The 71,285-nt window shown below is 35.0% G+C and overlaps 6 protein-coding genes and 2 long non-coding RNA genes across 12 annotated transcripts in view; 5 read left to right on the top strand and 3 right to left on the bottom strand.

Moving 5' to 3' along the window:
- The window catches only part of LOC140178772 (uncharacterized), a 2,527-nt gene extending 1,767 nt beyond the window's left edge, over window positions 1-760 (top strand). The window contains exons 2-3 of the mRNA XM_072216020.1: window positions 1-202; window positions 524-760. The exon at window positions 1-202 is cut by the window's left edge and continues 725 nt beyond it. Coding sequence (XP_072072121.1) covers window positions 1-202; window positions 524-760 — 439 coding nt within the window. The remainder of the gene's footprint in view (window positions 203-523) is intronic.
- A 5,150-nt stretch (window positions 761-5,910) lies between these two features.
- LOC112744501 (protein NRT1/ PTR FAMILY 7.3) lies at window positions 5,911-11,934 on the bottom strand. Of its 3 annotated transcripts, none has more exons than XM_025794157.3 (5): window positions 11,671-11,934; window positions 10,754-10,895; window positions 9,912-10,129; window positions 7,849-8,405; window positions 5,911-7,182 (listed from the first exon to the last, which is right to left on the bottom strand). In XM_025794157.3, the coding sequence occupies exons 2-5, from the start codon at window positions 10,875-10,877 to the stop codon at window positions 6,279-6,281; spliced, it is 1,803 nt and encodes a 600-aa protein (XP_025649942.1). In that variant the 5' UTR covers window positions 10,878-10,895; window positions 11,671-11,934; the 3' UTR covers window positions 5,911-6,278. The 3 variants fall into 3 exon arrangements, with proteins under 3 accessions (XP_025649942.1, XP_025649943.1, XP_025649944.1); XM_025794158.3 differs by having other exon boundaries at window positions 10,754-10,887; window positions 11,671-11,852; XM_025794159.3 differs by lacking the exons at window positions 10,754-10,895; window positions 11,671-11,934 and adding an exon at window positions 10,554-10,686.
- Window positions 11,935-37,568: 25,634 nt separating this feature from the next.
- On the top strand, window positions 37,569-39,734 carry LOC112744500 (uncharacterized). The gene is made up of 5 exons (XR_003172808.3): window positions 37,569-37,710; window positions 37,806-37,914; window positions 37,989-38,060; window positions 39,423-39,504; window positions 39,592-39,734. It is a non-coding gene; the product is annotated as an uncharacterized lncRNA (long non-coding RNA).
- A 3,838-nt stretch (window positions 39,735-43,572) lies between these two features.
- LOC112744499 (pentatricopeptide repeat-containing protein At2g36730) lies at window positions 43,573-45,368 on the top strand. The gene has a single exon (XM_025794155.3). It carries the CDS (start codon window positions 43,660-43,662, stop codon window positions 45,169-45,171), a length of 1,512 nt encoding a protein of 503 aa, XP_025649940.1. The 5' UTR covers window positions 43,573-43,659; the 3' UTR covers window positions 45,172-45,368.
- A 968-nt stretch (window positions 45,369-46,336) lies between these two features.
- LOC112744496 (ATP-dependent zinc metalloprotease FTSH 6, chloroplastic) lies at window positions 46,337-49,889 on the top strand. Of its 2 annotated transcripts, none has more exons than XM_025794151.3 (5): window positions 46,337-47,299; window positions 47,569-48,109; window positions 48,218-48,531; window positions 48,720-48,960; window positions 49,374-49,889. In XM_025794151.3, exons 1-5 carry the CDS (start codon window positions 46,710-46,712, stop codon window positions 49,713-49,715), a joined length of 2,028 nt encoding a protein of 675 aa, XP_025649936.1. In that variant the 5' UTR covers window positions 46,337-46,709; the 3' UTR covers window positions 49,716-49,889. The 2 variants fall into 2 exon arrangements, with proteins under 2 accessions (XP_025649936.1, XP_025649937.1); XM_025794152.3 differs by having other exon boundaries at window positions 46,378-47,299; window positions 47,572-48,109.
- Window positions 49,890-50,096: 207 nt separating this feature from the next.
- Window positions 50,097-59,638, bottom strand: LOC112744497 (amino acid transporter AVT1I). 2 transcript variants are annotated; one of them, XM_025794153.2, is made up of 3 exons: window positions 58,324-59,638; window positions 51,133-51,743; window positions 50,097-50,852 (listed from the first exon to the last, which is right to left on the bottom strand). In XM_025794153.2, exons 1-3 carry the CDS (start codon window positions 58,508-58,510, stop codon window positions 50,331-50,333), a joined length of 1,320 nt encoding a protein of 439 aa, XP_025649938.1. In that variant the 5' UTR covers window positions 58,511-59,638; the 3' UTR covers window positions 50,097-50,330. The 2 variants fall into 2 exon arrangements, with proteins under 2 accessions (XP_025649938.1, XP_025649939.1); XM_025794154.3 differs by lacking the exon at window positions 58,324-59,638 and adding an exon at window positions 52,022-52,771.
- A 235-nt stretch (window positions 59,639-59,873) lies between these two features.
- On the bottom strand, window positions 59,874-61,673 carry LOC112744495 (uncharacterized). The gene is made up of 2 exons (XR_003172806.3): window positions 60,476-61,673; window positions 59,874-60,393 (listed from the first exon to the last, which is right to left on the bottom strand). It is a non-coding gene; the product is annotated as an uncharacterized lncRNA (long non-coding RNA).
- Window positions 61,674-68,240: 6,567 nt separating this feature from the next.
- LOC112743336 (uncharacterized) lies at window positions 68,241-69,581 on the top strand. Its single transcript, XM_029292555.1, has 3 exons — window positions 68,241-68,561; window positions 68,595-69,128; window positions 69,225-69,581. The coding sequence occupies exons 1-3, from the start codon at window positions 68,241-68,243 to the stop codon at window positions 69,579-69,581; spliced, it is 1,212 nt and encodes a 403-aa protein (XP_029148388.1).
- The last annotated feature ends 1,704 nt before the right edge of the window (window positions 69,582-71,285 follow it).

Below are 71,285 nucleotides of genomic sequence, written 5' to 3'. Positions count from 1 at the left end.
GGAGAGATCCCAGTATAATGATGTCATGCCACCACCATATCGGAAGCCAAGTCACCGGCTAGTCAAGAAGAGGAAGCGAGGACCTGGGGATGATGATAACAGAAGCCAAATTCACCTCTCCCGTAGGGGCCAAACACAGAAGTGTTCTAACTGTGGTGCTCTAGGTCACAAGAAATCAGGTTGCACAAAATCTAAGAAGAAGGTATCTTCCTTTCTGCTATAGTGTTCAGTTTGGTTTATATTTACGTGTGCTAAAAATGTTCCTTATTTTTTATTTCTGTCACAGGTCTAACCCGCATCTCAACAAGCTGCCAAGGGTCCAAGGAGAGGTACTAAGGTTGCAAGCTCACAACCCCCTGGCCAAACAGTTCAAAGAGGGAAACTTAGCAAGAAATCATGCTCTTAACCCAGTCCTGCAACAACTCATTCCAACACAGCAACAACTCAGCCCAACAAACCAGTAACCAGGCCCAGAAAATTGGCAGCTAGGCCCATTGATAATTCAACTTAGCCCAAGATTCAGACAAAAAATGTAGCCGGGCTTGCACCACCTCAGTCCAACCCTAAAGCTCCTTCATCCCAACCTTTGCCTCAAAAGAGCAGTGCAACAGCTTCCTCCACTTACAAGAAGGACTCACACAGTCAATCAATTCAGAGAAAGAGGCATTTTTCTGTTATCCAGACTGGTGCACCTCATATCCCAATGCAGAAACTCAAGCTAATGGCAAAATTGTCTCCTAGTACATGGGACAATCTTTAAAGAGGATTAGTTATGTGTTTTGGCTGTTATGCTGTTTCATTAGGTCTGAAACAATGTTATGTTGGTATTTTGTTATTTTGCCATTCTGTTCCATGTGGTTAACTGGTTTTAAGTTTGTTTATGAACTATGTTGGTCTGTATTTTTTCTGTTTAAGTGACAACTACAAGTCTGTAATTGGCCATTTTGGCTTATGGATGCTGTTGTAAATGACTTTGTCAGTGTTTTAAGGTTCATTGCTTAATATTTTATCCTAGTGCACATAAATGTTCTTTACATGTTTTCAACACATTTTCACTGCTTCATGATTGAAAATTTGCACAACACTTTCATTCATACATTCAAACATCTTCACAGGGGATACATCACATAACATCATTGTAACAATAAAAATAACAGTATTAAATAACCAAAACAACAGACAAAAATCCTACAAATAATGTTCTAATCATCTCCTGATTAAATGCATTCCATATGGTTGCCTCAAATTGTGTGGATTATGCAGCAACAAATAGAGAAACCCAATCCACCCAACTACCCCTAAAGTAGCTACAATCCTCAGCTTCCATTCGACATCCTTCAACCTTGTCTTCAAGGTTGTAATCTTTTTCCTGCATCTTACAATCTCAGAATTCCGCAGCGCTCCTCCAACTTTTGGGTCTGCCCACCTAAAGAAATCACAAGCATCCTGAACCTATCACCACCCAGAACTCATAAGATGAAGGAAACCCAGATGGAAAAACTCAATCTCAGAAATTATAGGCCAACAAAATACCTCATAGTAGACACAACCCCAAAATCGTCAGCCTGGGTTGTCCTTCGTCGTTGAGGTACGCAGAATCGGCCTCTCACCATGCCCACATACCATCTTCTTCACAGTAGTTCGAATTCTGCCTGATCTTGAACCCTGGGAAGCCATCCAATCGGCGTTTCTGTCCCCGTCCTCCACTTCGTCGAACCCTAGCACAGCTTTCTTTCTCACAGCCTTCGACCCAACATCTTCCCCTCCTCCCTCTCCCACAACGTTCCCTTTTATTATTAATATTAATTAACAAACAGTTAAAGAGAGTAACGAACTCAGGGACATAATTGTCCGTCGGACCATTTTAATACAACTGTCAACTTTGGGGACGATTTTGTTTAAAAATAAAACTTAGGGACGAAATAAATTTTCGACCCCTACGTTAGGGACCAAAATTGAACTTAACCCTTATTTAAAGTTAACGAAACCATCAAATACTAACTCATGCTATTTATAGAAAGGAAAAAGTTTGGTAACAAAAAATTTTCAACCATAATTAGCTAAAACTTTCTATAATTTATTTAATTTATATAACTTAACAACAGTTTTATTTTTTATCTCACTCTTCTATCAATCCATTTATCATATTCTTATCAGCCTCACTTATTAATGACATTAATTATAATATCATATTCCTTACTATCAGGCATTCTTGTAATCAATACTTAATATTTTCTTTTATAAGTTGATTTTTATATTTAAGAATACAAACTAATAATAATTATAAAAAATGGTGATGATAATTTATATTAAATGAGTTTATTGTAATTGATTTTTTGTTTTTGTTAAGTCATTTATCATCATTAAATAGGGATACAAAACCTGAAAGCTACCCTAATATGGTTTTATTTCCGTTAATTCAATTATTTTCATTCAAAATTCACAACTCTAATACCATTACAAGCACAATTAGAATAGACCAAAAAAATTTACAAGAAGTCGTCTTTATCATTGCAAATAGTATGACATTTGAATTCGACCTTAATACGATACTTATTATAGAAGGTGCTGAAGAATTTGAACAACAGATGGATTCACCCGACGAGGTTATTGCCAGTCAACTAATTTTCAAGAATATAGAAAACCACACTAATTTTGATAAGGTATGGTAATAAACTGATTTTTTTGTGTGTTTTTATGTGCATTTATAATTATATTGTACTAACTAAATTCATACACATAACATTCATAAGTTCATATACATAACATCCATCATTACATACAACTAACATCTAAAAATTAAATTCATGTTTATTAGAACAATTACATTCTTAAATTATTCATACGTTATTGAAAAAAGAATAATAACAACACATGAATTTTCATATATGAAACTTACACTTTTAAATATTTGAGAAAAAATATGATCATTATATATATTTTTAAACTAACACCTCTCTTCTATGGTGTATGGACACTGACACGGACACGGAACACGACACGACATGGAACACGCTGATACGCGAATTTTAAAATTTTATAAGACATGGGACACACATACATGTAAAATATAAAGTATTTTTTTGATAAATCGTAATGATATTTTGATATTTTATTAATATTAAAATATAAATTAATTTTTTAATTATTTTTAATGTCTTATTTTAATTATATCAAGTACTTAAAATATTTTTTATTTTAATAAATAATAATATAAACTATATCTTATTTTATTTCAAGAATATATATTAAGAATAAGATTGGACACGCTAACACGTGATGGTATTTAGGTGTTTTCAAGTGTGTCCAGAAAATAATTTTTTATTTTTCGTTAAGACACAATTAGACATAGTAGACACGCGTGTCAAACAAATATCGATGAGTGTCATATCCAAAATATGTCCAACATACAGACACAATAATTCAACGAAATGTCCGTGATTCATAGTTTCTCTTTATTTTTATACTCTTATTGAATTCATTCAAACAATTTTTTTTTCTCACCCACAATAAAAAAAGAGCTTTTAAGGAAGAACACTCACTCACATTCACGGTTCATTATTCTTTTTATAATACTTCATTTATATGTTTTTAATTAAAGAGGTACAATATATTCCCTGCGAATTTCTAATACGTCTTTTGTGGATTCATAATACACTTTTTAATAATAAAAAAATAATAAAATTTTATATGCAAACAAAATTTTTATCTAAATCTATCCAAGTTGTTGTAACAATTTTTTAAATCATGCGCTCTTCTTCTTCTCCTTCTCCGTTTCTTTCTTCTTCTCATTTTCCTTCTCCCCTTCCTCGTATTTTTTCTTCTTTTAAATTCGCGCAGACTCTTCTTCTTCCCTTCTTCTTCTTCTCCTCCTTCTCCTCCTCTCCCTTCTTCCAAATTTGTACACGCAGGTTTTTCTTCTTTCCTTCTTCTCCTCCTCTTAGAGATTATCAATCTATTCTTAATATATAAAAGTAGGTACATAAGTTTATCCACATTACTTCTAAGTTATTTCTCTTCTTCTACCAACGCCATGTCAGCACCAACGCTTACTTGGCAAAATTTTAGAATTCACCATTCAAATCTTGCCAAATCAACTTTTATTTTCACATAAAAAAACACAAAAAACAACTAAAAAGCACAATAAAAACCAACAAATTAACTTTTTTCAAATCAATCCTTATTGCCCTGGTTTCTGCAATTTACGCAATGCGACTCCGTCGGAGATGGACATCGCGATGTACAATTTGTTTTGAGGAAAAAACAATAGCTCATGGGACCGGAAGAGGAAAAGACATCTCCAACGGAGCCGCATTGCGTAAATTGCAGAAACCAGGGCAATAAGGATTGATTTGAAAAAAGTTAATTTGTTGGTTTTTATTGTGCTTTTTAGTTGTTTTTTTGTGTTTTTTTATGTGAAAATAAAAGTTGATTTGGCAAGATTTGAATGGTGGATTCTAAAATTTTGCCAAGTAAGCGTTGGTGCTGACATGGCGTTAGTAGAAGAAGAGAAATAACTTAGAAGCAATGTGGATAAACCTATGTACCTACTTTTATATATTAAGAATAGATAGATGCTTTAAAAAAATTAAAACAAAAAACTCTTATCTATTATTATTCAATTGAAACATCAAGTACTAATTAAATGCAATAAACATACATTAAAAGTGTCATAATAATAATTATTATAAAAAATTTCAGTTATAAATATTCAAATTCCACAACTTATACATATTAAGACTCTTACTACTCTTCATTTCTTAATCTCTTATACTAATTGTCAAAAATTTCTTAAATTTAATATAACATTTTTATATGTTTTTCATTCTCATTCATTTATTTTTTTCATTATTTACAAACAAAAAAACTGCAAAAAAAAGACAAAGTGTAGCCATTAATGCAAATCGAAAAAAAAAATGCAATGTTGTATAACTCTAATATAAATAACCTATAACTTTTTTAAAAATAAATAAATTTAAAATCTATTTATAATATGTTCTCTAAAATATTTTTAATATAATATTTATTAAAATATACTATATAGTATAAATAATCTACCCCTCTGCGCATTGCGCGGGTCTCACTCTAGTTCAATTCAATTCAGAACACTTGCATCTATTCAATTAAAAACAATTCAATTCAATTTATAATGAACCGAACATGTTATTAAGGTAAAATAATTGTATAGTACTAAATGAACGGAACATTATCCATTATATAATATCAAATTCAAAACATCTGTGTCTACAATTTAGAGATTATCAATTCAATTCAATTCAGAACACCTTCGTCAATTCAATTCAATTCAATTCAATTTAGTAATTACATTCCATTCAATTCGATTGAAAAAATAATCTATTAGCAAAATGTTGGTGTTATTTGGGATGATGATAGCGAAAGAAAAGAATAAGAAGGAGGAGGAGGAGGAGGAGGATGCGTGAATTTAAAAGAAGAAGATGACGTATGCATGTATTTGGAAGAAGAAGAAAAGCGCAGGAGAGGAGAAGAAAAAAAAGCGCGTGCAACGACGCTCTTTTAATGAGAATGATTTTTGTTGGTATTGGACCTACTTGAGTAAACTTGAATGAAAAAATACTTAGATATGTAGCAATATCCTAAAAAAATATTCCGCTAATATAATATCCCTCTCTTGGATTGTTTTAGAAAAAAAAATTATGTTCTAGCAATTTAATCCCATAAATTGTTTGTGTTACAAAAACGCTTTTATAATTTTGTTAAATATTAAATCACCCAATGATTAAATGTTACACCAAAGCTGAGACAACATTAAAAAAATTAGCCTAATATTTCAACCCTCTAAGACAAAAATTAAATGATAAATGTTGTTAATTAATTCAATGGATATAAGTAGCAAAATTAGGTACCATATATGCTAATGCTATATATGAATTAAGCAAGATAAATCAAGACTCTTCATTACAACAAAAAGTACAAGGGAAACCAAATACATTTTCTGAAATATAATAAAATTACACCATAACACACCACCAGATACAATATGTAGCTACTAATATAATAGAACCATTTGCTCTGCCTAGAGAAAATGCAAAACCAATTTCTCCAGCTTCACAGCAACCAGTAAAATTTAGGGTGGTATATACAGAGATCTATATGTCATTATTCTTTGTCATATATGTTTTCATTTTTTTTTTAATTTGAAACTCTGAAAATTTGGGATATCAATTTAAGCATGTCCAAATTTTGACAGTAACAAATAAGATGAAAAGAAACAATATGTGTATATATATACACACACACTACACTTTGAGATCAAAATCTTTGACTTTGTTGATGTCTTCTTCTTCATCATCATTGTTCCCTTGAAACTTGATATATTTATACCACCTTGCCCAAGCAATATAAATGAGAAAATCTGCAGAAGTTAATACAGCTAAGAGGAAATAAAACCTGTCCAAATGTCCCTTGTTAAGGTTTCCAGGGATCCAACCAGGCATATCTTGATCCTTAGCAGAAATCTTCATGACAATTGCAACAAGCAAACTACTAACATAGTTTCCAAGTGAAATTGAAGTCATGCAAAGTGCACTACCAAAGCTTTTCAATGCATCAGGTGCTTGTCCATTGAAGAATTCCAATTGACCAACATACATGAACACTTCAGATGCACCTATTAGTACATATTGTGGAACTTGCCAAAATATGCTAAGTGAACTTGACCCTGACCCTGATCCTTCATCACAATTGTTGTTGCAACCTTTTGATGCATACTTCAATCTAAAATGTTCAACCAACCCTGCTGAAATCATTGCCATGATCGCCACGATTAGGCCGATTCCCATCCTCTGGAGCTCTGTTAGTCCTCTGGAGTTTGTTTTTCGCGCAACGAAGGGGTCGAGGACTCGCCTGTAGAAGAAGATAAATGCTGCAACACTGAGGATATCGAAGCTAGACATGCTTGCTGGAGGAATGCGGAAAGATGAGATTCTAGTGTCCATTGCATCACCTTGCTCAACAAAGAGTGATGCCATTTGAGTAAATACAACTGAGTAGAGTATTGTGCATAGCCAAATTGGGAGTAACCTTAGTATGCATTTCACTTCCTCAACTTGTGTCACAGTTGATACATGCCATGGATTGCATTTGTTTTCTTCCATTTCTTTTACATCCTTGGTTGTCATGTATGCTGCTTTATCCAAGAAACTGCCAAATTTAATCAGGGTATGTATCAATGTTTCTATAGTTTTCAAATTGTGTTGCATTGTATAAAATATAGTTTGTTGTATTGTATGTGATGTAAGTTAATCTCAGAAACTTTTTATATTTTTAGAAACAAAAGGATATCCTAAAAATTGGAACCAGCCAAAAAAATTTAGGTGGATACAACAATAAAAAATTTATAATTGTTTTCATATGAAAATTTTTTTTTTTTACTCTTGGATGATGAATTATATGGTTAGATTTTGATATTTAAAAAAGTGTTGTCTTTGTTTAAAATGTGGCTAAATAAATAAATCACACTTTTAAACAAAACATCTTCATAAAAAAATGTTTTTGTCATCTTCATTTGAGTAGTTGCCAAAAATTTATATGTAACAAGTCCGAAAAGGCAAGTAGGTTGTTAGGTTTGCGACAACCGATGTGAAATTGTATCACATCCCAATATATAGCTACACACAATAACGTCTTTGGATTTATGTAGGGTTGAGTTAGGTATGTGACCGTCAGTGTAAAATTTTGTCGCATCTCAATGTATAGACACGACGCACTGACTTTTTTAGTCCATATAATTGACTCCGCATAGTGGGAAAAGACTTTGTTAAGTAAATATTAATAAGTGTGTATATGAATGTTAATTGTTATGCATACCTAAATCCTTGTGTGTGTAGTAATTTCCTGCCATAATTGGTTGAAAATTCTTCACCCTCAAAAAGTTCCTCCTCAGGTTCTAGCACCTTGACCTTCCACTTCCTCATAGCAGCTACAAAAACTTGGCAAAATCTAGGTAGAGGGTTCCCACTAGGCTTGAAGTACCTATACCTTGGTGTGCCACAAATGAACAAAACCAATGCCATAGCAGCAGAACCAGCAGAGGCCCAAAACCCAATAGTCCAAAGCCCATTATCCTCAAAATAGTCCAAGATGGTGTTTGAGAAAAGTGAGCCAAGGTTCAATGCCAAATAGAAATAGCTGAAAAATGCTATCTTTGAGTGCCCTTCATTAGGATCACCTTCATCAAATTGGTCAGCTCCAAATGTAGCTATGTTGGGTTGGTACCCTCCATTTCCTAAGGCTATTAGGTAAATTGAAACATAGAATATTGCATTGTGATATGAAGAATGTGATCCACAATGAAACTTTGCATCACCACATCCCTTAGGCTTCAATAGGAATATGTATGAGGACAATGATAATGCCACCAAACCCTATATATAGATAAGAAAACCAATACAATTAATTAATCATCAGCATCAATGTCCCAATAATAACAATAACAATAATAATAAGGAAAAATTCCACTTTCCTTCTCTCTATTTATAAAATATATTCTCCTCTCTTATAATTTTTAAAAAACTTTTTTTTAATCTATTTTAATTTTTTTGTGTTAACTAATATTAATTTTATCTATTTTTCAAAAAAAAATATTTTTACAAAAATACTCTTTAACAAAATTTTATTTTTTTGTCATTAAAATTTACTTACTAAAATATCCTTTAATAAATTATTTTTTTATTAATTAAATTATATTTTTACCAAAATATTTTTTTTAAAATTAATAATTAAATTATTTTTTTCTAAGATACCCTTCAATAATTTTTTAATTATTAAATTGTGATTTTACCAAAATTTTCTTTAACAATTATTTTTATATTCTACTATTAATTTTTCGATATCAATATATATTATTTTAACATTAAATAAAAAAATCTTATCACTGTTAATATGTATAACAATTAATATATATTGATATCGAAAAATAATCTTACCAAGATTTTTTTATTTAATGTTAAAATAATATATATTGATATCAAAAAATTAATAGTAAAATATAACTATAATTGTTAATAAAAATTTTGGTAAAATCAAAATTTGATAATTAAAAAATTATTGAAGGGTATCTTAGAAAAAAATAATTTAATTATTAAATTTTTTAAAAAAATATTTTAGTAAAAATATAATTTAATCAATAAAAAAATAATTTATTGAAAGGTATTTTGGTAAGCAAAATTTAATGGCAAAAAAATAAATTTTTTACTAAAGAGTATTTTTGTAAAAAATAATTTATTTTTCTTTAAAAATAGATAAAATTAATATTAGTTAACACAAAAAATTTTAAATGGATTAAAGAGGACATTTTTTAAAAATTATAAAGAAAGAAAAATGTACATTCTACAAATAGAATGGAAAGGAGTGTCATTTTAGTATCTCTTAAGGAAAAGAGAGTGAAATTTTCTCTAATAATAATTACAATCATATTAGGTATACACAAAAAATTAGCCAACAAATGAGCCATTTATATTATGAAATTATTCATTCCAAAAACTTAAGTTAATACGAATAAACAACACTATTTTATTTTTGTATAAATCTTCTTTTCTTCTTTTATTTGTCTTATGTTATTATTATTTTTTTTGACTCATCAAGAATCAAACTCTTAACCAGTTAACCTTTTGTATATAGAACTTTAATATTATGTCAAAAAATTACTTATTCTAAAAATTTAAGTTAATAAGAGGAGTCAACATAAAAAATTATATTTCTAACGTATAATATACATACTAAAAACATAGAATACGTATTGAAAATGTATTAAACAACACATTTATATAAAAATATATAATAATTTATTTAGCGGCTGATTTTTAGTTTGTTTATAGAAATGTAGTAATAATTAATAACACTTAATTCTAATTTGGTACATGTATACTTACAATAAGAAAGATAAGTTGGAAGAGAGCACAAGTAGCATACCTTCCTAAGTAAGAGTCACTTAGGAAGGCACCAAGAAGAGAGAAGAGGTAAACAGTCCCAGTCCATTTGCTAACATTGTTGGCAGCATCAGCATTATCTTGGCCCATAACTCTTGTTAGAAACAGTACCAGATTCACACCCACTCCAAAGAATGCCAATGTTGCAAGCCCTTGGTTCACTACAAAGAAAAAAAAAAATCATTATATGCTTTGTGCATGAATTATAGACATGAAAAAGATTTTTATTTGAATTTTATCCTTTACAAGTTTTAGAATTTTACTTTCTGGTTTCATCATTTTGATTACCAACATTAGTCATATGAATAAAATTGATTTTCAGTAAAAAAATTATTTTTTGTCTTTTTATTAGTATTTCAAAAATTAAACAATTTATATGTATTTTATGTGTCTGTATCACTGTATGTATATGTATGTATTTATTTATTATTTAAAATAGTAAACAAACACGGGAATAACTCACATATGGTACAGTGACGTGTCCAATTTGTATAATGAATCTAACTTTATCTTTGTTTATTTATTTATTTATTCCAAATTTCCAATTAAGAATTGTCTTTTAGGAAAGACGAAATAACGGATTACCACATATTTTGGTATGTCATCAGTGTCCAACAAGCAATGCATGATGCATGCTCCAATTTGTGTATAATGTAGACGGATCATACAAATAGAAATAGAGTTAAATCTTCAAATTTTACGGGGAAAATAAAGTAATAAAATTAAAATAAAAATATTCTCTAGACTCTAGAGTATGTTAATTGGTTTAGTACTCATTATTATACCTAAAATCAAAATTCCTGCAACCCAATTTCCAGTTCTATCTCGAACTGCTGGATGACCATGCATGTCTACAGCTCCATCCATGGTGCATACCTCACTCACTTTCTTCTTCATCTTCTTCTCCATTTTATATTTCCTGCGATTCTTTGGGGGCAATAATAATAATAATAATAATAATAATAATAATAATAATAAGTACTAAAGTTTTGTACACAAATTAAACCTAGCTTGCATTATTTGGCCTTGATATATATAAATTTCAGAATACTTAAATGATATAATATAATTGAACAATATATAAAGGGAACATACTTAACAACCTAATGAGATTTTGAACAACTCAAAGATCACATCATATATAGGTGATATTTTTGAAAATGAAGTTTATTAAATGCAATAGATGATATACATGATGTTACTTGTGATTATTGGAGATATATCTTGAAAGAAGAGTTGTTTTCTATATACACCATACTAATTAATTTACATACTAAACCAATTTTATGTCACAAAAAAAAAAAATTTACATTCTCACCACCATCATTAAACAATATGCAAGTTAATCCCATACATAATACAAAATGAGTATACAAATGATCACTGTAATGAATATCTTAAAGAAAATACTATATATCTACTAGGTTTATTATATGTATATTCAGGCATGCAAGCATGCATGCATATAATAAATAGAAAGACAGAGATACAAACTTAAATAAGTATAAAAAATTTAAATTCCGTCTTGTGTATGTAATAATTTATTAAATAATGATATTTTTTAATTAAACCTATCAAACCGAAAAATACAGTAGACAATCAAAACAAAAAAATAGAGACATAAACTTGTAAATTAAACTTGTAATAATAATCAGAATAGAATTCTATCAAGAAGAATTAATGGGAATTCCAAGGAACTAACCTCTTTATCAAAATGCAAACAAAGCTATTATTGTTGTGCCCAATTAATAATAATCTTTGAAGTGGTGGTGATGAAAAATATTTGAATTGAATGAGAAGAAAATATTTAACCAAGAGAGAACTATAGCATATGTATAGTAATAAGTAATAAGTAATAACTAGTAACTATAGCTAGATATATATGAGCAAGTTGAAGAGTAGGGCATGGTATATATAGAAGTTAAGACTTAGGAGTTAGGAGGAGATATCACGACTATGTTGTATCAAATGTACACGTAGAAAGAGACAAGCAATTGAAGAGGTTTCTCTCTTACTTTAATTTCTAATTCACAGGAAAAAGTGGGTAAGTAAGAAGCGTGATACAGTTGGATACAGGCCATGAAAAAATATAGTAATGCATGCCTAATATACGCCATATGTATCACAATCATCGTAAAGTGATCATCAACATTATAATATATATCAATGTCTTGATGATATTATTAGTTATTACATCATGTTTCAGAAGGTGTGGTCCAATTAAGCAAGCTGTCATTGATAACTACATTTTATGAAATAAGAGAGACACCGTGCACTATTTTCAAATTTAATTTAGATCTATTACTTCTTATAATAACTTTACCTAAAGTTCATCAGCCAAATAATTAATAACTCAATATATATTACTAATTAATAACAATTTGAGCGAAAAAAATACATAAATTATTTAAAGAAAAATAATGCTATATATCTATATTTAAGATAATGTTTAACTAACTATAGGTTGCATGTATAACGTTTAATTAGCTCTATAGAAAATGATGCATAAAGTTTTGTCGTTTAGATATCACACATCTTATTATTATCTTAATGAAATTAAGATTTTCCTTCACAGAACAAATAGTTAGAGATTTTCCTTCATATTAATTAAAGTGTTGCAAAAACTATGAAAAAGATTTCTACATTAAAAGATAGGAGAGCATCTACCGGTATCACCCACTAGAGGAACTAGCTATATATATTGTGAATTAAAAAGGGTTATTATTATTATGTATAAGAGGAACCTTGATATATAAACTTATTTTATACAATAATAACTAAATATATATGATATTTAATTTGAATACAAATGATTATTATTGATTTGGCTAGCTTCTATATTTTAATAAAACCGTCTTAGAATGAAGGAAGCTCAAAGTATACGTCAATTACTTATGAATAGGCCATCATAAAACATGTGGTTATAATACAGAAATTCAGGGGAAGCAATCTATCATCACTGAAATTCAGAATAAGTACTTATATTATTGTTTGTTGATGCTTTTACTTAAGAAATTCCTTTTTATGCAAAAATTGTGGTGACTTATTAAGCTATTAGTACGACTAGGTATATTTTAAAAGAGATCTTTTATTTAATTTTTTATTATAATAATTAAAAAAAATTTGAAACAAATACATTTAAATAGATTTAGTATTTTTTTTAAATTAAATACATATCCAAAATACAAACTAAATAAAACTGAAATTTAAAATTTAAAATTTAAAATTTTTGTTTCAGTTTTAGTATTTTTAATTATCAACAAATTATCATTTAAATATACATTCAAAATTTAAATTCAGTAAAATTAAAAAATTTTATTTTAAAATTCAAAAAATAAATCTTAAGGATTTTAATTATCAATCCACATATCTAAAATTCTTAAAAGAGATCATATTTTGAACTAATATGTTAGATATACTTTTATTGAATAAGATCTAAAAAATTTAGCTTAATTATTTATTTTAATAATTTTAAAAATAGTAATAGAAAATAAAAAATATTAGATGTATTTTTATCGAATAAGATATAAAAAAATTAGTTTTATTTTCAACGTTTAAGTTTAAATTTTAGATTTATGATTTTAGATGTATTTCAAACATATTTTGTATATAAATCAATAATTTTAGATGTGTAATAATTAAAAAATTAACCAATTTTTATAAACATATATTTTAATAATTTTAAAAGTGAGTAAGTAACGATAAAATCCAATAAATAATAAAAAAATAAGAAATATTAGATGAATTTTTATCAAATAAGATATAAAAAAATTAATTTTATATTTAACGTTTAAATTTAAATTTTTAATTTATGTTTTTGGATGTGTTTCAGAAATATTTTATGTATCACTTAATATTTTTATATGTGTTACACTTAAAAACAAAAACGAATTTTTACGAACATACATTTTAATAATTTTAAAAGCATTAATATTCAAATAAGTAACGAAAAAATCTAACTATTGAAAAAAAATATTAGATGAGCTCTTATCGAATAAGATATAAAAAAATAATTTTATTTTTAATATTTAAATTTAAATTATAGATTTATGATTTTAGATGTGTTTCAAAAATATTTTCTGTGTAACTTAATAATTTTAGATGTATTACAATTAAAAAAATTATTTTTTACGAACATATATTTTAATTTTAAAGCGTTAATATTTAAATAAATAATGAAAAATCTAACTAATAATAAAAAAATTTGTTAAAAACTATAAACCTTTATTAATTTTTTATTTGTTACCTTTTTTTTCTCTGAAATACCTGTAATTATTCCTTTATTTATGTTTAGTTCGGTCTAATTATTTTATGTTGGTGGTCTTCTCTAATCATTCTAGAGATAAAGATTTAAAAAATAAAAGAAATGAAGAAAAAGAAAAGTGAAGAAGAAGAAAAGAATATGATGCATAAACTGATAATTTATTTATTGTTTAATTCAAATGTTGATATAATCTTATTAAAATTTCATTTGACAATGATCATAAATGAGTTTTGAGTTAGTATGCATAGTCACTAGAGTAAAATAGGAACAAAATAGCACGATTCATCTAATAATAATAATAATAATAATAATAAGTATGAAGTATGAAGTAGTAAATTTACCTGTAGAGGAATAATACCCTTCTATAAAAATTTTGATGAAGAACTTGAGAGAGAAGAAGAAAAAAATGTACCAGAAAGAGAGGAAAATGCACAAACAAAATATGAAAATGATAAAATAACTACTTTATAAAGTAGGTAGAAAGTTAAAAAAATTATAATATTTAAAATTTAAATTAACTTTAATTACCAACATATTTAACTACAAACTAAAAATGTATTTATTTTTAATTAAAATTTAATTAAATAATATTATTTAAATTAAAAAACTGATTAAAGACTGAATTTTAAAGGTGGCATAGCATTTTCCTTAAGCTATATATATGGTTATTAGCATTGGGATACAGCTTGCACATTAGTAGGATGCATGTTGATTCAAGCAAATTCTTTTGAACTGGAATTCAGTCAAATAAGTTGATTATGACCATGTTTCCTTGTAGCATTGTTTGTTTGTTACGATGAGTACATAGCGTATTCATTATAGAGATGTTTAATTTTATCAAATGGATAAAAAAAAATTTTAATTAAAGATAGGAGATTCGAACTCGCAACCTCTTAATTGAGTATAGAAAGACTATGTCATTTTTTTTTTCCAAAGATAATAGGTTATATTTCATTAATTATTAAAAAATGAAATAAAAAGATGCCCAAAAGCAGGACAGCATAATAAAAGGTGGGGATTTCCCAAAAACACTACACTGAAGGTATTCATCCGACGGTGCGTGGTCGAAAAACGAAGAAAAATCTTAAAGAAGAAAGAATGATAAATCCAATTGCATGCAACTAAGAGCTTGCCTCATGGAGATGACGACCTAAACTAAGAGTTCTTTGGATTTCACGGAGCAACTTGACAGAGCTTGCTAGAATAGCAGACGGCATAGAAGTAGAACCTTCAAAAATCAACTGGTTGCGAGCTTTCCAGTAGTTCCAGCAAATGATGGCAAGCAATTGAGGATTACGGTCAGCATTCTTCAACGGGTTAAGTATCTCTGTTGATGCAGTCCACCATGTCCAAAAGTCGTTAGAACTCTGAGGGGGAAGACAGTCACGAAGATAACTCTGAGACCATACGTCTTTAATTCTAGAGCAATCGATTAAACAATGAGTGACTGTTTCCGTTGCTTCATGACAGCAGGGGCATATTGGTGATATAGATGGGATGCAGTGATGAATCTGAGCAAGCACCGGAAGTCGGCCATGGAGAGCTTTCCAGATAAATAGCTTAATTTTGTGAGGCAAGTTCAACTTCCATAGATCAATCCACGGCCTTTTCTGCTGCATATAATTAGGGCAAAGCTCCAGAGGCGGATGGTAAAATAAATAGCCAATTCTGTAACCTGAAGCTGTATCATATTGCTTGGATTTGTTCAAATCCCATTGCAATTTGTCCCTACCCTGCTGAATTTTAACCGACAAAATCATGTTTGCAACGTCTTGGGGAAATAATTCTTGAATGAGATTCTGATTCCAATTCCTATCTTCAGTAATTAGATCTTTAACTCTTTGAACCAACTCAGAAATAGCCTGAAAGACTATGCCATTTGAGCTATAATTTATTGGCCAAATAAATAAATTTTTATGTATTAGATTTTGATACGTGACATAAATTAAAAGTATTATTTTTATTATAAAATATTGTTATATTTTTTAAATTATTAATTTGATTTTGATACCAATTTAACAAAAATTTTATTAGATAATTATTCTATTTTCTATAAATTTTATAATATTATTTATTTTTATTTTTATTTTATTATTATTTTGATAATTTTTTATTTTATGAATTTAATAATTTTTTAATATTTTTTATCTTTAAAGATCTATATTTTAATTTACTAATTCTTATTGCTTATTATTCTATTTTTAGTCTAATCATTTTTATTTATTTTAAATTTTTTGAATAAAATTTATTGTAAAACTGAGATTTAAAAAAAAAATTATTTTATATTAATTTAAAAATTTTAGTATCGTTTGAATTAATATTATTTATTAGAGTCATTAATATAATTATTTATTCTCTTAGATCTTCTATTTTATTCATAATTTATACTACTTTTATTATTAATCTACGTTTTTTAGAATACGTTTTTTAATTGTGGCAAAATAAACAACTAAAAAAAATTATTTTTACCATCTTTATATGAGTAGTATTCTTCATTATCGTAATAATGGCTGAATTTATTTATATTAATTTTTTTAAATACTAATAGAAAATATTTATTTAAACAAAAAGTATAAGAACTAATTTTTAATTAGTGAATATTAACTAATTTTTTTTATTGTAAAAAACTATTTTTAACTTTTTTTTAAAAGATTTAGAATTTAAAATTTGTTAAAAATATAATTATTGATGTGTTTTTTTTATCAACTTTAACTTTTAGAAGAAATAATATCATGATAAGGTATTAAAATTCTGTGACCGAATTTAAGCAAAACTAAATTCAAATTAAAGATGTTCTCACTTCAAAGAATATATTATAGATATAACCATTCATATATCTTCTTTTATTAGTTTAAACTTTTAAAAGAAATAATATTATAACAGAGTTAAGATTTATATGGTTAAGAATTTAAAATTTTAAAAATAATTTTAAAAAATTAACTGATATTCTTAAAAAAACAGCTCTCTGACTAAACTCATTATTCGAGTTAGATAAAAATAGTTTTTATGTTAATTTAAATTCAAAAATTTATTTCACAAAAGTAAGAAAAAAATTCGTCTTGTTTTGGTTTTTATAGCTGCCATTTTTTTCTTTATTTTAGTGAACTTATGAATCTCTCAACATATGGCTTTAGGAGACATATACGAGAAGGATGAAATCATCAATGTCTTTAATCTGTTTAAGGTCAAATTAAAGCTAAGACTAAGGTTCATTTGGGTCATGCACAACATGCATTTATTAATTAGTCCTTTTCATTAGGAAACTTCCAAATATATGTTAGGTTAAAATACATACTTTAAGTCCAAGTTGGCTAATTCACACTATATGCATGAAAAGCAAAGCCACCTATTCAGTTCAATCACGTCTTATATATATATATTGGTGTGCACTTGCCTTGCTTATCAAATACATTTCGTATATCTTCTTATCTGCTTATCATTTTTGCCGGATAGATTTGACTCTAAATTATTTTAAAAGATTTTCAATAAGTTTGATTGGTTTTAATTTGCTTAATTTCCATACGTAGGATGACAAGCTAGGCCAGTAAGTAGAATTAATTAGAATGATAAAATAAAATCTTATAAATAAGATGGATTATTGTTAATGCATGCTAGCTAGCAGGGAATAAGGTCAAACAAATCGGTTTTTACTAAAAAAAAAAATATATTAATAATCAATAATTAGCCACAAAAAAATCTCGTATTCGAAAAATTTAAAAATTGATCATTTAGAATTTGTTAGAGATAAATTATTTACATGTGTTTTTTTTTATTAATTTAAATTTTTAAGAAAAATATTATCATGATATATCAAATTAGTTTCTATAACTAAAAAATCTAGAGTTCAATTCTTGTTGAACTCTAAAAGAAAGAATTTAAATATAAGGCAAACAAAAAAAATCTATATATGTAAACGAATTTAAACAAATAAAAAAACTATAACATTTGATTGAGAGCCAGTTAAAAATAATATGTTATTTATGTGTCTTTTTCTATTAATTTAAAATTAAAAAAGAATTATGACAAAATTCATACATATTAACTAATTATTAATTGATTTTATATTAAATACACATCTAATATAGAACAATATGTGTAACACTCTAATTTTTAGTACATCATGACCGTACTAAAAGTAAGGAGTTACTAACCTGTTTTCCTTATTTATTATTTAATATTGAGCCTTTGACTCGACATCGTATTGCTGATTTCTTTTAAAATCGGAAGTAAATAAGCATAGATTCATATACAATTTCTCTACATGAATGGTATAATCCTTGATAAAAATTTCGAATTTGTTTTGATAGATAAACCATTTTTAGTACTTTTCTTCGAAAGTTCTTATTTTGAAATCTTACAGTTTTGTTTTGATTCTTTTTCTATCTGATCTTATCTGTTCACTTGAACCTTTTCGATTATTCATCATTGACGTTGCTTATTTTTTTTTCTCATGAATCTAGTTTCTTTTTCGTAGATTTCGAATTTATTTTATTGTATCAATTTTTTAGGGCGAAAATTTTTGTAAGGTGGATAGGATGTAACAACCCACATTTTTAAAAATATAAATATAAATAAGTTATAATTTATTTTATTAGTTGGAGTCTCTTATTTTTAGAAACTAATTTACTAATAATAATTAAATTAATTTTATGATTATTAAAGTTTTGGTTCATATTCGCGAAGGCTCAATACTAAATAAAGATAGTATAAAATAAAAAGGTTTAGAAGTATGTGACGCTTGAGTTTTTAGTACGATCATGAGGTGTTAAAAATTAGGATGTTACAATATATTATATGAGTAATACTAAAAAGATAACAATTTAAAATTATCTTATTTAATTTAATATCTATAATTTTATGTATATAACATTTAAAATTATATATTTATTGCATCTAATATTATGTATTTATTTTAAAAATAATTAATAAATATAAAATAAGATAACTCTAGATTAATTTAAAATGATTTTATTTTCTCTAAAACATTTTCGATCTTGTATATTTCAGATAAGGAAAGAGTCGTATTAGTGTGAAACTCGATTGTAGTCATAAAGTTAGGCAATAATAACTTTGATATAGTAACTTGATTTGATTTGTTATTGTTTATATTAATGCGATCCTTGTTACGTTGCTTTCCATGCACGGTGTTGTCCACTAGGGTAACTTAATGTTTGTTTATAGCAATGAGTGACTCAAGTTCGCTACATTCATTAAGATTTCATTAATCTGCTGCCAGCTTCATTATATTCTTTCATTTTGTTATTTGCTTTGAAGCTTTAATTTATTTCTTCTAATTAATCTTTGCATGTAAGTTTAGTGTTGGAGCTTGAATACATCAAGCAAGATTTTTTTATATATTATTAAAAAGCTAAGTAGTATTTTCAGTAGAAAAATAAATAGTAGTAGTCACAGTGACGGATTCAGAAAATTTTGGTAGTGAGGACAAAATTTATATAACATGATAATAATTTTTATAATAAAAATAATATATATATAAAAAATTAAATATTAAATTATTTATTAACCACTGTATATCTATATATAAATACATGTATTGTTTAATTTATTTTTAATGTGTATTTTATATTTTAATATATATATATTATATAGATAATTATTTTTTATGTACATATAGCATGATTATTATTATGATTATATTTTGTTATTGTAAAATATGATTAGCCTTCAAAATATCTAATATACAAATTAAAACACTAAAATAGTAATTTAAATAATAATATATAATTTAAAATTCTACTCTTTTAGGTTTTATATTTTAAAAAAATTAAGTAATTTTTCTCTTAACAATACCATCAAAATTTCTCTCTTTCCATATATATTACTAAACAATTATTTAAAAATTCTCTTCCCAACACAATTAAAAGTCGACTCTTATTGATATTCATAGTTAAAAAAGTTCTTTTAATTAATATAGTTGCTATGCAAAAATTAAAGCTAATTTGAAAAGAAGATAAATAATATTCTTTTGAGTTGATTTAAAAAAAAACACTAATTTCGTTTAAATATGAGAATTGATCATTCTAACGAATATCTAATATAAAATTTTTAAATTGACGATTAAATACCAAAAGTTGAGTAAAAAATTAGAGTAAAGGACAAATAGATCCCTGACCTTTTTTCGCGGACATTCTCGTCCCCAAGGATTGGAAAATACATTCATGTCCCTGACCCTTCCAAAACGCAAACAAATTTACCCCTCCGTTAAAATGACTCCGTTGGACTCAACAGAAAACGCTGACGTGGCTCCCGTGGCGCTGACCCGTCCGTTACGGGATGACATGTGGCATGTAACTTTTTAAAACAGGACATATTAGTCCTCTCACACCAAAAACGTGTAACTTTTCAAAATAGGACATATTAGTCCTCCCACCCTAAAACGACGCCGTTTCTCTCCCACCCCTCCAAACACACTTTAATCCCCTTCTTCATTTCCAATCAACAATACTTCACTAAATCCAGAAGCAACAAATTTAGCACTTCTAGTTCTGCAATTCCAGAATCATCAACAATGCATCCAAAACACATAAACAAAGAATCAACAGAGTAACAAATCGCAGCAACATCATCAAAATTTCAAAAAAAAAAAACGAGAGGCAGGAGTCTAAGCAAATTCAGATTCAACAAGCAATTCAGCGACATATTCACCAACAACAGAGCACAAATTCAATTTCACAGGCTCAGTTCACAATTCAACCAGTCCAGATTGTGCAATTTATGAAGAACATGTAAGAACTCCTCATAATTCTGGAAAAATTGCTACACTCTCAAATAGAATCAACAACTTACCAGAAATTGCATATGGAGGGAACGGCTCTGGCCGAGGAGGAAGTTGCCATCCAGGGCGGCGGAGGGATTGAATCTCCCACTGACAGCAAGCGGCGCTGGCGAAGCTGCAGTTCTACATCGAGGCAGTGGTGCCGAGGTCGGCGCCGTCGCAAAGGAGGAAGGAGAGGACACCGTGCATAATTGGGGGGGGGGGAAGAAAACTTATATAAGATGATCCCACCCGATGAAAGCATCGCGGTTCGCAGGGAAGGCGTGAAATCTTTTTCTCCCTGACGTGTACGATCGTAATTCAACAATTAACTCCGTCCTTTCTTCTTCTTCCTCTTGTGATTTACTCAACCTCTCCGCCCAATTTGGCCATGTCCGCATCGCCGTGGAATTCATAGACTCACTCTCTGCTCTCTAATTCCACTAAGCAATTCTTCTACAAATGGATGAAACTCCAAACGCCTCAACGTCCTCACCAAAACCCTCTACCATGGACCCTCAATCATGGCTAAAACTCCAAATGCCTCAACGTCTTCACCAAAATCCTCTACCATGGACCCTTAATCCCAGCCTTCCCAAATTCCACGGGTGTGCTTCACGGCGGTGTTGTCGCGACGCGAGGAGCACCGAACGGTCATGTGGAGGCAACGCTGAGTTCCGACGGCGATCTTTGCAAAGGTTGGTTCTGTCGTGCTTCTTTGATTGTGGCCAAGCCACCACTACTGACGGCGGCGGTCTTCCCCTGAGAGCGCGAGGATGAGACTAGAACAGAACAGTGGGACACGGTGGTTGTGGAGGGTGCGCATGGGGATGGAAGTAGAGTGTGTTAGGATAAGCGAGGGAGTGGAGAGGGAGGGGGATGGGGGAAGGAGAGGAGGGGCAGCGTAGGTGGTGGTGGAAGATGGAGTCAGGGGCAGGAGGTGGTTGGGGTTGGAGGTGGCTGATTAGGGCTCATAAATGTGAATGATTGGGTATGGGTGAAACAATGTCGTTTTGGGGTGGGAAGACTAATATGTCATGTTTTGAAAAGTTACACGTTTTTTGTATGAGAGGACTAATATGTCCTGTTTTAAAAAGTTACATGCCACGTGCCATCCCGTAACGGCCAGGTCAGCGCCACGGGAGCCACGTCAGCGTTTTCTGTTGAGTCCAATGGAGTCACTTTAATGGAGGGGTAAACTTGTCCGCGTTTTGGAGGAGTCAGGGACATGAATGTATTTTCCAATTCTTGGGGACGAAAATGTCCGCGAAAAAAAGGTTAGGAACCTATTTGTCTTTTACTCAAAAAATTATTATGAGCTCAAATTTAATAATCTAATGGAGACAAATAAATATTATTATCATATACTACTCAAAAAAATTTTAAATTATAGTGGAGACGCTTGTCCCACACCATTGCATTTGGATCCGTCCTTGGTAGTAGACATTAAAGATTCTTCTTAATGCTTTTACAATTTATAAGTATCAAAATGTTATGATATTACTTCTTCGTTCTAAAAGTTTAAATTAATAAATATGAATGGTTATATCTTTAAGAACGAAATTCTAAATTTTTTAAATATAAAAATTTAATAATATATTATAATACTATTTTTTAAAAGAAATTAAATTAATAAAAAATAGTATAAATAATTATATCTATAATATAAAACTTTGTCTTGTGACTTCTAGTTTAAATTGGTATATAATTATATACATCATATACAACAAGCTAATATGTGACGTGAAAAGCAGTAGTCCCCCATTCATTTTTACATTTATTGTCAAAAAGATTTGCCAAAGTGTTCGGTAGGTCGGGTACCGGACGTCTCGGGTTAGGACCCTGAGGTCAATGCTTCGGTTGGTGGGGAAGCTCGTCTGGTCGCGGTTTCCAGATTCCGGGTGCGCGAGGTCCCGAGCACTTCTGATGGAGAAGGGGGTGCCACCTGCAAAGACACTCCGACGCCCTTGTCAGAATATGTGCAGGCGGAGAGAGTGATGTGTGAAATGTGACGTACCTTGGGGGGAGAGCCAGTCTCCCCTTATATACATGTCAGTAGTGGGCCCTTCCAGTGGGCAGGCCCACACTCTCGAGGGTGTTGTCACACGGCTGTGCACAAGCCGTACGGGACACGTGTTCGGGTCGGGTGGAGGGCGAACCATCGGGCCGGCGAGAACTCGGGTCGGGTCGACCCGCGCGAGTTTTGGGCCAGGCCGTAACAGTGCCCCCGACGCGTCAGCGATGGTCGTGAGGGCCATGGGTGGCGCGTGACGTTTACCTTCGTGTGTTGTCGCTGGGTCGTCTGGTCGTGAGAGGGACGCGTCTCTTGTGCGCGTGTCCCTTGATTTGCTGTGGCATTTGTTTGCCGTTTCGTTTTCCGCGCTGGGCATTTAATGCTCATAATGATTTGAAAAAAACCGTGCGTAAAGACTATCTTACCCCTGCTTCCTTTCGCGCTTCTTTGGGGGTGGTTTTTAAGTGGTTTTCGCCCTATCCACCTCCCACTCTTATCATTTCCAACTTCTTCTCTCCCTAACATCCAAAGTTTCCTGCGCGAACTCCTTCCTGCTTCAACTTCCAGCCCAGATTTCTTTCATCGTTCCAGGTAATCTTCTGATTTCTCTCTTCTGTTGTCTGCGTTATGCTCTGTTATTGTGTGATTTTTGTTTGCATCTACTGCATGGCTGGTTTTATTTTTGTTAAGAGGTTTTTTTTTTAGTGTTGGGATAGGTGGGTTAGGAGAGGGGGTACCATTCCAGGGTAGGCTTTTTGGGTGGTTTGTGAAGTAGGTGCAGTCTTTAGCCGTATCTGGTTGTGATTGAGTTGGAAAGACGTAGTTTCTGAGTTTTTTCGAGCTTCCGACCTCATAGACTAACGGAGTGGTACCCCGCTGTAGGTATGCCTCGTGTTGTCTCCCGGTCTTCCGGATCTGCTGCGGCTTACGACCCGTATGCTTGGGTAACTGATGATATAAGGAGTTCACCCAACCAGATGGACTTAGAGGAATTGACGGAGTTCCGGCAAGCCGGTTACCTATGTGGGGGGACTGACGAGGAGGCCAACTACGAGGCCATTGTCCCGCTTCCTCGTGAGCGTATTTATGAGCTCAATTTCCATTCTCCTCGCGTTCCCGATTGGATTTGGTTTTACAAGTCCATGTTCACACAAGTCGGTGTTCGGATACCGTTCTCCGATTTCCAAATGGCGCTGCTGAACCGGATATCCGTCTGTCCGTCTCAACTTCATCCGAACAGCTGGGCTTCGATCCGCTGCTTCGAGATGGTCTGCGAGTACTTGGAGCTACCGGCTTCGGTGGACGTTTTTCTCTATTATTTCAACCTTACCAATCCCTCCAAGCAGGGGAAAGCAAGAAAGGGGTTTCTTTCTTTCCGTGCTGCTCAGGGTAGGAAGATTTTTAGCCTCTTTGAGGATTCCTACCATGGCTTCAAAGATAAGTATTTCAAGGTTCGTCCCGTTAAGGGTCGCCATCCCTTCTGGTTGTCGTTAGAGGGGGAGCGCCTTATCCAGACTTACTGGAGCTTTGGCGCGGGGTCGAATCCTTTTGTGAAAGTGTCGTACAAGAGGTTGTCGGCTGTAGATAGGCAGATAGCGGACGTTCTTCTTGCTATCTTTGAAAAGAATCCCGTGAACCCCCACCTTCTCATGGGTGAACGGGAGGCCGGCCGGAGCTATATTCGTGAGTTCCTTTTCTTGTTTGTGTATGTTTCTTGCTTTATTCGTTTGTCGGCTTGACGGCTAACGTTCTTGTTGTTTATCGCAGTGGAAATGTCTGCTACCGTGACTGGTCTTGAGAACCTGATGAAGACCTTTTTTGATGCTAGTGATGATGAGAATGCCGAAGGGAAAGACGCCGGCAAGTCGGAGGGTCCATCCGGGGAAAAAACGGGCCAAGCTTCCCCTGCTCAGGATGCCGAAGAGTCGGGAAAGCAGGGCTTGGGGAATCAGGCTTCCCCTCTTCATGAGGAGGGACCTGCTGACGAGCAGGTGACTCGCACCCCTCAACCGGATAGCGATGTGGAGCTTATCCATACTCCTAGGAAGCGAAAGATGTCTTCCAGCCCGGAAGGGGTCCTTACCGTGATGGAGAGGAATTTTGATGCCTCCAAGTTCATTGACTCCCAGTTGATACCCGGGACGGAAGAGCATTTTCATGCGACCGAGCTGTCCGGACAGGCGAGGTGGATGTATCGCACCTTGCTTCGTGGGGCCGTGATAGCTCGGAAGGCTGAGTTTGAGCTATCTGGTATGGAGGCGCTTCGGAGGAAGCTTGAGTCTTCTGTTAAGGCGAATAATGACTTTAAGGCTCAAGTTGAGCTCCTCCAGGGTCAGCTGTCCGAGATGGGGGGAAAGCTTAATGCCGCCGAGGAGAAGTCGTCGTTTATTGCGGAGAGGCTGAAGGCGTCTGATGAGACCGTGGCTCGGCTTCTTGAGCGTGAGATGACATTAGAAAATCAACTGAACGCTGCTCAGGGTCGAGTTGTCGCTTTGGAAAAGGAACGGGAGCAGGCCATTTCGGAGGCGAAGGCCGCTAAGGCAGAGGCCGTTGATCTTAAGAAGAAGCTTAAGGTGGCCAAGGAGCAAGGGAAGAGTGCCATCTTGATGACCGAAGATGCTCTGAAGGCCCAGCTGAAGATTGCTGCTCCCGATTTCGAGATCTCGTCAATTGGTGTTTTCAAGACTATCCAGGACGGGAAAATTGTCGATATGCCGAGGAAGTGAGGTCTTATAACTTAGGATATTTTGTAATGTATTTGTCGAACAACCTGTTGATGCTTTGTCGTTTTGTTTGCCTTGAACAATTTTACGTGTTCGTTGCACGTTTTGATGCTTTGTAAGTTATCATCGTTCGATTGCTATGATTTCTTGCTTGTTTCATTATTTTGTCGTGTTGTCGTTTTCGTGTTACCGTTTAATCTGGGCGGGCTTATGTCTTGTGCCCGTCTTGCCGTTTTCGTATTTGGTAGCAGTTCGGACCGGTTCGGTCGCGTAGTCGTTGAATTGGTTGAGGCCCATGAGCCGTCTGGCTCCCGGGGTGATCAGTCCCGGGGTGCCGTTTTAGATTTTGGTCACGAGGAACAGATATCAAGTAAGAGAGTTTTAACAAAAGATAAAAAATTTGAGCAAGTAAAAATTACTCGACAGTTGGGTAAGTATTTGACAAGGTAAGTAAACAAGTTGAATTAACATGTGGATGGGGCGAATACTAACTCTCTGGCTAGGCTCTCTGGTCGTTGAGCCGGTGGGTCAGGAGTAGAACCTCTTTAGGTTGCTTGCGTTCCATGTTCTGGGTATTTCCTTGCCGTCCAGTTTTTCGAGTTTGTAAGTGCCCTTGCCGAGTACCTCCCTTACCCTGTAGGGGCCTTCCCAATTTACCGCCAACTTGCCTTCTCCTGGGGTCGGTACGCCGATGTCGTTGCGTCGTAGGACGAGGTCCCCTTCTTCGAAGTCTCGTTTGAGGACTTTTGCGTTGTAACGCAGGGCCATTCTTTGTTTCAGCGCCGTTTCTGTTAGGTGAGCCATCTCCCTTGTTTCTTCGATCAAGTCTTTCTCAACCGCTTCGCTCATGCCCGCGAGGAGTAGTCGGGGGCTTGGTTCGCCGATTTCAACTGGTATTACCGCGTCGACCCCATAGGTCAGGCGAAAGGGGGTTTCCCCCGTGGCGCTTTGCTCGGTTGTCCGGTAGGACCATAAGACGGAGGGGAGTTCGTCGGCCCAGTTTCCCTTCTTGCTGTCTAGGCGCTTCTTTAGACCAAGAAGGATGACTTTGTTTGCGGCCTCTACCTGCCCGTTTGTTTGGGGATGTTCTACTGAGGAGAACTTTTGCTTTATCCCCAGGCCAGAGAGGAATTCCATGAACTTCTTGTCGGTGAACTGGGTTCCATTGTCCGAGATAACGACCTCTGGGATGCCGAAACGGGTTATCACCTGCCTCCACATGAACTTCCGGCAGTTGGAGGACGATATGGTGGCTAGTGGTTCGGCCTCTACCCATTTGGTGTAGTAGTCAATGGCTACAATGAGGTATTTGACTTGTCCTGGGCCGACCGGGAAGGGTCCCAGGAGGTCGACTCCCCATTGTGAAAAAGGACGCGTAGTCGTTAGCGAGCTTAGCTCGGAGGCTGGTGCTTTGTGAAAGTTGGCGTTTTGTTGACACTTTATGCATTTTGTGACAAATTCCTTCGAGTCCTTCATCATTGTTGGCCAGTAGTATCCTGCTCGGACGAGCTTCCTTGCTAGGGCTTTGCCCCCGATGTGATGTCCGCAGCACCCTTCGTGGACTTCTCTGAGCACGTAGTCCGTTTGGTCGGGGTGCAAACACTTCAATAGGGGCTGGCTGAGTCCCTTTTTGAATAGTTGTCCTTGTATGATTGCGTATCTGGCCGCCTCCCTTCTTAAAGCTTTGGCCGCCTTCTCATCTTCGGGTAACTTGCCAAGTTCCAGGAAGGTGGTAATGGGGTCTAGCCATGAGGGACTTGCCCCTGTCAGGTGGAGGGCGACCGTTGGTTCCTTCACCATGCCCTGGATGAGCGACCGGTTACCCGATCCTGGCTTTGTGCTCGCTAGCTTCGACAAAAGGTCTGCTCGTGTGTTCTTTTCTCTTGGAACGTGCTGGATAATGACCTCCTGGAACTGGCTCATCGTCTGTTTAACCTTTTCCAAGTATTTTTGGAGGAGGGGGTCCCGGGCTTGGTAGCTTCCGTTTACTTGCGAGGTGACGACTTGGGAGTCGCTACATACTTCGACCCTTGTCGCCCCGACTTCCCGAGCCAGTACTAATCCGCCTAGGAGAGCCTCATATTCAGCTTGGTTGTTTGACACTGGGAACTCGAACTTGGTCGATTGCTCATAGATGACCCCTGCTGGGCTTTCCAAGATGACCCCTGCTCCTCCGAACGTTTGGTTGGAGGCTCCGTCCACATGAAGCCTCCACCGTGTGCCCGTTTCCCCGGAAGGATCGCCCGTTACCTCCACTAAGAAGTCAGCCATTGCCTGTGCCTTGATTGCATGTCGAGGCTCATACTGCAGGTCATATTGTGAGAGCTCGATGGCCCAGGTCATCATCCTTCCAGCCAAATCAGGTTTTTGCAATATTTGCCGAATCGCCTGATCTGTCCTTACAACTATACGGTGACTTTGGAAGTATTGTCTTAACCTTCGGGAGGATACTAGGAGCGCCAGCGCCAGTCTTTCCAGTTTGCTGTACCTCAGCTCTGGTCCCTGGAGTGCCCTGCTCACGAAGTAGACGGGCTGCTGTGTCCTCGCTTCTTCTGTGACGAGGACCGCGGCAAGCGCTTCCTCGGTTACTGATAGATAGAGGTAGAGTGGTTCTCCGGCTCTGGGTTTCCTGAGGACTGGTGGTGCCGCCAAGATTTGCTTGAAGTGGTTGAATGCTTCTTCGCATGCTGGTGTCCATTCGAACGTCACTCCCTTTCTCATTAAGTTGAAGAAAGGTATGGCCTTTGCCGCCGATGCGCCGAGGAAACGGGACAAAGCTGTCAATTTCCCAGCGAGTCTTTGGACGTCTTTGATGCAACCCGGACTCTTCATTTGAAGGATAGCCTGGCATTTTTCGGGATTGGCTTCCACTCCTCTTTGAGTGATCATGAAGCCTAGGAACTTTCCGGCCTCCATGGCGAACGCGCATTTGAGTGGATTAAGCCTCATACCGTGTTGTCGTAGGGACGAGAAGACATCGTTAAGGTCACTCAGGAGGTCGTCAGGTCGGGCGGTTTTTGCGAGTATGTCGTCTACGTAAACTTCCACTGTTTTGCCCAGGAGTTCGCTGAATATCTTATTCATCAACCTTTGGTATGTGGCTCCTGCGTTTTTTAGGCCAAATGGCATGACCTTGTAACAATAGATGCCTCCTGGCGTTATGAACGCCGTTTTTTCCTCGTCAGGTCGGTGCATCGGTATCTGATTGTACCCTGAATAGGCGTCCATGAAACTCAGATATCTGTACCCTGCCGCTGCGTCAACGAGCGTATCAATATTAGGTAGGGGGTAGCAGTCCTTGGGACAAGCCTTGTTGAGGTCAGAGTAGTCTACGCACATTCTCCACCTCCCGTTGTGTTTTTTAACCAGAACCACATTCGACAACCAAGTCGAGTAATCCAATTCCCGGATGAATCCCGCTTCTAAGAGGCTGGCCGTTTGCTTGGCTACCTCGTCTGCCCTTTCCTGCGACATTTTCCTCCTTCTCTGGGCCACTGGTTTGGCTCCTGCCTTTACGGCCAGGTGGTGTGACATGAGCTGGGGGTCTATTCCTGGCATGTCGGCAGGCGTCCAGGCAAAGAGGTCGGCGTTAGCCCTGATCATCTCCATCAAAGGCTCCTTTATTTCGTGCGGGAGGTTCTTGTTTATGAATGTGAACTTATCGTGCTCCTCGCCGACTCTGAACTTCTCCAAGTCTCCTTCTGGCTCTGGTCTGGGTTTGTCGTCTACCCTGGCGTCCAGGTCGGCCAGGAAAACTCCTGATGCCTCCTTTGATTTTTTTCTGAGAGAAAGGCTGGCATGGTCGCAAGCGACTGCCGTTTCCAAGTCGCCTCGGAGGGATCCCACGGATCCGTCATCGGTGATGAACTTCATCACCAGTAGTTTCGTACTGATAGCTGCCCCCAGGTCGTTAATGGTCTTTCTCCCCAGGATGATGTTGTAGGCCGTTGAATCTCGTAATATTACAAAGTCTGCCATGATTGTCCTTCGTCTTTGCCCTTGTCCCACAGAGATCGGGAGTGTGATGATTCCATCTGGCTTTATGAAGTGGTCTCCTAACCCTACCACACCGTGCTGGTGGGTCGTCAGGTCGGAATCCCTCAATCCCAGAGCATCGAAAACGTTTCGGAACATGATGTTTGAGTCTGCCCCCGTATCTACCAGGATTCGTTTGACGAGGCCAGTTCCGACCCTAGCCGTGATGACCATGGGCGGACTTTCCGGCGCTTCGTCGAACCATTGGTCCTCCGGGCCGAAAGAGATAGGTGGGAGACCCTTAAGACCTCTACCAGGTGGGGTGGAGATTGCTAAGACCTTGGCATCTTTCTTCTGCGCCGATTTCGACCTCGGGGCGGTATTCCTGGCCGTCACCACGTTTACCACCGTGAGACCGTGGTCGTCACCCTCTGGCTCCTGTCGTCGTCTTATCGGTCGGGATCTGTCCTCGTTGTCGTTGTCCCGGTTCCGTCTCCTTGGTTCCCTTATAAGGTGGGAGAAGTCGGCGAGTTTGCCGTCCCTGATAGCTTGCTCGAGGGCGTCCTTTAGGTCAAAGCAGTCTTGGGTTTTGTGCCCGTAACCCTTGTGGTACTCGCAGTAGAGGTTCTTGTTCCCTCCTGTCCTGTCCTTCAGTGGTCGGGGCTTCGACAGTATCCCCTTTTCTGCTATCTGTTGGTAAACTTCAGTGATCGATGCCGTGAGGGGGGTGTAGTTGGTGAACCTCCCAACTCGGGGGAACGGTTTGGATGGTTTGCTCGGACCGCCGTCCTTGGCGTGTTCCTTTGATCTTTCTCTGGTTTCGAAGTGCCGGGATTGGTTGTAGGCGGGCTGCCGTTTATTGGCAGCCACGACTCGGCTGACTTCCTCGTCATTAATGTATTCTTTGGCCACGCATTGGATCTCTTGCATCGTCCAGACGGGCTTCGTGGTGAGGTGTTTCCTGAAATCCTCATTCGACAGCCCGTTCGTTAAGCACAAACTTGCCACTGAGTCCGTCAGACCGTCAATTTCCAAGCACTCGTCATTAAAACGGTCCAGGTACTTCCTGGTCGGCTCTCCAGGTCTCTGTGTCACCCCCAGCAAATTGATCGGGTGTTTGGCTTTGACAATCCTAGTTGTGAACTGAGCCAAGAAGGCGCGGCTGATGTCGGTAAATTGGGTCACCGAGCCTTGCGGGAGGTTGTTGAACCACCGTATTGCCGGGCCCGCTAAGGTAACCGGGAAAGCGCGACATCTGACCTCGTCTCCCACCCCTTCTAGGTTCATTCTGGCCTCGAAGGCCGTCAAGTGTTCCAGGGGGTCTTGTGTTCCGTCATACTTCATGTCTGTCGGTTTGTCGAAATGTTTTGGTAATCGGACCTCGAGTACAGAGCGGTGGAAAGGGGTCGCTCCTATTATAACGGGTCCTCGGACAGTTCTTCTCGACTCATTGTTCTCGCGGTGACGTTCCTCGTTGCCTCTGTTCGACGCGCGCCGCCTTTCGTGTCGGGCGTAGATAATGGGGTCGCGACTTCTTCTTCTGGGGCGTATCCGTTCCTCAGTGCTCTCCGACTCGCCTTGGGGGCTCGGCGTGCGCCTCGAGCGGCTTCTTGAACGGGAACGGGTGGGGCTCCGCTCTGGGGAGCGTTGGTCGCGTTCTCTTTCTGCTAACCTGCGCTCTAAGTCCTGCATTCTGTGGCGTAGTTCTTGCATTATCCTGGCGTGGTTGTCACCCGTCCCCCCGAAGGGGCGTCTCTCGTGAGTCTGCGTCGCATCCCTCGGGGGTGATCGTTGCTGCTGTCGGGAGTCCGTCGCGACGGCGCCTCCCCCGAGAATGGGAGGCGCTACCTCGGAACCAGCTCCAGTCTGGACCAGCACGAAATCCATGTTCGATCCCCACAGACGGCGCCAATGTTCGGTAGGTCGGGTACCGGACGTCTCGGGTTAGGACCCTGAGGTCAATGCTTCGGTTGGTGGGGAAGCTCGTCTGGTCGCGGTTTCCAGATTCCGGGTGCGCGAGGTCCCGAGCACTTCTGATGGAGAAGGGGGTGCCACCTGCAAAGACACTCCGACGCCCTTGTCAGAATATGTGCAGGCGGAGAGAGTGATGTGTGAAATGTGACGTACCTTGGGGGGAGAGCCAGTCTCCCCTTATATACATGTCAGTAGTGGGCCCTTCCAGTGGGCAGGCCCACACTCTCGAGGGTGTTGTCACACGGCTGTGCACAAGCCGTACGGGACACGTGTTCGGGTCGGGTGGAGGGCAAACCATCGGGCCGACGAGAACTCGGGTCGGGTCGACCCGCGCGAGTTTTGGGCCAGGCCGTAACACAAAGATTTACATTCCATGAGACCATGACCATGAACGAAGAAGCTTCAAGCCGATTTTGTGGAATAATGATTAATTTCACTATCATGCATGGATAAGCACACCTGACTATAAGTGTTTCTTCCTTAATTATAACAATATCGATTTATTATTACTTCTATATTTTTTTTTTGTGTAAATATTTAGATTGGTTGGTTTTAAAATTATATTTACGCTTCAATTTGATTTTTAAAGTTTTAATTTAATATTTTAATTTAATATTTATGATTTACATTGATCATTTAATTTAATTTTTATCGCAAAACTATTATTAATGACATGCTGAAATAAACTAATAACTGTTATATTAGACTTTCTAATAATTATTTGTCGTAGTAATTGAAATTTTTATATCTTATTTTTTTTTCTACAAAATTTTTAAAATTCTAATTCTAATTTTACTTAAGAGTTTAACGGCTTCTTAGAGAGCAAATTAACATAAAAAATTTTAATTGTCACTTCAGATAATTATTAAAAGAGTCCAGTATACCACTCTTAATATATCGTTAACCATTCTATAATAAAAATAGTGTTAGAAATCAATGTAAGTCATAAATATCAAATTAAAATCACATTAAATAAATTAAAACTTTGAGAGTTAGATTAAAACGTAAATATAACTTTCATTAACCAATGTAAATACCAACTCTTTTTTTATATGTTGTGAACTTGCTTATTAAAAAAGTGTTATTTAGATAAAAATGTTTAAAACGTCTTTTTTTAAAAATATTTTTTATTAATTAAAATTTGATATATATAATTAATTAAATTGTATTATTTTTGTCAAAATTAAATCAGATAAATTGATTTGACAAAAAAAATCAATAAATCAAACATTGAACCGATTTAAATTAATATTTTTTTACAAAAAATAACTACACTAACCTTATTATAGAAAATGACTAAAATATTCTAATTATATATACTAGTGGCTCAACAGGCACTATCGTGCCTATTTAGCCGCTTTTCTATTATTTTTTAAAAAATTAATTTTATCTTTTGCTAATATATTATTTATTTTTTAAATTTATTAGATAAATATTTTTTTATTATTTAAATATTAGCATGACCTTATTTATATCATATTTTGTTAAAATTAAAATTATTATAAAAAAAATTTAAAATATTAAATTATAATGACACAAAAAAAAGAGAATAATTAAAATTTAAAATTCTCAAAATAATAATAATAATAATAATAATAATAATAATAATAATAATATTTTAGTCATTTTTATAATAAAAATATTATAGTTATTATTTTTTATAAAAAAATATTAATTTAAATCAATTTAAAATATATTTATTAATTTTTTGACCAAATCAATTTATCTAATATAATTTTAATAAAAATAATATAATTTAATTAATTATATATATTAAATTTTAATTACGTAAAAATATCTTAAAAAAAAGTTTTAAGCATCTTTATTTTGAATGATTCATGCGGCTAAGTGCTATAGTTAACGTGTGATATATGGCCGTATGGGCACAAATTAAACTAAATAAAATAATGTTTGCTGCTTAAATATCTCCGTATATATATCTAACTAACCCGGCTTTTGGAAAACTTTGAAGCACACACTTTGTGGGTTTCACTACCCTCGTTAGTGAACTAAAGCCATATATGTGGTTACGTAAAATGGAAACTGAAAGAGTCGTACAGGGTTGAGTTTCTTAGACAAGTTGGGGTACAATATATGTGGTGCTCAGAATATCTATAAATCAATGATGATGCTACCTGCTAGTTGCTTCCATCTGATTCTTCAACCTTAGCTTGACCAATAAAATATTACACATTATATCTAAGTGTATGTGTTTAATTTGCATTGTACATGTGTGTGTTACCTTTTGTCGTTTTTATATCAATCTTTATTTAAAAAAAAATTATTATATTTATAAGTAGAAGAGAAAATGACATTTTCTTCTCTTGTGAGATGTCTAAATCACATTTTTTATTTTACGCTCTATTTTCTTACAAAATTAAAATAACATATATTTTTTTAGTCTATTTGACTAAAAAGATAAAGACATTCTTCAATAATCATATAATTATTATATATAAATTAGGAATAATTAATTGATTAGTTCAAGTAATAATAATAATAATATAAAATATACTTATTATTTTTATTTATTTTTAGTTTTTAGATTATATAAATGGCATACTTAATAAAGACATAGTAATGCTTTTAATATTTTGGATTACACATTATCTTTTAATTTTTCTTTGTCAACATTATATTTTGATTAAATGGTCTTAATTCAATAATTCATTCACTAGATAGGCTAGTACAAGCCCAACAATCTTTTAGATTAGGTATTGGTTTGGGAAAGTATTTAGTATGGACTCGGTTGGTTTTGTCAAGTTGCTAGCCCAATTTCCTATATGATGCCAGGGCAAAAATAAAAGAAGTTTGATGCCTTATGAGTATTTTTATTTAAATAAATAAAAATAGATTGAGACTTAAAATTGTAGATGTCTTTAATATAAAGTTGATAATAATGAACTATTAAATAATTTTACCAAAAAAAAAACTATTAAATAATTTAATATATTTTGATTAAATTATCATATAAAAATTTTAAACTATTAATTTTACTTAAAAATATTTGCATATAAACTTCTACCATAAAAATATAATTACTTCCAAATATATGCAAAAGTTGGAGAAGCGGCAAATACTCGCAATTGATATCATTTTGCAATGGGGTATGGGGTTAAAAAAGTAAAATTAAATTGTAGGGGTGCATATGGGATGGGTGAAGTCGGATTTGTTGTGGCACAGATTCAGTTCGAAATATACATCGGGTCTATTTATTAGATTCGAATCTGACCCTAAACCCGATGAAACCAATACACTTTCGGACCACAATTATACCGGGTGAAAATCGGGCCGTTAACATTACATTACGTTGATACCTTCTTGTAAGCTAGCATGTAAAAAGATCCAAATTTTCAAGAATCCAACCATTATTTAATATGGTAAAATTCACTTAGAAAAATATAACAAAAACCAACACTTCTTCAAAATTAAAGCATAACCACAAGCAATACTAATATTGTCTAATAATACCAAATATTTAAATCAATACAAATAACACAATATTATACATTAGTCTAAAGTCTTATGCATTCTAAACATAAAACATTAACTTATAGTCTTATAATGACTAATAACACAAAATATTAATGTTTACAATATTTAAATTCCACATAAGAATAGTCATGATCCATCACTAATAACACAAAATATTAATTGTGTATGATGACCGGGCCACCGGGCCGACTTCGGGTGACCCGAGCTATGGCCCGGACCCGACCCGAAATAATGACCGGGTCTATTTTTGAGACCCTTACCCAACCCTAAACCCGATGAAATCACACCAAATTAGTCCCTAAAATATTCGGGACCGGACCGGACCTTTAGGGCGGACCGGGTCATGTGCACCCCTACTAAACTGCATTAACACAAGCTTACGAAATCAACATATTTCATGCAACTATAAACATATCAAACATATCAAATTGAAAAAATTGAGCCTTTTTTTTTTCATTCAAACATATCAAACTTCATAACAATTTTTGACCATGAAAATAGGAATTTTTTCTAAAATAAATTAAAAAAATATTTATTTTCAAAAACATGTTATTTGAACTTTAATTTTTTAAATACTTTTTCTTTTGAATTTAGGACAAGTTCGTTGCACTCCCGGCGAACTTCAAGTTGAGTACGTCATACTATATAAACCGTGGGTCAATTCAGTTTGTCGCTTTCTTCCTTCCAAATCTCGCTTCCGAATCTACTTTCTTCCTCCTTTGTTTGTGATATTCAAAATTTTCTCTACGAGATTTTCTATCTTTCGACGTCCGTGAAGTTCGTTATCCACTATATCGTCAATTTTAAGTCAGTATATAACATATTAGTTAAAGTTACTGTTTACTGTTTACATGTTAGTTAGAGTATATAATATATTAGTTAGATTTTTTATGTTATTGTTTTCAAGTACAGTTACTGTTTACTGTTTATAACATGTTAATTAGAGTAAGTTATTAGTTAATTGTTAATTAATTTAGTCAGAATAGTTATTTTAAATTCACTACTAGAAAACTAGTTATTATAGACGGATATTTTCAACGAATTTTATCCCACGGAAATACAGAGGAAATTTCAGAGGGATTTTTTGTCGGAAAACAAAAAAATGAATTAGCATAAATTACAGACGAAAAAGAAAATTCGTCGATAATTCCGTCGAAAAAATTAATTTTTTTCGTGGAAAATGGTTATAGACAGAAAATCCGTCTGTAATTAAATAGACAAAATGCTGCGTTTTATTAAATTATTACAAACAAAAAATCTGTCTGTAATTTAAAATCTTCCGTCAGAAATATTGAGTTAACCCTAATTTTATCACCACCCTTATCGAGTTCCATTCACACTCCTGACCTATGAACTCATTTTCACCCTCATCCCTCCCTCTTCAAAGTTGTCGTCGAACGCTTCTCCTCCGGTAGAAGGTGCTGTTGCCACCAACGGGACAGACCGTGGGTGCCTTTGTCATCTGGGGAAGCTCTACTCGGCCCTCTTCGCATCGTTCCCCCTCTCCTCACCGTCGCACGAAGTTCTGAGTTGAGCTCGTGGCGTCACCGTCGCGAAGGGTTCCTCCCCTCCTCGCCGTGCGTCGTTTCTGATTCTCTGCTCCTCGCCGTTTTTGCCTTTGATTTTGTGATTTCATTTTCGATTTTGTGATTGCATATCTGCTTCCTTTAATTTTTTCTTATGTCCTTATCAACCTTTTGGTTTAGCTCTTTGATTTCTTCCGTTAGAATTTGTTCCTGCAGAATTTGATTTAGTTAGTTGCTTTCTGATGCTTAAGTTTTTTTTAATGGGAATAATCAAGTAATCTATCTTTTCTAGGGTTTGGTGGCTATGCCCAAAGCTGACTTGAGTTCACTGTGAGTCACTATTAATTGCCACAAGCTCTTCTCTTTTTTTTCTTTATTTGTTTGTTTGGATCTTTAATTTCGAGTAGCTGTGCTGTGATTTATGATCTATTCCACTCTTGGTTTCTTTTGATGCTGTTTTTCTTCCTCTAAGATTTTTAATTGTTCATTGTGTGAGTTGTCAAGCTGGGTCAATTCGGTTTTTTTGTGTCTAGGGTTTAGCAACTATGCATTTTAGCTTCCTTTGCATTTCTATTCTTGGATGTGCATAAGAATTTCGTTTCCATTTGATATTTGGGTGACTAACATTCCCAAATTGCTGTTGTAAAAATAAAAGGCTTTATTTTATTTATATTTTTAAATGTGGATGGATTTTTTCTGTTGTTGGAGTTGAAAATTGTCATCTGTTTTAGGGTCTTCCAGCTAGTTAGGGATTCTAGACATGGATAAGTTCACATCTCAAGGAGAAAGGGTAGGTGATATTTTGTTTTGTGGAGGGTAAGAGTGTAAGACTAAGCTACTGAAGTGACCATCACTGCAAGTTGGAGATATACCATGTAATTAGAGGAAGAAGAAAGATTTTTGGTATATGGAAAACAATGTTCTGTTAGTATATCACAAGTAGAAAACTTCTCGTGGTACTTTTGGCTATTTGAGAGAGCAATAGATAGGGAAGAGGTATTCTTCTTTCTCCATCATCATCTTCTCCTTCAATTCTTAATGTTTTCTTTTTTATTTATTTAATTGATTCATTTATGTTGTTTTCTCTTCAGACACTGCATTTTTATGTTCATATAATTGTTGTGAATTGAAGCATCTTCTCTTCCTCAACTTAATGACAGTTCTGGAAAGCAACTTGCAGAGGATGTTGATTTTGAAAAGGTATATTGCTTATCTATTCAAAGTCACTTCTCTCTTTTCCATTGAACTCATACATTGATTTCTTACATCAACAGCTTGTCTTCCTAATTGTTGGATTCTCAGGAGCAGATATAAGAAACCTTGTCAATGAAGCAGCAATAATGATGGTGAGTTTTTGCTGCATTTGATTTTATTCTTTGTTGTGCTACTAACTTCCAGATTTAGACCTACTGTATGCAACATCATGGTGGTGTCTTCCGTGTGACTTTAATATGTCTGTAGTTGAAGGAAATGTGATTAATCACAGTTAAGAACTATAGGTTTTTTGGTAAGGGGAGTTAATGTACAAATGATAGAGTTGATGCATTACAAAACATTTAAAGGCTGCAGCATCTATTTGTTTTTTAATCTGAGAAGGCTTGAAGTGAGTTGGAGCATAGTCCAACCTTCTCATTCAGTTTATGAGAATTGACAGTCATGTATTTTTCATTTATAGTAGGAAATTGTTATAGAGAAACAAAGCCTTAACCTAGTGTTTTTGAGTGCTAGTAGTAGTTATGAAAGCCCAGGCCCATGAATAGCCATAATCAAATCCTTGCATAGCTTCTGGTCATCTTGTATACAGTTTACATGGTAAATTCCCCTTGCTGCTCTTCCCTCTGTTACTATATTAGTAAGCAAATAGAAGATGCAAAATTAAAGCTTCTATTATTGGCTGCATGTGAGGAAAGGGTATTCAAAAATTTCTCAGCAGGACATTGTTGATGTATTAGATAAACAACTGCTTGAGGGTATGGGTGTGCTTCTCACTAAGGAAGAGCAACAAAAATGTGAAGAAAGTGTACATGTATTACCATTAGTTCTTCTCATTCTGAATTGGTGATAGTGAAACATCTTGTATATTGAACTCATTACTGTAATTTCATGAAACATCTCCTCGGTTTGACTGGCATGCATTTTCGCAGCTCCTACCTGGTGGTAAGGTATGCTATCTTGTTACAGCAATATGCAAAATGATCATATTGGACTTTTGCCATTTCTTTTGCTTTTGCTCATCATCTCTTCCTATCAAAAAGCTTTAATTGTCAGATATAAAAATGAGTTGTTTAACATGTTTAAACCTCCTGCCTACACCAGAGTCCTTTAGGCTTGAAGCAAGGAGAATGCACAAGCACACTTACTTTGTGTTCGAATATAACTAATTGATTTTATTCAAAAAAGGGTGCTGCCTAATATAACTAATTGCTCATCATCTCTCCCTATGCTTGCTCACAATACTCATTTTCTTTTCTTCAAATTTTCAGGATAGCCCACTCAATGATATTGATAAATAGTAAATACATACCTAGTTGTAGAATTTCTTATATGATTTGAGTAATTAATTCTCATATATTTGATTTGATTAGTAGGATTCAGATAATGTACTAGTCATGCCCTTCTGATTAGTTGATAATTGTTTATTAGATTTTAGAATGCTGATATTCAATAATGTATATTAATTAATCAAATAATACTATTATAAATTGCAGTGTCAAAGCAACTATGGATAGGTATAAGAAATCATGTTCAGATTCATCTGGTGCTGGATTTGCTTCCGAAATTAATGTTCAGGTATATGTATAGAACATATTATTTTATATATATTCCATGATAGCCATAATTATCATTATATTAATTAAATTACATTATATTTTGCAGTATTACCAGTAAGAAGCAGAAAAACTATGTGCCCAAATTAGTAACCTGCAGAATAACAAATTTTGAATGCTATCGGGAGTTTGAGACAGATATTTCAGCATTTCAACTAGAAATAAAAAGAGTCAATAAATTTCGGTCTAGATCCAGCAAACTTGCCTTCATGAAGCAAAGAAGCAGTGTTAAGGATGATGTTGAATTGAAGAATTAGAATATGTAAATTTTGGTCTAGATTCAGCAAACTTGACTCCTGCATGTCTCTTTTTATATTTCTTGATTTGGTTACAGAATTACCATGCAAACATTAATATTTTAATTTGTTTATGACTTGCTTGTTTATAGTACTTTTCTTTTAGTTTGATAATACGATGAATTTATTTTTTGAAATATTATAAATATTCGAATACAAATTAGATAAAAATTTGTATTAAATTTATATTTATTTTGTTTGAAAATAAGTTTATTTTGTAATTGAAAAAATCTAAAAAAATTCTATTTTATCTTACTGACGAATTTACAGACGGATTTTTTGTCTGTAATCAAAGTGTGCGATGATCTTCCAAGGTTCAAATTACAGACGAAAAATTTGTCGAAAAATCCGTCTGTAATTATAAACGAAAAATTCGTCTGTAATTATAGATGGAAAATCTGTCTGAAAATCCGTCTGTAATTACAGATGAAAAATCCGTTTGAAAATCCGTCTATAATTACAGACGGAAAATTCGTCGGAAAGTTCGTCGCCTTCAGGAAATGGATGGAGAATTTACAGAGGGAAAATCCGTCGGTAACTAGTAAAAATCCGTCAGTAATTTTTCGACGGAAAAAAATCTGTCGGTAAATAATTTCCGATGGAGCTTTTACAGAGGGACAAAATCCGTCGGTAATTTCGTCGATAAACAAAAATCCGTCTGTAATAAAGACTAAATCTGCCTGTAAATCTGTCTGTATTAATCCATTTTCTAGTTGTGATTGTGAGTTAGATGGTAATTAGTTGAATAATTAGTTAGATTAGATTAAAATGATACATAGTAAAATTAAGTTATCAGTTAATTATTGATTAGTATGTTTATAGAGTTTGTTGAATATGTAATTGGATTAGATTAGAGAATAATACATAATTAGTAAAATTAAGTTATGAGTTAATTATTTATTAGTATATTTATAGAGTTAGATGACGGTCTCATGTAGTTAGTTCACATTTTAATTAGTAAGTTTATAAACTGATTAAAATGTAAAGTAGACAATTAGTTAGTTTAAATATGTCTTTTAAAAATTTAGTTAATGTAAAAGGAACTGAGTTCAATTTATATTATTTTATTTTACTAGATTGTAGTTAGATGGAGCAGCAGTTATTGGGGTATGAGCATATGCTTTATAGATTGGATCAGGTTGAGCACATTGCCGACAGACTTGATCGAGTGGTACATTTTTATTACTCTTGTTTATTATATTGTAATAAAATATGAATTTGTAATTTTATATGTTGACCCTCTTTTTTCTAACTTATTTTTTTGGTTCGGTAGGCGCCTCGGATCTTGCACACCCGACAAAATTTGATGAGATGTCCGCCTGAGCAGATTAGGCCATATCTCAGGCGAGTCGAGTTTGAGCATGTGGCGTATATAGTGGAGTTTGATCACGATTGGCCATTGACGTCAACGTTGATAGAGAGGTGGAGACCTGAGTCCCACACGTTTCATTTGTCATGTAGGGAGATGATTATCACCTTGCAGTACGTGGCCTACCAGTTGGGACTCAGGATCGATGGTGATCCTATTAGTGGTTGCATCAGTGGGTAGGAGCAGCACCATGATGGACGGTCCATTGAGAACTTCTGCTAGCAACTACTGGCGTTATTCCTGGCCCAGAGGATAGACAGTTACATACCAAGTGAATTGTCAAACTGACATGGTTTCATAATACTGTCTACGGAGAGTTGGAGCAGGACACCACTGAGGAGCGCCTATTGCGGTACACGAAAGGGTATATCATGCAGGTGATCGGGGGTATCTTATTCCCATATGCATCTGACTCTTGGGTATACATCAGGTGGCTCTCCCTGCTAGAGGACCTTGAGAAATGTGGTAGGTTAATGGAGCTCGGCTGTGCTGGCATGGCTGTACCGTTAGATGTATCGTGCCACGGAGCTAGCATAGTCAGTGCAATCTGGGTGGTTGTGTCAGTTTGCTGCTTTCTTGGACTTATCACCATATTCCACTGCTACGATCAGATGGATTTGATACTCTTCGATTTCCGCTAGTTGAGAGGTATTATTCATTTTTGTACTTTTCTTCATTAGTTAATGAAATTGAGAAATAATGTGTAATCATTCACGGTATTATAGGTGGATTGAGTACCGTCCAGATAATGCCAGAGGCGAGCACAGACTTAGGCATTACAGGCGTATGCTGAACCAAGCCAAGGCTATGTCACAAGTTGCACCTAAGTACCTAAAAACCCATCAACAGTTAGCACATGTAGATGGTGTCTTTATACATAACTAACGATAATGAAATGAATCTTACCGGACAAGTACATCTGCATAGCGAATAACCAAAGAGAAAGCTCGTTGTATGACTCCTCCCAATCATCATATATTCTAATAACGACTCTCTGCTTTGCAAGCCAAACCTTTATATAGAACGCCTTGTAATCGAAGTGATTCTCCACACCTCCTTGCAGAATCCTGATGCTGGTTGTTGGATTTGCTTTGACCATTGTGAATATGTGTTGAGCAATCACCTTTGAATCCAACCTACGATGGTCTTGACCCATGGATATTTGCATGCAAGTATGAGGACTATTGTATCTCCTAACCTCCCATTTTTCTTATTTTCGACGATATGCTATGCGTATGTTCCAAGAGCAACTGGACCCGAACTACTGTACATCATACCTCAACTGGTCACTCTCTAGTGTTTTATACTCTACAGCCCTTCTGATACTATACCTCTTAACTACCAACATGACTTCTTCGTTGTTCTCAAATTATTGTTCAACCTCGAACTCATTACTTGGATCCTCTTCAGGGCCTCCATGGATAAACAACCAATCCGAAGTCATTGCATCGATATTCAACCCGGAGAAGTGATTGCCAGTCATATGGTCGAGAAATGGCAGGTTGCATCAGAGCGATTTGTGTGTCACCGTAATAGTTCATCTCTTCTTTCTCGTCACCATCCTCAGAAATTTCCATTGGTTCATCATCAGCATCGTCTCCATCATTAGGGTTAACTTCATACGGATCCATCATCAGATCCCTGATAGCAGAACCCTCATGACTTTCAATATCATCTTCCATCATGTCAGCTTTACCAAGTTCAATGTTTGAGCCCTATTGACTACCTTCGGGTGGCATATTTAGATTGACCATCGTCCTTCTAATATTTCGTCTAACAGCTCCACTTAACAGACTATCATCAACAGTATCCGCAGATGATCCTCGTTCACCTAACTCAACGAGAAACACTAATAATTCCAACAGATAAACATTTGTTCATTGGTTATACCGTGACTTTTTAAGACGTAACATCAGAAATATTTCTTAAAACCACCGTGGTTTAATAAACATAATAACAATAAAGCAAAGACAACTGTAGCATACCTTTTATAAAACAAATTGTCATATACTTTGGTTTGATATTTGTAGTAAACGTTTTTACTCTTTTTATGTGTTGTTGTCCAACGGAATGCAACATCAAATTCTTCAATACTGTTAGACTGTTGACTTCTGGTGTTAATGTAAGTAATTATTGATTGTCCAAACTTAAAAACAATAGAACCTTTTTCATCAGACATTATTTCACCATCATAATAAATGGATAACAATAGATCTTTTGACATTGTAAAAAAAAAATGCCAAGATAAGAAATAAAGAGGAGAATGAAATTGTAGTTTTGAGATTCGTTCTCCAGCAACCATATTTTTAGTTTGAAAACTTCACTTAAAGTTCGTCGGAATATGCGAGGAACGTATCTAAAAAATTAAAATTCAAATAACGTGTTTCTGAAAATAAATATTTTTTAAAATTTAAAAATCTATGAAAGTATCCAGAATTTTAATTTTCTTGTAATGTTTGGTGAAATGCGTGTGCCGCTTCCACTTCCCCTCTCTACAAAGCAACAATGCCTCACTCTTCTCTCACTCTGTTCTTCCATCACCCAACTCCACCAAATCCAAGCTCAAACCCACATCAATGGCCTCTTCCAAGACCCTTATGTCCTCTCCCAACTCATCTACTTATCTTCCCTCTCCTCCTTCGCCAACCTCACCCACGCAAAAACCATTCTTTTTCGTTCCCCCACCACCCCATCACCCATTTCATGGAACATCCTCATCAGAGCATACGCAACCACTGATTCTCCGCTTGAATCCATCTGGGTATTCCGCACATTCCGAAAATTGGGTGTGAAGCCCAATAAACTCACTTACCCTTTTCTGTTCAAGTGTTGTGCTATGGCTTCTGCGCTTTCTGAGGGAAAACAGCTGCATGCTGATGTTATCAAGTTTGGTCTTGATTCTGATGTGTACGTTGGGAATAACATGGTTAACTTATATGGGTTCTGTAAAAAGGTTAAGGATGCAAGGAAGGTGTTTGAGGAAATGCCGAACAGAACTGTCGTGTCTTGGAACTCAATTATGACTGCTTGTGTTGAGAATCATTGGTTGGGAGATGGGATTCGGTACTTTTTTAGGATGCGGGGTTGCGAGTTCGAGCCAGATCATACTACTATGGTGCTGTTGCTTTCTGCTTGTGCTGAGTTGGGTTACTTGAGTCTTGGAAGATGGGTGCATTCCCAATTGATTTTGAGAGGAATGGTTTTGAGTTGTCAGTTAGGTACTGCTCTTGTTGATATGTATGCAAAATCAGGGAATTTGGGTTGTGCTAGGCTTGTTTTTGAGAGAATGGAGGAGAGGAATGTGTGGACATGGAGTGCAATGATTTTGGGATTAGCCCAACATGGGTTTGCAGAGGAAGCGCTTGCATTGTTTGCTGAAATGTGTGAAAATCATAGCATATGCCCCAATTATGTGACCTATCTTGGGGTTCTATGTGCTTGCAGTCATGCTGGGATGGTGAATGAGGGTTACAAGTACCTTCGCGAAATGGAATATGTCCATGGGATCAATCCCATGATGGTACATTTTGGAGCAATGGTTGATGTTTTAGGTCGTGCCGGCCTTCTTAAAGAAGCTTACGACTTTATACAGAGGATGCCTATTGAGCCTGACCCGATTGTGTGGCGTACGCTGCTTAGCGCGTGCAATGTTCATGATGCTCAGGACCATGCAGGGATAGGGGATAAAGTGAGGAAGAGGCTGCTTCAGATGGAGCCAAGGAGGGGAGGGAATTTGGTTATTGTTGCTAACATGTATGCTGAATCAGGGATGTGGGAGAAAGCGGCAAAAGTTAGGAGAGACATGAGAGATGGAGGTATGAAGAAGATGGCTGGAGAGAGTTGTGTTGATTTAGGGGGTTCCATGTTTAAATTCTATGCAGGTTATGATTCTAGCCAAGACTTGATGCATGTTTATCATTTGCTTGATGGATTGAACATGCACTTGAAGATGGTTGATAGTTAATAGTTAACTAGTGTTGGAAATTGCTCTTGAAGAATTGTGGACTTGAATTTAGAACAGGACACATGATAAATTATATTGACAATTTTGTAAGTCAACATTTTCACCATTCATTTGTATATATTGGTTTTTGGATGCTGCCCACACATCTTTTATGTATCTTTGTTATCACTCTATAAATGTTGACACAGTTTCCAATATCAGTTTAGCTTAGAAATATTGATCTGTTCTTATTGCAAAATATTTGTTTCATTTCACAAAGAATTTCAATATTTTTAGTGTAATCCCTTGAAAATTTGTCATTCATAATCTTTCCTTCATTTTTAGATTTGTTTTTGTGGATGATATTTCAGGCCTAGTTCCAGTAATTAATACTTATCCAGAATTTAATCAAAATTTCCTACAACGCAATACCTTACTCTATACTCAAGCTAAGTGGTGGGTGCAGGCACAATGTATAGCTAGCTCATTAGTCATAAGATATGATGAAAAGATCAATGCTTGGAATTTATTATGTAAGAACAAAAGGATCTGAGATGATAAGTTGATAACTTTTATAGTTCTTTTTCAAGCCAAACACTTGTATTAATTTCTGTTTTACATGATTTATTGATTTTTCGTCTTTTCACATGTCATAATGCCTTCTGTAAATACAAAAAAATAAGATGTTCTCAATTATGCTTTAGAGTTAGGTTAATAATTTTCATATTAACTTCTTGCCTTTTTGGTGCTTTGTTTATTATTTCATTTAATTTTTAATGGCAACTCTACTTTATTTTATTTAAATATATTGATTTTCTTAAGTCTTGGTCTTTTGGATATGAACTTCTAAGCTAATTCACAATTCTATATTCAATTATCCATAGATTAATCAAGAAAAAGAAAACACCATGAAAAATTAAAGTTATAATGCAGACGCTGAAATTTTGTTGTTTTTTTTCCAAGGAAATTCCATTAAAGGCATAAATTGGGAGAATAAACTAATATAGCAGCATTCCAATATTTTTTTTATTAACATAAATATTCCTCTAGAAAAGCCCAAGTCACATCCATATTCTATAAGTCAAACTTAAAAATATAAACATTTAATAAGGTGGCGACATTTTGATGCAGTCTAAACAATCCACTGTTACCACTTCAACTTCTTCCAAGTGTGTGGCTGTGACTTGAGATTATGTTTTTATATGCCACAATATATCTTCTACAGTCACACTCTTTTTTTGCACTTTTTAGCATCTCTGTTCTAAGCATGCAAAGGAAAACAAAAGGGCCAAAGAACAGAACATAGAAGACCCTTCCTGAATGAAAAACAAGACAAATATAACACAAAATCCTCCAACTCAAATGAAAATTCCATGTTGAAACTGCTAGAACCTTCCCATTTTCTCTCTTTTTAAAACAAACTTTATTTATTACCACTGACCTCCAGATCAAACTATTCAAACTGGTTAATCCACTGAGGAAATCAGAGAGTGCAACACAATACTATAAGAAAGACCCTTTTATTGAATATTCAAGCAAATTTTGTAGTGTTGGCGAAAATGTCTTCTGCTCTATTATCTCTCTCAGTTTCTCCAACTTTAGTATACAAGCCTCAAGAAAGGAAAAAGAACAAAGAGAACAACACATGTCCATCACAACCTTTGTTAGAAACCAAACTCAGCAAGAGGAAGTTGTTACAATCATCTGTTATTGGATTAACTCCAACATGGCTGGGGCTATCTTTATCTTCTGCCAAACCAGCAAATGCTGCAGAACCAGATAGCCCTGAATCTTCAACCTCAACTAGGTTAACATACTCAAAGTTCTTGCAGTACTTGGATGAAGGTGCTGTGAAGAAAGTTGACCTGTTTGAGAATGGAACTGTTGCTATTGCTGAGATATACAATCCAGCATTGGAGAAAATCCAAAGGGTCAAGGTTCAGTTACCAGGGTTGCCTCAAGAGTTGCTGAGGAAAATGGAGGAGAAAAATGTTGACTTTGCTGCTCACCCTATGGATGTAAGTTGGTGGCCTGCAATATTTGATTTCTTGGGAAACTTTGCATTTCCCTTGATATTGCTTGGTAGTCTACTCTTGAGGAGTTCTTCAAATAATCCTGCTGGCCCCAACTTGCCTTTTGGACTAGGAAGGTATGGATTTTAGCATATGACATTATATATGATTTATAGTGTATGATATGATGTTTATAGTTATATGTAAACGGTCCATAACTATATGAATTTTACCTTAAGATATGATATATGATATACTCTGCATCAAAATAAATGTCACTTTGATATTCATCATAACTGCGTTAATTTTAGCATATGATAGGATATTCACCATAACTATATGAATTTTAAAATATGATATGATCAGCATAACTACATGATACACTTTTATTCCATGTTTACTTCAGAAGTAAGGCAAAGTTTGAGATGGAACCAAACACAGGAGTGACATTTGAGGATGTAGCCGGAGTTGATGAAGCCAAGCAAGATTTCCAGGAGATTGTGGAGTTCTTGAAGACACCAGAGAAGTTCTCGGCCGTGGGAGCGAAGATTCCGAAAGGGGTCCTTTTGGTAGGGCCACCAGGGACAGGGAAGACATTGCTGGCTAAAGCAATTGCAGGAGAAGCTGGTGTTCCATTCTTTTCTCTATCAGGTTCAGAGTTCATTGAGATGTTTGTTGGTGTAGGTGCTTCAAGGGTGAGGGACTTGTTCAACAAGGCAAAAGCGAATTCGCCGTGTTTGGTGTTCATTGATGAGTTAGATGCTGTAGGGAGGCAGAGAGGTACTGGCATTGGTGGAGGGAATGATGAAAGAGAGCAAACACTGAATCAATTACTCACTGAAATGGACGGATTCACCGGAAACACTGGTGTTATTGTCATTGCTGCCACCAACAGACCTGAGATTCTTGATTCTGCATTGCTTAGACCTGGCAGGTTTGATAGGCAGGTAATAAAATTTTGTGTTTCATAAGCATGAAATAATTTCTATCTATAATTGAAGTTGAATCCGTGTCAAGAAACACGTCATTAATGTTTATTTTTATTTTGTCTATAGGTTAGTGTTGGATATCCTGATATAAGAGGGAGGGAAGAAATCTTGAAAGTTCATAGCAACAACAAGAAGCTTGCTAAGGATGTCTCTCTTAGTGTCATTGCCATGAGAACTCCAGGATTCAGTGGTGCAGACCTAGCAAACCTCATGAATGAAGCTGCTATTCTAGCCGGTCGCAGGGGAAAGGAAGAGATCACGATGAAAGAGATCGATGAGTCCATCGATAGGATCGTGGCAGGCATGGAAGGAACCAAAATGACTGATGGCAAGAACAAAATTCTTGTGGCTTACCATGAAGTTGGACATGCTGTTTGCGCGTAAGTACATCAAATACTTGTTCATAGTAGATTGATAGAGAAACTTCCAAATGCTCAAGTTCAAAATAGGCTTATGGTTTTAGAGCTATAGTGAAAATTGCCAATTGCTTCATATTGTTACTATAACTCTATTGTTCACTAAACTTGGATCCCTTTGAAGTCTTAAATTTTGAGTTTATATTTTGCAGGACATTGACCCCAGGGCATGATCCAGTGCAGAAAGTGACTCTAGTGCCGAGAGGCCAAGCCCGGGGATTGACATGGTTCTTGCCAGGTGAAGATCCAGATCTTATCTCTAAGCAGCAACTGCTTGCAAGAATAGTTGGAGGCTTAGGAGGTAGAGCAGCAGAGGAAGTTATATTTGGTGAAGCTGAGATAACCACTGGTGCTGCTGGGGACTTGCAACAGATCACCCAAATAGCAAGACAGGTAACTCTTCTTTTTGGGATTTTGGATTTGAATGCTTGAGTTTGGGATGATAACAAGATGGCATGTGAAAAGTTTTTTATTGATAACATAATCAAGCTTTACTTGACTTGGATTGCTTACGCTAACAAGTCAATCTTATGATCTCTGTTATTTGAACATCTAAAAATAGGTGTTATATATACATATAACACCAAATAAGACCTAAGGGTTCATATCAGGTGTTAAAGAATTTTATAAAGACATCCAATCTTGTATTGCTATCTCAACAAAAGTAATCGAGTCAACCATCATTATAAAAGTCTTATTGATGCAAACATCTTATTGGATTACAATATCAAACTCTTATATTAACAACTAATGATGCAACAGTATGAAAATGCATTCTGCTGATAAATGACTCTCCTTTGAAACAGATGGTAACAAGGTATGGCATGTCAGAGATTGGACCATGGACATTAACTGATCCTTCAGCACAAAGTGGTGATGTTGTGTTAAGGATGATGGCAAGGAACTCAATGTCAGAGAAACTAGCTGAGGACATTGATCAGTCAGTGAAGCAGATCATAGAGACAGCATATGAGATTGCAAGGAATCACATAAGGAACAACAGAGATGCAATTGATAAGTTGGTGGATGTGCTTCTTGAGAAGGAAACTCTTAGTGGAGATGAATTCAGAGCAATCTTGTCAGAATACACTGATATTTCTTCAATCAAGACAAATAGAACACCCATCAGGGAGCTCATTGAAGCTTAATCATATAGCTTTGTGTTGTAAGTAAGGACTAGAATTGTACAGTGTATATAGTTATATATAGTTAGTTTATTTTATAGGGTGCTTGAGTTAATTTGATGAATCAACAGGTAGTTTCCTGTTAGTTGGCACAATTTTTTCTTTTCATACATTTTGAGTACAATCTCATATTTTCAACTCTCTCTCTCTCTCTCTCTCTCTCTCTCTCTCTCTCTCTCTCTCTCTCTCTCTCTCTCTCTCTCTCTCTTAAATGGAAACTGATATAGCTTTCTGCATAAATATATATATGCTCTCTTAGTATTGTAGAAGAATGATTCTAGAAAGTAAAAAAAATGGCATGGCTTCTTTGAATTTTTATCAAGTTCATGTGATTAGAATGCAATGTTTTCTAAATACTTAAAACATTTATGTTATCATAATATCATAGTAAAATTTACCACTCATGATTAGAGGTACATAAAAATGGAACAGCTTATGTACTAGCGCCTATTCACTCATGATCCTTACAAGTTAGGACATCTACAAAATTGATCCACTAAACTACACCAAATCTTACTTTACCATGATTTTGGTCCCTGCCAATATATTTTACAAAAAAAAAATAAAAGGAATAAAGGACTAGATATTAAAATGGTGCACAATATCCATGAGTGAGGTATATGTTCCAGCTATTCCAATTACCACAGCTGCTACAATTATAGCCACTATGGCTATTGTTTCACACCCCAAAATCCTGTATTTTCCTGAAATCTTCAAGTAGCATGAGCATGGAAGAAGAATTGAAGCTGTGACACTTAGAAATGCTCCAACCAGAGACATTAGTTCCCCAAATAAAGGCACAGTCAAGGCAATAATGACAGTGCTGGTTACCATCATAGTGCTGACCAAAATTTTGGTGAATCTATTCTTGTACTTTCTTGGAAGCAAATTTTTCAAAGCATTGGTGATAGGTGTTGTCATCAAAGCATACTTCGATATTGGATTGACCAATGTTGTGTATATTGCTACTCTTGAGCTTAATTTGTCTATTGGCAGGTTCAATGTTACTTGTGATTGAACGTTTGGACCGAACATGAGGTATCCGATTATAGCCATGGAAGCATAACCAGCTGTGGTTAAAAAAAAGCACACAAATAGAACCTGCAATGTAAAGAAAAAAAACCAAATTTGATGAGAAACAAAAACAACTCCTCTTGTGTGAAAATTTTACATTAGCTAGTCCTGCATGATGTATACTTTTTATCAACAATATTTTGCCTTTCGGATCTCTGATCTTTACTACGTGTTCTTGTTAGAAATGATGAGGATATACACTAGTCTGAGTTATATACTCCTTCTATGAATGAGTGTAATTTTTCTACATATGGACTAAAGAAACAGATCATATGCAAAACAAGCTCAAAAGATGCAGAGGACTCACATTAGAGAACTGGTGTTTGTTCCTCATTGAATTGTACAATGTAGGGAAGACAGGGTGAGCACAATAACAAAATGCATACAAGCTAACAGATGTGGGGATTCCACTCAAATTCAGAAGAGTTCCCTTGTGACTAAAACCAACTCCGCCAATTGTCGCAGTCCAAGATATCGAAATGATGATAATAGCAGAGGCAAACACACCACTTGCAGATACATAAGAGAGCATGTTCATATCATCCAACCAAACAGTAGGCAAGATTATAAGAGCAACCAAAATCACAAAGAATTGCTTCCCACTAATTGTTAAACCAGCCACCAATTCGAGCTCAACGTTAGGGAAAAGCTCATTCAAGTTATCACCCTCAAGAATCAAGAACCCTATTGAGACTAAGTAGAGTTCCATGTACATTGACACCGACACGATTAGTCTTCCTATTTTACCAAATGCAAGCTCCCCAATATCAGGGTAGGTTCTAATGTTCGAATTCTTGTCCATGCATTTCTTAATCAACACACCTGCATAAAATGCTGCCATGGCAATAGCAAATAGAAGAGTTAAGCTTAACCACCCTCCAGATGCTAGAGCATATGGAACTGAGAGTATCCCAACACCTGAAACAAACAAAAACACGTTATGGCATCGTATAAGTTTCTATCCCAACAGAAAAAATAGACATTTATATTACACAACCAGAAAAATTAAAGATAATAGCCAGCATATAAGTGTCAACAAACATAATCGACTTTTAAAATTAAAACAAAAAACACACACACACACACAAACACAAACACATGGTGGACATAGTAAATTGTAATTAACATGTAGTAATTACAAAATGGTGGCTCCAAAAATCAAACACTTATACAATGAGAATCATAAAGAAGAAAACCTGAGATAGCATTGAGTCCATTTAGGGTGGTGTGAAAGAAAGAAGCAGGCTTTGTATTGGTAGAAGAGTGATGAGGGTCTATGAGCTTCTCCTCATCTATGGCTCCCTTATTGAACTCAGTTAGCAAAGGGACACTCAAGGATGAATCAATGTCCGGTTTTTCCGTCATTATTGTAAACACAACAGAAAAAAGGAACAGAGTTTGGAAATCTAACAGGTTTTGGGTCCTAGATTCTGGATATACCTAAGAAACTATGTTCCTCTAGCTGCTAGTGTTATATATAAACACACACGTTTCTTTTATAGTTTTTTGTAGGAAACTGCAAGGAACTAACACACACTCGTTAGTCTCCATACAGAAGTTAGTTTCCGTTGAAAACGTTTATGGCGTGGCTATATAATTTTAGTTTTTGCTACTATACTATATAGTAATTTTAAAATTTTAATCTTAGGTTAACATCAATTAATGGTGTGTGAATTAGGCCAATAAATTATAGTTCAAATAGCGTAGTCTCTTCATATTAACTTAAAAGATTACAAATTCGAGTCTCTTTATCTTAATAAATTAAATCGATAAAATACAAATTATAATTCTTTGAATAAAATTAAATTAGATTGAAAAATAAAAATCAAACCAATATCATTTAAATCATAATAAATTATATTAATTTTACATATTCAAATGATACTGCAAATATAGTCTTATTTCATTATCAAAAATATTAATACACATATTTTGTTCTTTTGAACATATCCATATTGAAGGTATTTTGTTTGGAATACCAACAGAATACGTGTAATATTTTTATTATTTATTTTATTGATAGTAACAACAAAATTAAAAATATTATTTACACATTAAAATTAGTTAATGTGTATTAGAATTTAAATATATATAAAATTTAATTTATTAATATATTTTATATTTTATTATATATTTTATATTAATAATTAATTTTAATACTCAATTTTAATATATTTATCACAATTATAACAAAATATATCAGAATATAATCATTACTTTTTAAAAAAATATAATAAACAAAAATAATAAAAAATTAAATTATTTTATAAATTTAATTTTAATGTGTATAGTATAAAATATTTTATAATTGTATAATTATATTTATTTTTTAGATAATTATTTACATAATTAATATAAAAGATAATTTTTATTAATATAATATTATATAATTAATATATATATAATTATTTTATACTAATAATATATTAAACTTAAATTTATTATTTTATTTATTTAAACTATTTTTAATTCAATATTTTATATCAACAGACTGGAAGGTACATTTACCCATGAACTTTAATTTCAATTAGTCAAAGCATGTGACGTGTTGTTTGGAGAAAGCAGAAGTATGAACCAACTTGGATAATGCCGTTTTCTATTGCTGTTTTTATGCTATATAATAATAAAATAAAGGTTTAAACTGGGATTCAGGGGACCAATTTCACATTGAATCCTATATAGAATATAATAAGATAAAAATTCAAATACAATTAATTTTGTATAAAATTAATAATTAAGATTTGTTAAATAAAAATTTAAACAAATTAATTAAATTATTAATTTTTATATAAAATTAATTATACCTAAATTTTTATTATATAATATATATTATTTGACCAACTCATGTGCTATTATTAAATTTTAAAGTTTAAACAGCATACTTAACACATAGTAACACTCGGCATTTATGATATCTGTATTCTATTTATTCCACAAGCTTAGCGTAAAAGAAATACACATATTTAGATGAGTCATTATGTATGGTCACAGATATATGATGAATTTTAAAATTTTATAAAATATAAAAATATGGTATATACGGTAATTAAGCCGCTTTTTATTTTTAATATGGGGGAAGGGTTGGGGTGTAACAGCATTATGGAGAATAGGGGTGCTTTTCATGCATGTGGTGTCAGGAGGCTAAAATCGGACCGAGCGATTTGGAATAAGGAACTCGGACGGTCCGATTAGAGGAGATCTACAAAAAAATAATTTTTTTATAAAATTCGGACGGTCCGTTTTGATTTAAAAAAAAAAAAAAAAAACTAAAAACGGAGGGTCCGTTTTGTTTTAAAGGAAAAATTAAAAAAAACACAAATGGAAAACTGAGGGTCCGTTTTCAGTTTTTTTTTTTTTAAAAAAAAAAAAAACTGTAAACGGAGGGTCCGATTTCATGTTAAATAAATAAAAAAAAAACAAAAACTAATCGGACGGTCCGATTTGTGATTAACGAATTTTTTTACAAAGAATTCGGACGGTCCGATTTCTCCCTGTCCCACATTTGTGTCTAACACTTGTATACACCATAACCAAGCACAACTCACACACTCTTCCAATATAAAAAAAAATTAGCCTAATTAAGCTGAGTGTCTAACTTCATAGTGTGTGACTCGTGGAAAATAATAATCATTCCCAAAAATATGGTATTGGAGTGTGGGTCAGTTCTCACTTTTGGTGGTGCCATTAAATAAATAGTAGGGGTCCATTGTGGTGTCCATGGAGTGTTGCCACATGATAATTAAGTCTTAATCATTACTCTATAGACCACACGATTTTCTATAATAAGTACATATGGGAATTAGAAAAGTGTATGGCCTACATTACTATTCATGAACAAGAGAATTTTTATCAAACTTCTGATGATGAATAGTATAAAAAGTGCATTTTAATAACTGAATTTAGACAATTGATGTTAGACTTCTATATAGCTTTTTAATTTTGATATTGAATTTATAATAATATTTTTTAATAATATATAAAATTTGGTTTATTTTTTTTATATGAAGATCATAAATTTGATTTTCAATTTATGAAGTTTAATTTTTTTTTAATTTTAAAATATAAAACCAATTTTTTTATTTGTAAACTTACACAAATTTAATTTTTTAATTTGTGAACTTTAATATTTTTAAAAATTTTTAAAACACAAACTGACCATTTTATGTATGAATTTACACAAAATAAATTCTCTGATTTTTAAATTTATACAAATTTGATCTTTTAATTTATAAACTTTAATTTTTTAATTTTAAAACACAAATTAGATCCTTTAATTTATAATTACTTTTATACTAAATTAAAACACACCACTTCTCATAACTAAGAATAATACAACAATAATTTTCATATAAAAAAAAATCAGCCACTTCTATACATCTATGCTAAAAACAAGGGTATAAAATCAATAGTAAAAAATTAACTATTGTTGTATTCTAAGAAATCTGTTACTCTTAGTTGTTACTTGTTTTTTATTATTATTATTATTATTTTTTTTTTAACCAAAGATAGGAGACTCGAACCCGCAACCTCTTAATTAAGTATGGAGAGACTATGCCATTTGAGCTATTACTCATTGGCCTTAGTTGTTACTTGTTAGTATTTATTAAATCGATCGATTTAATAATTTTTTTTTTATTTTTTCAAGAAGCAGTTTAATAAAGATTGTTTTTAAAAGTTTTAATAATTATATTTATTAAAATAAAATAAAAATAATTGTAAATAAGTATAAATTATAAAAATTATCTTTAATAAAATTATTTTTAATATTTAAAATAATTTTAATACACATGAATATAATAAAAATAAAAATAAATATATATTCATTAATATATAATTATATTAAACCTTTTAATTAACATAAAAAACACAATTTAGTTTTAAAATAATTTTATAAATCCTTCTAGTACCCATAAATTTTCAAAGTTAAAATCATAAATACATATTTTTTATTTAACAGATAAAATGAGGAGTTTTAAATACAAACACACAAGTTTATCAAACCAAATCATAATTGAATTATAACAAGTTCATTAATACACATTAATCCATAGTGGAACCCCATAAAATTCAGTTAACTATTTTTCTAGTATAATGCAAACATTTTAGAGCCTCATTGATTTTGCTTTTATATATTTTTGGATAAATCATTTTTTTTAATTTATCAAAAATTTTTAAAATATCTCTAAATTTTATTTTGTTTTAGTTTTGTCTCTAAAATTTTTTATTTACATCAAATATACTTCAGCAGTTAAATTTTCAAAAAATTTAATGACATAATTTTATACTTAACTTATTTTTATTGAATGTTGTCCTTATAAAATTATTATTGAATTGATCATAAATTTTTAAAAAATTAATTATATATTTGATATAAATAAAATATTTTTAAAACAAAATTAAAATAAAATAAAATTTAAACTTTACTTTTTTTATAATCCTTGTTGATTTTGCTTTTAAATGATAAGTATCTTAGAAATAAAAGATATAAAAAGAATGTGGTTGGAATCATATCAAAGGATATATTGACTGAGACACACTATATATTAATTAAAGTACCAAATAAATACTAGCAAGTCGCAACAGATCCTCCCAATTAATTGCTTCTACCGAATTTTACGGTCTATGGGAACAATGAACATATAAAAATGAATAGTCAGCTAAACTAAAAAGATTCCTTCATAGAGAAAGATCCAAAAGAAAAAACACAAAAATGTTGCAGCTAGCTGGATGCTTATTGAATTTTCAGGACAAGTTAAAAAGTGCAATGAGATCGAGATGAGGCTTCATTCACCACTGCCACCCACACACATTATCCTCTACTCAATGGGGACCAATATATCCTTTGAAAATTCTAGACTTCCTCACACCATATATTATATTTAATTAATTAATGTCACAAAAATAAAAGAGAGAGAAAATTTATGGTGGGTAAAATATCATTTTTATCCCTAATGTTTGGAATAAGTCTTATTTGTATCCCTAATATTTAAATTGTCCTTTTGTATCTTTAATATTTGTAAAAGTAATTGGGGAATGCTAGGAGGACAATGACTTTGTTGAACAATATGAATAACCACCAATCAAATAAAATCACACTACACCTCCAAATTAACCCTCTAAATTTTAATATTAAAATAATCATCCGTACACTAGTAAAATGAACATCCGATATATCTATTATTTACATTGTTTAATATTTTCATTGTTTACCTATACTTTTCCAAAGTAATTCGATGTTACCTTGCCATCAATCACACGTTATGAGCTTTAGTTTGAGTTTTGAAAATCTCTTTTTGAAGTTAAAATACAAATGTCTGAGACAGAACCGATAATTCATTCCGAAAAATAGTTCATCAAAAATTGAAACTAAGTCCTACAATATTTACATAATTTATTTTTCTAGGGACATAATTGAACCTAATTAAACATAATTAGTGGGTACAATATTGAAATCAAACACATCCAAGTGAGACCTAATTAAGAATGAATATATCCAAGTAAGAATAATTAAAAAATACAATCTGATTTGTTAGTATAATTGATGGCAGAATAACATTGAATTACTTTTATAAATATTAGGGATATAAATCGAACAATTTAAACGTTAGAGACAAATATAGAACTTACTCTTTGCGGACAAAAATGATCTTTACTCGTTAATTCTATGATATTTATGTGTTGGTATTTAAATTTTATTTAATTTATTTTTTAATAAATTTTAAATTTTTAAAAATTATTTATTTTTATATTTTTAAATTAAATATTAATTTTTTAATTTTTTAATAAATCAGACATTTTTTTAGACACTATAACAATCATTATAAGATAAAAACCTAATTTTATGATGTTTATAAATTAATATCTAATTTTTATCTAATTTATTATTTTAAATAAATTTTAAATATTAATAATTATTTATTTTTATATTTTTAAATTAAATATTAATTTTTATTTTTTTAAATAAATTAGACATTACTTTTTAAATATTGTAGCAATTACTTAAAATAAAACTCTAGCAGTCATTTATTATTTAATCAAATTTGAGTTCAAAAAACGATTCCGTCTTGTACGGCATATTTGTTTTTTTTAATAAAAGATATATGTTTTTAAAATTTCAACTGTAATTTCAACGAAAATAAATGAATTAATTAACAATAATTTTATAATAACATTTTTTAATTTTTTACAATGTTTTTTGATTCGGCAAATTATTACATATATAAAATAAAATTCAAACCTTAAATATTTATTTAAATAAACTAATAAGTTAAGACCAATAAGCCAAGTAGAGTTCTTAAAAAGTAAAAACTATAACTAAGAGCGAATAATAGAAGATTAATGATTGCATTCATTCTCAGTACTAAGTTCTACATGAATTTATGCAAAACAAAACAAACATAATATCCAGATCAAAAGTAAGGTACCAATAATAGTAATTAATGATGATGATTGTGATAGAACAAAGAACGAAAAGAGGGTGAAAGAATGAATAATATACCCGACAAAGCATTGACCCCATTGAAGCAAGTGTTGACGAACGACGCGGTGCCATGTCCATGGCCATTGCCATGTTCCTCATCATTACCAGAATTTTGGCTTATGTCCCCATCTTCTTCTTTTTCAACAATAATAAGTGGTTTGTTGAGTGTACTAATCTTGTCATCTTTATGCATGCCTTCTTCCATTGATTCTTGTTTATTGAGGCAAAAGATATTGAAAGAATTCTAAATCTTCTGTTATTTGTTCTTCTCTTACGACATTATTTATATAGGCACTAGTAGTTGTAGTGAGAACTCAGCAGTGTTGGTATTATTATTATTATTATTATTATTATTATTAAGTGGTAAGATATTACTAGCCAACAAAATGTTAAAAAAAATAGAAAAAAAAAAAAATATCTGCTGATATATATGGTTACGTCTTACGTGTTAGCTAATATATAATTTGTGAAATTTGGGGGTAGATAGCTACAAGCCTACTATGAGCTCGATGCTTGTGTTATTGAAACTCGTCACGTTTTTTGTTTTGATATAGTTGGGTGGATATCTCATTAAGTTCATTGACATGTTCCTAATAAATAATAATACTTTCATCAATAACATTCTGAAAAATATGGTTTATGCTATATATTATATAGTGCTCATGATGATCATGTGGACCAAGTATAGATTAAGTGCCACGTATATATGTGTAATAAAATAACGTTTTGTTTACGTAGCCAGCCACCATTAGACGCCAGCATATTTAGTGTATTATAACCTTGCTCTTTAATTAGTTTAATCTGAAAAAGAAGTAATAATTATGGTAATGGTGAAATTAAAATAACAATCATACTAATTATACATCAAAATCAGTTATAAATATAAAATTAGTATATATACCTGTACGATATATAAAAAATATTTAATATTTTATTTATATCTAAAATATTTTTAATAAAAATATTTTTAGTTTAATGATATAGTAATTTTATTTAAAGATTATCATAAAATGTTTATAAAATAACTAGTATATAAACTTACAGAAAAGAAAAAAAATATATATATACAATAAAATATATATTATACTTTTTATCTTTAATGTATCAAAATTTTTTAAAATTATTAAAAAAATAAATTTATTTAAAATGAAAGTAATGTGATTAAGTATAATTTAATTAGATGTAATTAAAAAATAATTAAATATTATGTACAGTAAAAAATTAATATTATTGAAAGATAAAATTAAAATTTATTTTTATGTATCGTTTTTGTCCTTAACGTTTTCGTCCTATTTAAGTCCCTAACGTTTCAAAATCGTCTCAATTTTGTCCCGCCGTCAATTCTGTTAATGGATCCTTAATGGCAGGATAACATTGAGTCAATTTTGAAACGTTAGGGACTTAAATAGGACGATTGAAATGTTAGGGACAACTTTAGAATTTACCTCAAACGTTGGGGACAAAAACAATACTTTACTATAAAAAAAGTAGGTCAACAAACTATATCTAATTATAGAATATTATTTTGAAGTTATGAAATACACAAATAAAATAATAAAACTATACCATTTATGTTCAAATGCCTTTGATATATATGCAGAATGTCATCTGAAAGTTGCGACCAATAATTCTCGCAGACAAAGACAGATCTCGTAAGACAAATATTTAAATAGATACTTTTTTTTTAATTCCCGTACTTTTCCAAAATCTTTATTAATAAAAAGTGTGGATCCATAATTGATATTTAAAACTCTCATTGTTTCTGAAAAAAATTACAAAATAATATATAATTTAAAATTTATAGTTATATATGTATGACTAAAAATACTATAGAAAAGAAATAGAAAAAAGAACAGAGAGAACAACACATGTCCATTACAACCTTTGTTAGAAACCAAACTCAGCAAGAGGAAGCTGTTAAAACCATCAGTTATTGGATTACCTCCAACATGGCTGGAGCTATCTTTATCTTCTGCCAAACCAGCAAGTGCTGCAGAACCAGATAGCCCTAAATCTTCAACCTCAACTAGGTTAACATACTCAAAGTTCTTGCAGTACTTGGATAAAGGTGCTGTGAAGAAAGTTGACCTGTTTGAGAATGAAACTATTGTTATTGCTAAGATATACAATCCAGCATTGGAGAAAATCCAAAGGGTCAAGGTTTAGTTACCAGGGTTGCCTCAGAAGTTGCTGAGGAAAATGAAGGAAGAAAATGTTGACTTTGCTACTCACCCTATAGATGTAAGTTGGTTGGTCTGCAATATTTGATTTCTTGGGAAATTTTGCATTTCCCTTGATATTGCTTGGTAGTCTACTCTTGAGGAGTTCTTTAAATAATCCTGCTGGCCCCAACTTGCCTTTTGGACTAGGAAGCTATGGATTTTAGCATAGATATTATATGATTTATAGTGTATGATATGATGTTTATAGTTATATATAAAAGGTCCATAACTATATGAATTTTACCTTAAGATATGATATATGTATATACTTTGCATAAAAATACATGTCACTTTGATATTCATCATAACTGCATTAATTTTTTAGCATATGATAAGATATTCATCATAACTACATGAATTTTGGAATATGATATGATCAGCATAACTACACGATACACTTTTATTCCATGTTTACTTCAGAAATAAGGCAAAGTTTGAGATGGAACTAAACACAGGAGTGACATTTGAGGATGTAACCGGAGTTGATGAAGCCAAGCAAGATTTCCAGGAGGTTGTGGAGTTCTTGAAGACACCAGAGAAGTTCTCAGCTGTGGGAGCGAAGATTCCGAAAGGGGTCCTTTTGGTAGGGCCACCAAGGACAGGGAAGACATTGCTGGCTAAAGCAATTGCAGGAGAAGTTGGTGTTCCATTCTTTTCTCTATCAGGTTCAAAGTTCATTGAAATGTTTGTTGGTGTAGGTGCTTCAAGGGTGAGGGACTTGTTCAACAAGGCAAAAGCGAATTCGCTGTGTTTGGTGTTTATGTTAGGTACCAGAGTTAATAAGGACAAATAACTAAAATTTGTGATCGAGAAATAGATAGAACTGTACAAGAATATCGACAAACAGTGAAAATAATATGATAAAGTGGTAAATTACAATCTCTCACAATATATAAAGAAGTCTATAATACTCTCTTAGGTATTATGGAAATTCATACAAAGAAATTACACATATGAGAAACCTTACTATTTTTCTCTCTAAGTTTTCCTCACTAATTCTATGCAAAACATGCCATACATTAGCAAATGCCTTAACCCCCTATATATGGTATTTTGTGGAGGTGCATTTAATTTACAAGTTGATCAAGTTGTGCATAAATTGTACAAGTGTGTGTACTAGAGTCTTCTTTCACATTCATCTTTATCAAGTTGTATGACAAGTTGATAAATATCAACTTATGTAACAACTCATTCTTTGACTAAGTCAAAGATTACAACTAAGCTAACTTATCTTCAAGTTGCAAATTTTGACTAGAACTTTGACTATGCAAGTTGGACAACTTACAAGTAGTTTCATGAGTCTTCTAACTTGATAAGAACCATTTGCATCATACTTGATTATAGACCAAACTTAAATTCTATAATGTTCTTTAATATTCTTGAAACGTCATCATTCTCCACTTGTATCACTTGTAACCTCTAGCTAATTTTGTTGACTTCAAACCAAAAAAAGAATTTTACTTCTTCTTTTCACGATCTCCCACTCAAAATTGTTCTTTTGGTGTATTCATGCTACTCATATTTTCAATAGGCCAAGAGAAGGTCTGCACCAATTAAATTTATCTGTATTGATTGGTTTTGTCATGATATCTATAAAATTATCGTTGGTGTGGATTTTCTGCATATCCACTTTTCCTTCCTCCACTACTTCACGAACAAAATGATATTAAACACCTATGTGCTTCGTTCTTAAGTGAAAGGCTGGATTTCTTAAGATGTGTAAGTCACTCTGACTATCACAAAATATTGGAATCATATCCTGATTGTGCCCGAGTTTCTCCATTAACCTTTGCAACCAAATTGCTTCCTTACAAGATTGCATAACTGCTATATATTCAGCTTTTGTAGTTGATAATGCTATAATTGCTTGTAATTTTGATAACCAATTTACTGCACCTCTTACAAGTGTGAACACGTAGTACGTAGTGAATTTTCTTTTGTCAAAGTCTCCTGCAAAACCAGAGTCAACATAATCTTTGATGCTAAATTCAGATCCTCCAAAACATAAAGCAACATAAAAAGTTCCTTTGATATATCTCAGGATCTTCTTCACAGCATTCTAGTACTCTTTTCTTAGATTTGCCATGAAGCTGCTGACCATCCCGACAGATTGAGCGATATCTGGTCTGGTGCAAATTATGGCGTACAATAACATAAGGTTTTCCACTGCAGATGTATACAGTACTCGAGATATTTCTATCTTCTCTGTTTTACTGCTAGGACACAACTTAGAAGATAATTTAATATTGACAGAAAGTGAGGTAGATATTGGCTTACACTCTTGCATGTTGAAGCGCCACAAGACCTTCCTCAAGTAATTTTCTTAGGATAGTCAAATCTTCCTATCTTTTCTGTCTTGACAAATCTGCATCCCCAAAATCTTGTTTGCTGGTCCCAAATCTTTCATATCGAACTCCCTAGCGAATTGAGCCTTTAATTCCTGGACACGATCTTTGTTGGGGCCTTTTTTTTTAGCAAATTCATTCACCACCAGTCTTGTACGATAACGTTCTATCTGGTCGTGATTGTCACATTGTATTTTGTAAATCCATTTGTTACCAATTGCTTTCCTTTTGTCTGGGAGTGGGACAAGCTCCCACATCTTGTTTCTGTGTAGTGCTTCTATTTCTTCTTGCATGGCTGTCATCTATAAAGAAAAATCTGGACTTTCAACAGCCTCTTGAAAGGTTGATGGTTCTCCATCTTCAGTAACAAAACAATATGCATCATGGCAAGTCATGACATAGTCGGCATGCTATGATAGTTTTCTCAGTTCACGTGTTGTTCTGCGAGCTTCAGATGATTCTTGTACAACTTGCTCAAGTTTTGCTTTAGAAGAGTCATTTTCTTTAGATTTATGATATCTGTATTCTAATCAAAGGAAAAACTTTTACATTGGTGATAGTTGGTGGGTAAACTTTACTATATACTGAAATCAAACATTATTATATTTTCAATATGCTAATTGTTCGTGTTAAATTTAAAGTTGGGACAACATTATTGAACCGTTTAAAATTTTTTCGGACTGAAATATGTCGTTTAAAACGTTAGAAACCAAATTAAAAATCATTCCAAACATTGGAGATAAAAATAGTACTTTACTCTAAATTATATAAATAGTAGTTAGATATACATATAACGATTAAAATAAACTAACTTAGATTAGGCGAAAAATCAGCTCATTCGTTCGTTTAAATGAGTGTCCGTATTATGATACCACATTTTTTAAAAATTTAAAGTCATAAAAAAAAGCATATAAATAATTATATCTCTAATAGAAAAATTAAATGTCGCTTTATATGTATATATCAATTCAATGGCTAATTATAGACCATTAAATAGAGTTCTGATTTGTGACGATTAATCGTTATTATGCCCGCCGGTTAAAGGATACTATCCGAAACCAAAATTAATAAGCCCCAATAATTTCAAATGATGTACGTTATTTTTTTAATTTCTTTTTGGTACATGCAACCTAGCTATATTTGCAGCTGAATTCATAGTAATTAGCATCGCATTTGAATTTCTTAGAAAGATTGAGTATGAATTAATCCACAAAACTTGAGAAAACATGAACAACATATACGCCAATCAAAATCAACCATAATCTTCCCTACTTATTTCACTCATCATTATTTGGTAAGAAAAAATATTCTCTCATTAGAATAAGGAACGGAACTGAATCACAATTAGGGAAGTGAATAGTTGATAAGTACGTAAAGTGATTTGTTTATTTAGACTTTAGATTATGATTTGTTAAAAGACATTGACTATATATATAAGATCCAACGTGACTAACGCATTATTTATTCTCATTCAATATCAAAATCATTTGGCACACTTATTTGGAACTTATAATCTTTTCTTTCACATTTGAGTATTTGACTGACAAAGTTACTTTTACACTATCATATTTCAAATTTTCTATCCGTGGCCACATAAAACAAACTTAATAATCAAGAACGTAACAACCCCGGAATTATATAAAAAATGTTATGTATCATATACTACGTATTTTTATGTAGGTTGGCTGCTGTATAACTCGTCCGTCGATGAGTAGCTGTAAATCTTTCGTCGGAATGAAATATACTTTGACAATGAAAGAGCAGAAGGTGAGCACCTGTAAAAAGCACTCCAACACTCCAACACTAAATGGACTTTCTGCTGGGACCTGTGGAGGCAGATGACGGAGGCGAGCAGCGCGGGGAGAAAATGGTCCCCCGAAGCGGTAGGGTAGCCTCCGTGGCTTCCTTCCGCGAACGCACGAGATCCCCCCCCCCATCACCTCCCCGCGGCGAACTGAGCTCCCCTCGCGTTCCTAGGAGAGGCGACCCTTTTGGAGGAATGGGGAGTGATAGCGCCAGAATAATGCAAGAGCTACGTCACAGGGTACAGAACTTGGAGCGAGAACTGGCAAGCAGGAAGCGCTACCAGCCGGCTCCGAGGCAAGATCGTTCCCCAACTCCTCAAAGGAGAGGGAGAAGCCCCCGAAGAAGTCGCTCCAGACGTACCCCGGACCCCCGATCAGAATCAGAGAGCCAAGGAGAGAGTAGGGAAGTGCCAAGAAGACAGCGAGATCCCGTAATTTACACCCGACCTCCGACAAGAAATACAATGGAGGAAAACCGAGAAGACAGCAGAGAAAGACCAAAAAGAAGGCGACAACCCGTAATCATGGGGGCAACCCCTTTTCACCATTCCAACCTCGAGGTCTGGCTACCGAAGCACTTTGATAAGGCAACGAACATGAGGTATGATAGGACCCAAGACCCCCAAGAACATCTAACGGCCTTCGAGGCCAGGATGAATTTGGAAGGGGTGGGTGATAAAGTGAGGTGTCGCGCCTTCCCCGTGACCCTAGCGGGGCCGGCAATTCGCTGGTTCAACGCTCTCCCCCAAGGCTCGGTGACAACCTTTGCGGACATAGCCTGCGCCTTCCTGGCCCAGTTTACCACGCGTATCGCTAAAGCTAAGCACCCCATCAACTTGTTAGGAGTGACGCAGAGGAGTGGGAAACTGACCAGGAACTACCTGGACAGGTTCAATGATGAATGCTTGGAAATTGACGGCCTAACCGACTCAGTGGCCAGTTTATGCTTGACGAACGGGTTACTGAACGAGGATTTCAGGAAACACCTCACCACCAAGCCCTGTGGACAATGCAAGAAATACAAAATGTGGCGAGGGAGTATATCAATGACGAAGAGATTAGCAAAGTCGTGGAAGCCAACAAGCGGCAGCCCGTCTACAACTCTGGTTGTCATCCCGGTAGCGGGGAAAGGGGTAAGGAGCACCCCAAGGACGGAGGGCCAGCTAAAGCTTTCAATTCGTTCTCCCGGGTAGGGAAGTTTACAAACGACACTCCCTTGACAGCCCTGATCGTTGAGGTCTACCAGCAAATAGCCGAGAAGGGCATCCTATCGAAACCCCGACAACTCAAGGATAGAACTGGAGGGAACAAAAACCTCTATTGCGACTACCACAAGGGCTTCGGCCATAAGATCTAAGATTGTTTCGACTTGAAGGATGCTCTGGAGCAGGCGATTCGGGAAGGTAAGCTGGCAGAGTTCTCTCACCTTATAAGAGAGCCCAAAAGGCGAGATCATGACCGATCTGGCGATGATAGGAGCCGCGCTGTGAAGCCAAGATGAGACCCTGAGGAGGACAACGAGCGCGGCCTCACCATTGTGAACGTTGTAGTCGGAAGAGACGTGGCTCCGAGGTCGAAGTCGACATGCAGGAAGGATGCCAAAGTCTTGGCTGTGTCGTGGTCCAGTTCCACGTCCTCCTCCAGGAAAGTCCTGTCAATATCATTTGGACCAGATGACCAGTGGTTTAACGACTTGCCGGAGAGCCCTCCTATGGTGATTACAGCAAGGGTGGGAACTGGTCTGGTCAGGCGAATCCTCGTAGACACAGGAGCCGACTCGAACATCATGTTCCGTAACGTCTTTGATGCCCTGGGCCTACGAGACACCAACCTGAGAGCCCACCAACACGGTGTGGTCGGCTTAGGTGATAACTTCGTTAAGCCTGATGGAATAGTTTCCCTCCCAGTCTCTATAGGAGGGGGTAAAGGAAAGAGATCGGTCATGGCAGGGACTCCACCGCCTATAATCTCATCTTAGGAAGAAAAACCATCAATGAGTTCGGAGCTGTGGTTTGTACTAAGCTATTGGTAATGAAGTTTGTTGCTGATGATGGGTCGGTTGGATCCATCAGAGGAGATTTGGAAATAGCGGTTGCTTGTGACAACGCCAGTCTTTTCCTGAGGAAAAAGTCCAAAGAGGCAGCCGGGGTCTTCCTAGCCGACCTGGACGCAAGGGTCGAAGACAGAGCCAGACCAGAACCCGAAGGAGATATTGAGAAGTTCAGGGTCGGCGACTCGGAAGAAAAGTTCACCTTCGTGAACAGGAACCTCCCTCATGACTTGAAAGGACCACTGGTGAAAATGATTCGAGCAAACGGCAATCTGTTCGCCTGGATACCGGCCAACATGCCATAAATTGATCCCCGATTTATGTCACACCACCTGCCCGTCAGGGCAGAAGCTAAGCCGGTGGCACAGAGGAGGAGGAGGAAATGTCCCAGGAAAGAGCTAACGAGGTGGCCAGGCAAACGGCCAGTCTGCTAGAAGCGGGGTTCATCCGAGAACTGGACCACTCGACCTGGCTATCAAACATAGTCCTAGTTAAGAAAGCCAATGGAAAGTGGAGAATGTGCGTGGACTATTCTGATCTCAACAAGGCATGCCCCAAGGATTCCTTCCCCCTTCCTAACCTTGATGCTCTTGTAGACGCGGCCACGGGATATCGTTTTCTGAGTTTCATGGATGCATATTCTGGCTACAACCAGATTCCAATGCACCGGCCAGACAAGGAGAAGATGGCGTTCATAACGCCAGGGGGTACGTACTACTATTAGGTGATGCCTTTCGGACTGAAAAATGCAGGAGCAACATATCAGAGGCTGATGAACAAGGTATTTAGCAGTCTCATTGGCAGGATGGTGGAAGTGTATATAGACGACATCTTAATAAAGACCACCCAGGCTGAGGACCTCATCAGGGATCTGGAGACCATGTTTGCATCTCTTCAGCGGCACAACATGAGGCTTAATCCTCTTAAGTGTGACTTCGCTATGGAAGCCGGGAAGTTCTTGGGTTTTATGATAACCCAAAGAGGAGTGGAAGCCAACCCGAAGAAATGTGAAGTAATCCTGCAAATGAACAGCTCAGGGTGCGTCAAGGATGTACAAAGGTTAGCGGGAAGACTTACTGCCCTATCACGATTTCTCGGTGCGTCGGTAGCAAAGGCGCTCCTGTTCTTTAACTTGATGAAAAAGGGGATTGCGTTCGAATGGACCCCAGCATGTGAGGAGGCTTTCCACAATTTCAAGAAGATACTGTCGACACCCCCTGTCCTCAGGAAACCCAAAGACTATGAAGCACTATATCTATACATAGTCGTAACTGATGAAGCCTTGGCAACTGTCCTGGTACGAGAAGAAGGAAAAATACAGCAATCAGTCTACTTTGTGAGCAAGGTGTTGCAGGGCACAGAGCTGAGGTACAGTAAGTTGGAAAAGCTGGCATACGCTCTCCTGACCTCCTCTCGTAGGTTGTGACAGTACTTCCAAGGACACCAGATAATCGTTAGGACGGACCAAGCAATCCGTCAAGTGCTACAAAAGCCCGACCTGGCGGGCAGAATGATGACCTGCGCAATCGAACTGTCTCAGTATGACTTGCAGTACGAGCCCAGACATGCAATCAAGGCCCAAGCAATGGCTGATTTTCTGGTCGAAGTGATGGGAAACACTCCCGATACACCGAACACACGGTGGAAGCTCCATGTGGACGGAGCCTCCAACCAAACGTTCGGAGGAGCAGGAGTCATTCTAGAAAGCCCAACGGGAGTCGTATACGAGCAATCGATCAAGTTCGACTTTCCGGTGTCCAATAATCAAGCAGAATACGAGGCTCTTCTTGACGGCCTGCAATTGGCGAGGGAAGTTGGGGCCACCAGAGTTAAAGTATATAGTGACTCTCAGATTGTCACATCGTAGGTTAATGGAACGTATCAAGCCAGGGACTCACTGCTGCAGAAATACTTGGAAAGGGTCAAGAAGCTAAGTGAGGAGTTCGACGAGGTCACGGTGCAGCACGTTCCGAGGGAGAGGAACACACGGGCTGATCTCCTATCAAAGCTGGCAAGCACGAAGCCAGGAACAGGTAACCAATCTCTCATTCAAGGTTTGGTAAAAGAACCAACAGTGACTTTGCATTTAACCCAAGCAGACCCCTCATGGATAGACCCGATCACTGATTTCATTGAAGACGGTAAACTCCCTAATGACGAAAAGACGACAAAGGTGCTAAGAAGAGAAGCCTCCAAGTATACAATAATACAAGGCCAGCTGTTCAAGAAAGGGCTCAACCAACCTCTATTGAAGTGCCTACGCTCCGACCAAACAGACTACGTGTTAAGCGAAGTCCATGAGGGGTGTTATGGCCATCACATCGGAGGGAAGACCTTAGCCCGAAAGCTCGTCCGGGACGGTTACTACTGGCCCTCAATGATGGCGGACTCCAAAGAGTTTGTAAAGAGATGCAGAAGATGTCAAGAGAATGCCAAATTTCACAAAGCACCAGCAGTTGAACTAAGCCTGCTGACGGCCTCCCGACCATTCTCATAGTGGGGAGTCGACCTGTTAGGGCCTTTCCCGGTTGGACCTGGACAGGTCAAGTACCTAATTGTCGTCGTCGACTATTATACCAAATGGGTAGAGGCCGAGCCGTTGGCCAGCATATCTTCGGCTAATTGTCGGAAGTTCATATGGAGACAAGTAATAGCCAGATTTGGAATCCCAGAGGTCGTCGTCTCGGACAATGGGACACAGTTTGCCGACAAGAAATTCGGAGAATTTCTCGCCGTCTTAGGCATAAAGCAAAAGTTCTCGTTTGTTGAGCACCCCCAAACCAACGGCCAAGTCGAAGCGGCAAACAAGGTCATCCTACAAGGCCTCAAAAAGCGAATTGACCAGAAGAAGTGAGAATGGGCAGACGAGCTAGCCTCAGTCTTCTAGTCTTATCGCACAACTCAATAGTTATCTACAGGGGAGACACCCTTCCGGCTCACCTACGGGGTGGACGCGGTAATTCCTGTGGAGATAGGGGAACCGAGCCCGCGGCTACTTCTGGGAGGAGTCGAAAAAGCCGTAGAAAAGGGTTTAGTGGATGAAAATAGAGAGATGGCCCACTTGTCGGAGACGGCATTGAAGCAGAGGATGGCCCTGCGTTACAACGCCAAAGTCCTCAAAAGAGATTTTGAGCCGAGCGACCTAGTCTTACGACGCAACGACATCGGTCTTCCAACACCAAGAGAAGGACAGTTGGCGGCAAATTGGGAAGGTCCATACAGGGTGAAGGAAGTACTTGGCAATGGTGCCTACAAGTTGGAGCGGCTAGACTCCCATAACATGGAATGCAAGGAACCTAAGAAGATTCTATTCCTAGGAGCCGGGGCACACCCAGCGAGCAAGCGGTTTGCCGGCCTAGCCGGTTTAGTAAGACCCATACTACTTTATGTTTATATTACTCCCTATTGGTTGTTTATATAAATGATAATTTGCTACACTGATTGTCCCCCTAGTTTCAAACTTCTCATTTTAAATTTTGATACACCGTTTGAAATTGTTCAAATTATTTTGCCAATTCCATAGCGACACGGCATCCCGGGATTGATCACCCCAGGAACCAACAAAGTCGCAAACACTACAACAAACGGCTGCTAAGTAAAGCCAAGTTTGAGATATTCAAACAAAAAAGCCACGACCTGGCTTCATTAATTGCCAACGAGACGACAAATAAACGGTAAGCGGATACCAAGCGAGTTAATTACCAACGAAATGGCAAACAAACAGCAAATACCAGGCGAGTTAATTATCGGCAAAATGGTCGACAAGTAAACATCTACCAACAAAACGGTAAACAAGTTCGCTAGAACTACTCAAGTATTCAGAAATCTACATATTACAAAAATTTCAAACAAAATACAACAAGTAAGATTACATCATTTCTTTGGAATATCAACTATCTTGCCATCCTTGATGGTCTTGAAAATGCTAACGGCGGAGGTGTCGAAGTCCGGAGCTAGCAGTTTCACCTGAGCCTTGATAGCCTCCTCGGTCATCAGGATGGCATTCTTACCTTGCTTCATGGTCTCTTTATACTTCTTCTTCAAATCAGCTGCTTAAGTCTTGGCTGCGGTCGCTGACGAAAGATCCTCATCGTGCTCTTTCTCGAGCTAATTCACCCGACCTTGAGCAACGCTGAGCTGACCTTCCAAGGAAAGCTCCCGCTCGGTAAGTCGCACTACGGCAGCATCAGAAGTCTTGATCTTCTCCTCGGCGTCAGCTAGCTACGTCTAGAGCGACTTGACCTCAACCTTGTACTTGTCATTAGCCTTAACAGATGATTGAAGCTTGTTCTCCAATGACCGCGCCCCCGCCAAGGCGGTTTCTGCTTTTCTCGCTATGGCGGCTCCCCGGAGCAAGGTACAATACATCCATCTGGCCTGCGAGGCGAGATCTCCACCGTGGAAAAAGTCCTCTGTGCCGGGGAGCAGTTGGGAATCAATGAAGTTCTCGGCATCGAAGTTCTTCTCCATCACCGTGAGGACTCCCTCGGCGCTAGAAGATGGTTTCCTCTTTCTTGGGTTGTCAACAACCACCACCTCAGGCCCTTCACCCTCCGCC

Source organism: Arachis hypogaea, chromosome 14 (genome assembly GCF_003086295.3).
Source record: "Arachis hypogaea cultivar Tifrunner chromosome 14, arahy.Tifrunner.gnm2.J5K5, whole genome shotgun sequence".
In the NCBI taxonomy this organism is placed as follows: Eukaryota; Viridiplantae; Streptophyta; class Magnoliopsida; order Fabales; family Fabaceae; genus Arachis; species Arachis hypogaea.
Note: the sequence above shows the minus strand (reverse complement) of the source record. Positions and strands in the feature narration are given on the sequence as shown.

Excerpts from the sequence above, each read along its gene's own strand:
- LOC112744501 (XM_025794157.3), bottom strand. The coding sequence starts at position 10,877 with ATGGAGAAGAAGATGAAGAAGAAAGTGAGTGAGGTATGCACCATGGAT. Across the intron at positions 10,130-10,753 it reads TGCAGGAATTTTGATTTTAG|TGAACCAAGGGCTTGCAACA; the intron begins GTATAATAATGA and ends TTTTCTTTGTAG. Across the intron at positions 8,406-9,911 it reads TCCAACTTATCTTTCTTATT|GGTTTGGTGGCATTATCATT; the intron begins GTAAGTATACAT and ends ATCTATATATAG.
- LOC112744496 (XM_025794151.3), top strand. The coding sequence starts at position 46,710 with ATGTCTTCTGCTCTATTATCTCTCTCAGTTTCTCCAACTTTAGTATAC. Across the intron at positions 48,110-48,217 it reads CTGGCAGGTTTGATAGGCAG|GTTAGTGTTGGATATCCTGA; the intron begins GTAATAAAATTT and ends TTTTGTCTATAG. Across the intron at positions 48,532-48,719 it reads GTTGGACATGCTGTTTGCGC|GACATTGACCCCAGGGCATG; the intron begins GTAAGTACATCA and ends TATATTTTGCAG.
- LOC112744499 (XM_025794155.3), top strand. The coding sequence starts at position 43,660 with ATGTTTGGTGAAATGCGTGTGCCGCTTCCACTTCCCCTCTCTACAAAG.
- LOC112744497 (XM_025794153.2), bottom strand. The coding sequence starts at position 58,510 with ATGGAAGAAGGCATGCATAAAGATGACAAGATTAGTACACTCAACAAA. Across the intron at positions 51,744-58,323 it reads TGGGGTCAATGCTTTGTCGG|GTGTTGGGATACTCTCAGTT; the intron begins GTATATTATTCA and ends TGTTTGTTTCAG. Across the intron at positions 50,853-51,132 it reads ACAAACACCAGTTCTCTAAT|GTTCTATTTGTGTGCTTTTT; the intron begins GTGAGTCCTCTG and ends TTTACATTGCAG.
- LOC112743336 (XM_029292555.1), top strand. The coding sequence starts at position 68,241 with ATGACCTGCGCAATCGAACTGTCTCAGTATGACTTGCAGTACGAGCCC. Across the intron at positions 68,562-68,594 it reads TTGGGGCCACCAGAGTTAAA|GTTAATGGAACGTATCAAGC; the intron begins GTATATAGTGAC and ends GTCACATCGTAG. Across the intron at positions 69,129-69,224 it reads TGGCGGACTCCAAAGAGTTT|TGGGGAGTCGACCTGTTAGG; the intron begins GTAAAGAGATGC and ends CCATTCTCATAG.